We start from the raw sequence: 72,089 nt of genomic DNA on the forward strand, positions 1-72,089 counted from the left end.
AACAAGGATTAACTTGGCATTTTCAACCACCTTATGCTAGTCATTTCGGTGGATTATTTGAAGCAGCTGTTAAGAGTTTCAAAACTCATTTACATCGCGTAATAGGTACACAAACGCAAACATATGATTGTATGCACACTTTGACGTGTCAAATCGAAGCTGTATTAAACAGTCGTCCGCTCTGCGTTCTAAGTTCGGACTCCGCGGATCCTTTACCTCTTACGCCGGCCCATTTCTTAATCGGTGAGCCCTTAACGGCCCTACCGGACGTTTCTCTGATAGACGAGAACCCTAATCGTCTTACACGTTGGCGCTGGATACAGCAAGCTGTCCAGCATTTCTGGCGTCGATGGAGTCGTGAATATCTCCATCAACTGCAACAAAGTACAAAGTGGCTGCAAGACCGCGGTCCCGCCGTTCGTGAAGGTACTGTTGTTGTGGTATGCGACGACCACCTGCCGCCGCTGCAGTGGAAACTCGCGCGCGTTCATGCTGTCCATCCGGGCAGCGATCAAGTTATTCGCGTCGTAACATTGAAAAGCGGGAACACGTTGTTCAAACGACCTGTTGTGAAGGTCTGTCCCTTACCTTTAGAATAAACTTATACAATCGTTACGACTCTTAGTGTTAAGTTAAATATAAGTTTCATAAAATATTTTGGTATACTTTCGTATGGTTTCTTTTTTTATTTTCTTTTAAAAGTCACTCCGTGTCTTTTAAGGTGAGCGGCATGTTCCGTCGAGGAACAGAGATTTTTAGTTTTAATTTCTTTTCTTGATATAGTTAAATAGTTATTTCATTTTCATACATACAAGGCAACACAATTTTGAAAGAATACTTGTTTCCATGTATATGTAGCACAGTTTTTTGGAGCTGGCAATTACAGAAGTCCCAAAGCGACTTTCCGGTGCCCCACCACGCCACCTGGCGGATATATAAAAAAAAACTCTCTCTTCGACCGTGCGAGCGCCATGATCTGCGCTCCCGTTATTACGAATTAAAAATAGTTATCGGTGCACCGGCGCGACACAAACGTGAAAATTGACATTTTAAGTGATATTCCGACCAGTGACCTAAGCTTCCGTTTATATGTGACAATCGTTTTAGTGTGAGGATTTTCCCAAAGTGTTTCCACGTGGCCCCACAAGCGCCTCTGGACAAATGTAAGTAGCCTCACCAATTAAACGCCGCTACATATAGTCATTTCATAGTACATGGACTTGGTTTGGTGGAAGGGGACATTGAATTGATTCCACAGAACAAAGAAAAATACATTTCATTTTCTAAGAAGTTACAAATAAATAATCGCACAATCAAATTGAGGTTTGTAGATTCACTTAAATTTATGCCCAGCAGTCTTGATAAACTAGCAAAAAACTTGTTTCCTAAACAATTTCATGAATTAAAATTGAATTTCACTTGTGAGGACGATTTTAAACGCTTATTACGAAAGGGTGTGTATCCGTATGAATACATGACATCATACGATTCTTTAAAGTTAACTGATCTTCCCTCTAAAGACAATTTTTTTAGTTCTTTGACTGATAGTCACATCTCAGAAGATGATTATAATCATGCAAAAGATGTTTGGTCCCATTTTCGTTGCAAAAATATGGGCGATTACTCCGATTTATACCTAAAAACAGATGTTTTGTTACTGGCTGACGTATTTGAAAATTTTAGAAACCTTTGTCTTAAGACGTATGGTTTAGATCCCGCTCATTATTATACTGCTCCAGGATTAAGTTGGGATGCAATGTTATTTACTACAAAAATAAAATTAGAACTCCTAACTGATATAGATAAAATATCATTCATTGCAAAAAATATTCGAGGTGGCATATCGCAATGTAGTAACAGATATTATTATGCGAAAGCTAATAATAAATTTATGGGTGATTTTGATTCAAACATACCATCGTCCTATCTTATGTATTTTGATGCAAACAACCTTTACGGATGGGCTATGTCTCAATGTCTCCCTACAGGTAAATTTGAATGGGTTCATGTAGATACAGACTTCAATATAGCCGATGACGCTGATCATGGTTTCATATTAGAAGTTGACCTCGAATACCCTAACGAAATTCATGACTCACATTCAGATTTACCATTCTGTCCTGAAAACGTTTGTTTGGGTAATTGTAAAGAAAAAAAACTGATTCCTAATTTAAATAGAAAAACTAATTATGTAATTCATTATCGAAATCTAAAACAGTGTTTGAAGAATGGTTTGGTATTAAGTAAAATACATCGCATTCTTAAATTTCAGCAGTCTATGTGGTTAAAAAGTTACATAGATTTAAATACCCACATGAGATCGCTGGCATCATCTGATTTTGAAAAAGATTTTTTTAAACTAATGAACAATTCAGTGTTCGGTAAGACTATGGAAAATGTTGCAAAACGTGTAAACGTCAAATTATTAAATCACTGGGAAAATCGAGGGAAATCGCAAGGGGTTCAGTCTTTGATAGCTAGACCTGAGTTCCACAGTCTATCCATATTCTCAGAGAATTTAGTAGCTGTTCAATTGAAAAAAACTAAAGTCTTTTATAATAAACCGATTTATTTGGGGTTTTGTGTATTAGATATATCAAAAACTTTAATGTATGACTTTCACTACAACTACATGAAAATCAAATATCCTAACAAACTCAAACTTCTTTATACAGATACGGATAGTTTAATTTATCAAATTTTCACTGAAAATTTTTATGCAGATATAAAAAAAGATCTTAATTTCTATTTTGATACATCTGACTATCCTCCTATCAATAAATATAATTTCCCACTTATAAATAAAAAGCGATTAGGATTTTTCAAAGATGAAAATAATGGTAGAATTTTAAAAGAGTTCGTTGGTCTAAAATCTAAAATGTATGCCTTAGATGTTGAAAAATATGATGAGAATGATGACAAAAAAGGTAAATATGGTGTTTTATCAAAAGCTAAAGGAGTCAATGTATGTGTTACAAAGAAATTTACTCTAAATAATTTCAAAACATGTTTATTTAACAAAAATGTGCAACGTGCTCAAATGCTAAGATTTAAATCTATAAAACATGTAATATTCACTCAAAAAATTAATAAAATATCATTATCTCATGATGATACAAAACGTTACTTATTAGAAAACACTTGTGACACCCTTGCGTGGGGACATTGTAAAATAAAAAAATAATTTAAATTTTGTCATGTAAATGACAGAACATTCAAATTCGAATTATTGTTTGTAATATATATTTTGTATGTAAATTTGAATAGTTAACTTAAATTTAATTGTAAATTATATTTTAATTAATTTTAATTAATTTATTCGTGTTTTGGCATAAGAATATTGTAAACATAGATTTATTGTTTTTATGTTTAAATTTAAATTGGTGGTTGGGTATATAAAATGTAACAATCTAAATATATAAAAGAAGAAGCTGACTGACTGACTGACTGACTGACTGACTGACTGACTGACATATCAACGCACAGCCGAAACCGCTGATCCTAGAGATTTCAAATTTGGCACGTAGGTTTCATATGTAGTGTAGAGGAGCACTAAGAAAGGATTTTCCAAAATTCACCTCCTAAGGGGGTCAAATGGGGGTTCAAAGTTTGTATGGAGAAACAAGATTAGTTTGACTATTTTATTCGAAACTTCACAGGAAGATTCCTTAACACATATGACTAAATACGTGTCTCAGGTTTTTTGAAAATTTAACCCCTAAAAGGGTGAAAAGGGGGTGATAAAGTCAAAAAATCAATATGGGTATCGTTTTTATGGTTTATCGGGTCGCTGATCACGATAAATACAACGTTTTTAAAATCTAACGAGGCGGAAGTGAAATACCTTCTCCCCTGTTGTGGTGCAATGGGGTTTAAATATCAAAAATATATATAAAAGAAGATATTGACTGACTGACTGACATATCAACGCACAGCCGAAACCGCTGGTCCTAGAGATGTCAAATTTGGCACATAGGTTCCTTATATAGTGTAGAGGAGCACTAAGAAAGGATTTTTCAAAATTCGCCTCCTAAGGGACTCAAATGGGGGTTCAAAGTTTGTATGGGGAAACAAGATTAGTTTGACTATTTTATTCGAAACTTCACAGGAAGATTCCTTAAGACATATGACTGAATACGTGTCTCAGGTTTTTTGAAAATTTAACCCCTGAAAGGGTGAAAAGGGGGTGATAAAGTCAAAAAATCAATATGGGTATCGTTTTTATGGTTTATCGGGTCGCTGATCACGATAAATACAACGTTTTTAAAATCTAACGAGGCGAAAGTGAAATACCTTCTCCCCTGTTGTGGTGCAATGGCGTTTAAATATCAAAAATATATATAAAAGAAGATATTGACTGACTGACTGACATATCAACGCACAGCCGAAACCGCTGGTCCTAGAGATGTCAAATTTGGCACGTAGGTTCCTTATATAGTGTAGAGGAGCACTAAGAAAGAATTTTTCAAAATTCGCCTCCTAAGGGACTCAAATGGGGGTTCAAAGTTTGTATGGGGAAACAAGATTAGTTTGACTATTTTATACGAAACTTCACAGGAGGATTCCTAAAGACATATGACTAAATACATATTTCAGGTTTTTTGAAAATTTGACCGCTAAAGGGGTGCAAAGGGGGTAAAGTCAAAAACACAATACGGGTATCGTTTTTATGGTTTATCGGGTCGCTGATTACGATAAATACAACGATTTAAAAATCTAATGAGGTGGAAAAGAAATTTTGTCCCCTGTCGTAGTGCAATAGGGTTAAAATATCCAAAATAGCCATAAGAGGAGCACTAAGAAAGGATTTTCACCTCCTAGCATGATAATTTGACAGGGGCAAGAACAGGGACAGGGACAGGGACAGGGACAGGGACAGGGACAGGGACAGGGACAGGGACAGCGACAGGGACAGCGACAGGGACAGCGACAGCGACAGCGACAGCGACAGCGACAGCGACAGCGACAGCGACAGCGACAGCGACAGCGACAGCGACAGCGACAGCGACAGCGACAGCGAGAGCGACAGCGAGAGCGACAGCGACAGCGACAGCGACAGCGACAGCGACAGCGACAGCGACAGCGACAGCGACAGCGACAGCGACAGCGACAGCGATAGCGATAGCGACAGCGACAGCGACAGCGACAGCGACAGGGACAGGGACAGGGACAGGGATAGGGATAGGAATAGAGGACGGGGACGGGGATAGGGATAGGGGAGGGACGGGGACAGGGACGGGACGGGGACGGGGACGGGGACGAGGACAAGGATAGAGATAGGGACGGGGATAAGAATAGGGATTGGGGTCGGAATAATCGGTCGGCAATCGATATCTAGGCAGTGTAAAATGCAGGTGGCTCAGTGGGAAGGGATTAGTAAGTAGGCATCGGCAAGTATCCTGCATCCGTGATAACTATTATATTCAATGTGCTGTAAGAAGATCGTTGTTTGCTTGCCTTTTATAAGTTTACGTTTGCAATAAGTATAAGCTAAATGGAAAAAATTGTAAGCGATAATGCAAGGAAGTACTTTTTACCCTACCGACCATAGCGTCGAGATACTGGTTATGTGGGTTGTATGAAGTTTCCCGAGTATAAATATTTATATAGGAAAATACATACATATTCGTACCTACTACCTACGCTGTGGTCGCTGTGTAACAATTCTACAATCATTGCAAGAATTTCTTTTAAAACAATAGTAATATGTGTAAGGTACAGTCAGCCAATAAGCAGTGTAAGGTTCTTGGCTGACCGTACAGCAAATAGATCAGTTACAATGACCCCCCAATGGAAATAATCGCGGACAGATGTACCTACAAAGAAACCTACGGATCCAAATGAAAATCTTATTTTTTGTAAACGTTTCAATAAGAATATTTTTATTACGCGGGCGAAGCCGCGGGTAAAAGCTAGTAGATTATAAAGAAAAGTGTTAATATCAGAATAAATATACATATTTTTTATCAGTTTTTTTTTTTTTACTCTACTTTAGTTTAAATAGTAATATGTTTATTGAATAGCACCATTTAATGTCTATCCGCATTCATATCAACACTGTTAAACATATTACAGCATTCAAAGATGATTCATTTTTATCATCCTTTCACTACCATTGTCGCAGGTCCCAGTGGGTGTGGCAAAACTCAATTTGTTACAAATTTTTTGAATAATACTAAAGAGATATGTAACATAGAATTTGATGAAATTATTTGGTGTTATGATGAAATGCAACCTCTTTATAATCTAGAAAATGTAAATTATAGTCAAGGAATACCAGATTTTTCAACTTTCGATGGGAAAAAACCTAAACTTCTAATAATAGATGATTTAATGAGAGAATCAGATGGACGAGTTGTTGATATTTTTACTAAAGGAAGTCATCATAGAAATTTAAGTGTTTTTTATATAACACAAAACATATTTCATCAAGGAAGAGGTCAACGTGATATTTCACTGAACACAAGCTACATTGTATTTTTTAAGAACCCTAGAGATAAAACTCAAATACGATACCTGTCACGACAAGTTTGTCCTGAAAACTCAAAATTCGTGGATGAAGCCTACAAAGATGCTACAAAGGATGCTCATGGTTACCTTATGATTGATCTGAAACAAAATACAAATGACATATGTCGTTTTAAAACAAAAATATTTCCATTTGATGGACATTGCACAGTGTATGTACCCAAAAAGGATTTAAATATGATAAAAATCAACAAATTTTAGTCAGTTCTACATGATGCATGCAAGAGTAAACACATATAAACATTTATTAGAAGCATTGCACTTGCTTAAACCCAAATATCGTACTGCATTACTTAAATCTTGTGATGATGAAGAGATCAACATTATATGCGAGTGCATTTATAACGTTCTGAATGGGAAAATTCCTTTAGAAAAAAAGGAAAAAACAAAGTTAAAAAAGTACAAAGACATATTAAGGAAATTAGTTTCAAAAGGTAAACATAAATTAAGAAAAACGGTTATAATTCAAAAAGGAGGTGCCTTTTTACCTATTATTTTAGGAGCAGTTCTAAGTGCCTTAGTTAACTCTTTATCATAAATAAACAAAATGGAAAACACGAAAAAAATGTTATTAGTTGAATCGGACTTTATTGAAAAGTTGAAACGCAATGAGAACCCTCCTGAAAATTCCTCATCTCGGCTAGATGAAGAGATGCAAAAAATTCTCAAAAGTAAAATGAACGATCGTGAAAAATGGATGCTTTATTCTCAAGCATTGCAGCGGTTTCTACATTTTATTGAAACAGATCGAAAACCGTTTAAGATACCTATAGTAATGGAGGGGTTCGATCAATTCAACAAAGAAAGTAATGATATCATAAATTCAAAGATACCCAAAAAGGAGGAGACAGAATATAAGGAATCAGCGAAAGGTGATGTAACTGAGATAGCTGCACCATCTTTGTTTAACACGACACCTGGTGAAATAAATCAAGAATCAATGCCGATCAGTCCATCAAAAATAATAGAGATATTACCTAAATCTTATGAAAAAAAGCTAGAACGCTATTAGATTACATTGTTTTAAGTAAACCTAAAATTTGGTGGAAGCAGACTGGTGAAGTTGTTATAAACAACCAGACTATTCAAAATAGCAATATTACTGATTTGGTGAGCGACACGGTTAGATGTCTTAAACGTCCTAAACCAATTGGCTGGGAAGTGTTTGCTTTACTTTTAAAAGATATCAAAGTTCCTAAGTCATGCATAGGTAATCCTACAAATTTAGCATTTATTAATGACACTCCTTTGATTGAGCCCTTTACCCCCTCTACTTCTATAAGAACACGAGCCTCGTTAGATAAAGAAAACAACACATCTACTCCTCTTACTACACGAGTACAAAAATCATCTGCAAAAACTATAAATTGGGAAAGATGGACTCCTTATTAGATATTAACAGAATCTACTATGATATCTCTCATCCCGCTGGTTATAGCAGTTTAAATAATTTAACAAAGGAAATGAAAGGTCAAATGAATAAAGAAGATGTAAAAAAATGGTTACAATCTCAAGACACGTATACACTACATAAACCTGTTCATAGGCGGTTTACTAGAAATAGATACATTCTATCTAACTTTAATGAACTTTGGCAAGCTGATTTGAGTGACATGAGTACATATAGTCAATTTAATGATGGTTACAAATATATTCTTTGTGTTATCGATGTATTCAGTAAATATGCTTTTGCAAGAGCCATGAAGAAGAAGGATTCAGCAACAGTTAAACATTGTTTTGAAAGCATATTTACTGAAGCCAACTCAGTTCCTCGTCATATCCAATCTGATAAAGGTACGGAATTCGTTTCAAAGGTGGTAAGAGATTATTTCAAAAGTAAAAATATTAATTATTATACCACTAATAACCCTGATATTAAAGCAAGTATAGTAGAAAGGTTCCAGAGAACTCTTAAAACGAAAATGTGGCGTTACTTCACTCATAAGAATACATATAATTACATAAATGTTCTACAAGATCTTCTTTATTCTTACAACCACAGCTATCATTCAAGCATAAAAATGTGTCCAGTTGATGTTAACTCTAATAATATTATGACTGTTTGGTGTAATTTATATGATCGCAATACAGATAGACAAATCTCACCAGAAACTGCAAAACTAAACGTAGGAGATCATGTTAGAATCACTAAATACAAACATATATTTCAAAAAGGTTACGAAAGTAATTGGAGTGATGAAATATTTATAATTAATTCAATTATTAAAAGATCTCCTCGGATTGTTTATACACTAAGGGATTTGGAAGGCGAACGCATAATTGGGACGTTTTATTCAAAAGAAATACAAAAAGTAACTTACCTCCCCTCCAACGAGTATAAAATTGATAAAATATTACGTTCACGTCGAGTTGCTGGCAGAAAGGAAATACTAGTGAAGTGGCAAGGTTATCCTAATAAATTTAATTCTTGGATACCTGAATCAAGCTTAAAGAAAATATGAGTGATAATAGCTTTTATTTAACTTTGTTAAGTAATAGTTCATCCGATTATTACACAGATAATACGACTGCACATTTTTTAACAAAATTACCAAAGACCATTAAATTGGATGGAGAATGGGTAGTTGGTTTGGTGGAATTTCAATACCCTTGTTCTATGTATAATGTACAAGAGCATGAAAACATAATTTATATAAAGAAAAAAGTGTTTTCGCCTGCTGACAAGACTTCAAAAATTGTGGATATAAAAGCTCATATACCAGCCACTACTTACGATAATATAGATCACTTTCTTCAAGCGTTTAATGAAAACCCTCAGTTAAAAAATAATGTTAAATTTCGTTATGATGAACTAACAAAAATGATAGGAGTAACAACATCAAATAAAGATATCACTTCTATCATAACAACTCCAATACTAAGTCTTCAAATGGGTTTTAAACCAAGAACAAATTTGAAACAAATCACATTGGGAAAAAACCCAGCAAATTTATATTTAGGTTTACCATCTCAAATATTTGTTTATACAGATATCATTCATCCACAAGTAGTTGGAGATGTTATAACATCGTTACTTAGAATAATACCTTTAGATCCAACTAAGTTCATTTATGGAGCTTATAAAACACATATTTTCTCACCTGCTCACTATGTACCAGTTTTACGAAGAGAGTTTGATACAATTGAAATAGATATAAGAACAACAACCGGTGTCAGAGTACCATTTCAATTTGGGTCTTCTTGCGTGAAACTACACTTTCAACGTGTAAAATGATGTATAACAGATCATCAACCTCTTGTCCTTACGAACATTATTATTCACACCAAGCCGGCTCTGGTGTAGGAATTGTCTATAAGGGAGTTCCATATCAAAGAGGACATGGTATAGGCAGTTTTTTGGGAGGACTATTTAGATCCGTACTCCCTTTATTATCTAGTGGTTTAAGAACCATTGGAAAAGAAACTTTAGGAGCAGGAGTTGGACTCTTATCTGATATGGTAAATGCTCGCCCTATAGACAGTTCCATACGATCACGATTCAAGGAAGCAAGTGCAAACCTGAAAAGAAAGGCCGATGAAAAAATTGATTCCCTTATGTCAGGATCTGGGTATAAAATGTCCAATAAAAGAAGGGAACCGCTCATTGCTCTAAAAGCATCGCGACGAAGAGGAAGTAAAAAAAATAAAAAAGATATAAATAACGATATATTTTCAAACTAAATAATGTCATTTTTACATAATCATTCATGTGAGTGTGCGAAATCTGGATTAGATATATTTGCCCTTCCATCAACTCAAACAAGCATTGAAAGCGGACAGTGGATTCATTATAAACCAATTTCATCTTTAAGCGATGACGGTCCAATCGAATTTCAAGTACCTGGATCAGGTGATGACTACATAGATCTATCACACACAATGATACACATTACTGCTAAAGTGTTGAACCAAGATGGTACTAAATTAAAAGCAGATGCTGCAGTTGGACCCACCAATAACTGGTTACATTCTCTTTTTAATCAACTTGATGTATATTTAAATCAAAAACTCATATCACCACCAAACAATACATATGCCTACCGTGCTTATATGGAAAATCTTCTCAACTACGGACCAGCAGCCAAAACAACTCATCTTACTTGTGGATTGTGGTATGAAGATACGCCGGGCTATATGGATACTGTTGACGTTAACAACAAAGGGTTTAACAAAAGGCTGGAATTTATCAAGGAGAGTAAGGAAGTAGAAATGATTGGTCATTTACATGGTGATATATTTAATCAAGAGAAATTCTTAATAAATGGTGTAGAACTACGTATTAAGTTAGTTCGCTCAAAAGAATCATTCAATCTTATTTGCCACCAAGATAAAAAATTCAAAGTACAAATAATGGATGCCAGCCTCATTGTAAGGAGAACGAGAATCAATCCTAGTGTTTTGTTAGCCCATCAAAAAGTATTAGCCACAACAACTGCGAAGTACCCCATTACGAGGGCAGAAGTTAAGGTTCTCACAATACCAACGGGGGTTCAGGGTAAAACATTAGATAATATATTTCTCGGACAAATTCCTAAAAGATGTATTATTGGATTTGTATCAAATTCAGGTTTTAATGGTAATTTAGCATTAAATCCGTTTAATTTTCAACATTATAATATGAATTCATTTAGTTTGTTCGTAGATGGTCATGAAGTTCCTTCTAAAACATTACAACCTTCATTTAGTTCTGGTACAATAGCAGCAGCATATCACACTCTATTTTCTGGAACTGGTATTCATTTCCATAACGAGGGTAATGGAATAAGCAGAACAGATTTTGGTCAAGGTTATTGTTTATTGTGTTTTGATTTAACTCCTGATTTATCTGCTAATTCAACTTCACACTGGAATCTTGTTAGACATGGTAGCGTTCGGATAGAAGTACGTTTTGATTCCGCTCTAACTAGTACCATTAATTGTATTGTGTATGCAGAATTTGATAATATAATTGAAATAAATAAAAATCGTGATGTATCTGTAGATTACAATAGTTAAGAAACATATAAATACCCCGTTCTCTTTAATTTATTTTATTTGGAATTCACCATTGTTTGCATGATCATCAATAATTTGTATATGTTACTTAACTATGGATACTAAAGAAATTCAATTTTGTATGAGGAAACTAAACCCATTGTTTAATTCAAATGTTTTTGCTGCCAACAAAATACCTATTCGGGTTAATCTACCTACCTTTATTGTCAGTAATTTGGACCCTGATTCAAAACCGGGTTCCCATTGGGTTGCTATACACATTGATGTAAATGGTGTAGGTGAATATTTTGACTCCTTTGGCAGGAAACCTTCCGGTTATCATAAGTCATTTCTAGATAGAAATACGAGACGGTGGTTTTACAATAATAAATCACTTCAAAACCATTTCACTTCTGTTTGTGGTGAATATTGTTTAGTTTATTTGTATTTTAAGTTTCATGGAAAATCTATGAAACATATGCTTAACTTGTTTTCTGATAATTCTTTATGTAATGATCTAGTATTACGAAACATGTTTAAGACCTTTTTTGTGAAATAAATAAAAATACGTGTACTGGTAATAATTATTTTTATTTTGAATTCTCACATAGTAACCTTTATAAAACTACAGACATTTGACACCATTTTATTTCTTATTTATTTTGTTTGGAATGTGAAACAATGCAAAAGAATATCTTACAAGGAAATTTACTTAAATCATAAAAAGGAAAGATAAGAAATGTGAAACACTTTAACACTATCCTACTGCTATCGTTAAAAATTATATTTATCACTGTTTCTTATTATCTATAAAATATTTTACACATGTGTCCTTAGAAGCTAATTGTTTTGTAATATTATATACAATATTTCGCGTATTTTGTAATTCCAAGTCGTCTTCCAACGCAAAATACTTCAGTCTGACGTCCGCGTGCTTCCAGTGTTCCGTGGATGGGATGTTTTTGATTGTTTGCATATCATATATCTCTATTTTAATTAAGTGAGATGAATACGCCCCATCATCTTGTCCAGATGATAAATTAGCCACGCCTTCTGGCGAACTTTTGCTTACATTCGAAGACCGTTTCAAGGTTTTACACTGCTTTTTAGGTCGTTCAAAGAAGCTGTCAATATTATTTCCAGGACGTTTCTTTGCGAGGGCTTGCTTAACTTTGAAACCAGCTGTACCTTCCTCATCGGTTGAATCACCCTGATTTTCCGGGTAGTAATAGTTCTTGAAAGTATTTTCAGAGAACTGAAACAATGAAAGACAATATTTTAAACACTATTAACAATTCTATTAATTAAATACAAAGAACACTAGACGAAACAATATTATAAAAAGGCAATATGGGTTACAGTAATTTAAAAAGAAAAACATACTCACGTCCATTGTTGGATCTGTCTATAAACACTTCACTTTTGAACGCACACTCCACTTCTCTATATACCACACTAGATACAAGGAGCTCTGGTACAGAAGGCTGCCTCTACAGGAATACTTATTCAGCCTCGACTCTCTTTGGCTTTTATACTCGTAATATGGTAGAGAGCAGGGGAACGTACCATAAATCTTGTTTCAACCAGTTCATCTTATACCTGAACGCAAACAATAAACTTTTTGTCATTTTACAATACAATAAACATCTATAATAAAGCAACTAAGTTGTTACAATAATAAATTCAAGTCACAAGAATTACCGGTGCGTTAGTCTAAAACATGTTTACACCAGTTAATGCTCTTTGTTAAATATGAATAGAAAGTATCATGCCTTGACATGTTCGTCGAAGGATCTCTTTACCCAAAACCCGAATTATTCAAATAAGCGGAAACAATAAATATATATTATCTTTAAAAATGCACAAAAGACATTTTTATTCACATAGAATTAGCCTTAAACATGTTTTAACCGGTTCTCAGTTTCTCACGTCGTAACAAGTTTATTGAAAGTATGCATTCTCTTAAACAATACACAAGTCATAAAAAATAATAATAGACATAGGTAAGTAAATTATTCAAAGAAGGTACAATAAATAAAGCAATTAAGCAAAAACGCAACTTCACAAAATTACCGAGGTTTATTCAGATACAAAACATTGAAATATATGTAAAAAAAGAAAGTTTGATAAGATGGGAAATTAACTTTTATTAAGACGTAATCAAAAAATTGACTTATTAATCATATGTACAAATTTGGTAATACAACAAAGAGATGTATGATAGAAATAGGTATAAGATATCATAAATATTCGAGAAAAAGAAAGATACGCTAGATAGGATCGTTAAGTTTAGGTATTTGGATAAACTTAAATGTAACTCAGAAGTTCTTAAGTTAAAACGTAATTATAATACATTTCATAAATACCTACATTTATAGAAATAAAAGTAAAAGTAGGTGAAACTTAGTTAGGTTTCATAAAGGTAAGTCTAGACTACTTAGGTTAACTAAGAGTAGGTTTTAATTAAATTTGGTTAGGTTACGAATGGAAAAGTTAGGTATTTTAATTAGGTTAGGTTAGGTTAGAATCGCAATCCATATGATTACAAAGTTATACTAAAAATTAATTATAAAATACCTATCAGTATGAGACACAAGGAAAAGGTGTGCATGACACTGCCAGGTAGCTGGGTAGGGTAACAATGGTCTAGCGCCGAGTCCAGATCGAACAATAGAAAGGGTCGGTAATCCTTTTGTGACCGTCGTGCACAAGGTTTATTGTGTAAAGAACGTATTCTGTAAATACTAGAAGGAGGCTTCTGAGAGCGTCGAGACCCAGCGCAATGAATCTAAATGGGGGGCTATTAGTTTTTTTTTTTTTTTTTTTTTTTTTTTTTTTTTTTTTTTTAGGTTCAGTAAGACCATGGATGGGCGGTGGTGGGGTCCTGGGAGCAGGCCCCAGACCCGGGCTGGTAACGGGGGTACCCTACTACTTATTTGTGCTCGGGGACTTACGTGGATTCGAACATAACGTCGTCGTAATTCATTAGCAATTTACACATAATTTTCCTTTAATAAGACTAATATATTTAAATTATCCAAGACCGAAGAAACGAATTTCCAAACAATCACAGTCTGTTTCAGGCGACACTCAACTTAACTAATTAGTTTAGAGTCGCTACCGTGAGTTTATAACGATTTAGAATACGTCACTCGATCGTACGCATCAACGAAAATATTTGTACGGAGAATGTGAACTGATAGCTTAAACGGTTACTTACTAAACTCGGGTAGTTACAAAATTTGTCGATTAACCAACCAAATATAAAACCAAGCGGATCTCTCACTGAGCGGTATGTATTTAACCTACTTATTTAGTCGTGTCATTCTTAATATATCCTGAAATGACTTAAAGAGCCTTTTAAAGGTAGATTTGGTTTATATTTATTTAAATTCCTAAAGATACAGACTAGAAACTTCATATCAAGGGTGACCCTGAACGTGAACAGGGGGCGTAGCCGAATGTCTGGCTCTGTCGCGACAATACGCAAGAGCGATAGAGATAGATATCTACGAATGAGATATTATCGTGAGCGTTTCGTGAGCGTTTGTGCTTTCGGCTACGCACACAGGCACGTTTTGGGCGAGCTCGCTCCATCCACACGTCTGCGCCTCGGCTAGTCTGTTGCCATGAGTAAGCCCATTTATAATTTAAAAAAAAAACATTCGTGACTTTTACGCTATCGACTATCATATTTTAAAACGTCTAATACTTATGGTAGAAGCTCAGAGTATTGAAGTTGGGAACTTCGCGATGAAATGCCAATGCTCATTAATATCTAATTAAGATTTCTTTTGAACAGTCTTCTTTGAAGTTTTAATTTGGACTTTTTATTTTATCCGATGACTCAGTGTGGCATTACATTACAGAAAGTTCCTCTACGCTTCTACTTCAATAAGGATATTTGGATATTGCATTGATAAAAAATAAATAAACATTATAGAACGCTTGCTCGCTAGTTTGGTGTGGAGTTGAGTTCAGTCCTCAACTTTGGCACATCCATTGAGTGTAAAGTACAAACTGCGGCCAGAAAGCTCCTAATAAATCTATACAATAAATCAATAACAATAAATGCATTCTAAATAAGGTTATTCGATACTTCAGACATGGACAGCTTCTAGCACTTTACAAAGCTCAAGTCCGATTCTATATGCAGTATTGCAGCCACCTGTGGGACGGCTCAGCTCACATTAGCGACAAGAAGCTAACGGCTAAGCTACAGTTTTTGGCGCATAGGCGAAAATGTACCAGTCTGTCGGTGTTTTACAGGTTGCACTTCGGGGAGTGTGCTCAAAAGCTACACGAGCTTATTCCACCGTCCCCATTTTACCAACGGACTTGACGCACGGCCGGTCTCCATCCTTACTTGGTAGATATTCCACGAATTCTCACGAAGCGCTTAGCTTCTTCTTTCTTATGCGCACTGCCAAGGAGTGGAATTCCTTGCCGGCGGCTATATTTCCGAGCTCATATAACCCGGCAACCTTCAAATCTAGGGTGAACAGGCATCTTCTGGGCGAGCTCACTCCATCGTAGGCCACGTCTTTACCTATGACTAGTCTGTGGCCATGAGTACCTAAGTTCATTTATAATAATAATAGATGGTGAAGTCATCTCTCACCTTCTGTACATGGAAAAACTATTTGCACCGAACACCCAAGAGCGTGTCGGGCCACGCTCAGTGTATAAGGCGTTCCGTAGTTTTCCGTATTTTGAGACGATGTCGTTCAAAAAACTACTGAACCTATGTTGAATGTTCAAAACAATTTTCCTAGAAAGTCTTTATAAAGTTCTACTTTTGTGATTTTTTTGGGTAATATTTTTTAAACTTATGGTTCAAAAGTTAGAGGGGGGGACGCACTTTTTTCCTTTTTAGGAGCGATTATTTCGAAAATATAAATATTATCAAAAAACGATCTTAGTAAACCCTTATTCATTTTTAAATACCTATCCAACAATATATCACACCCGCGCTCGTCTGTTATGAGATTGTCGAAATGAGGCTTCCTAAACGCCAAAGATATCAGCCCCACTTTACATGTATACTTCCTTACAACGTGTGGGATGGTCATGTGGTGGCAGTTGACCCTAATAAAACATTTTTTTCCATTTTTTGATTTTTGCACTTTGTTGGCGTGATTGATATACATATTGGTACCAAATTTTAGCTTTCTAGTGCTAACGGTTACTGAGATTATCCGCGGACGGACGCTCTATTGGGATCGGACGGACGGACGGACGGACGGACGGACGGACGGACGGACGGACGGATAACGCCATGACGGACGATAGTCGACGAACGGAAGAGTCTCGACCAACATCTTAAGAGACTCTCGCTAGGTGGCTGGATCAGGGCCACAGACATGGCGATAACTTCCTTTCTCTGCATAAGGGTTCCCTGCCCCGCTGCTGGCGGCACCCTAGTTGACTATATGTTTTTTTTATATTGAACTTTTATATCCATAAAAGCAAAATAAATAAAGGAAATAATAAAAAACAGTCTTACAAAGATTGACGACCCACGGTAAGTTCAAGAATGTTTGTGTTTATGGGTAAGTATAATCATATAATTATTGTATAACTTATCAACAACATTTATCACGTTTAAACTATGTGTTATATACTATGTACGTTGACGGATGTATTGTGGAAGTTGTTGGTATTTCCTAAGTTCCTACAATTTCCTAAAAAGTACCATGCCTTTTGATACCCATGTCCATTCAACGGTATAACTCTGACGTAGACAAATGACGATCGGGACGTTGTGTTGACCTCGTGTCCTCAAGTACAGTCAAGGTTAAAAATATAGATACGGACAAAGTGCCAAAAAGATGTATCCATAACCTTAAAATACCTGACAATAAAGTCTTGTATATTTATTTTTAGCGCTTTATTCGCATCTATTTTTAATATGTTGACTGCACCGAGGAAATGACAATCTAAAGAGTAGTCTGAGAAGGATATTGGATATTAGACTTTATGGACATTTACTATGACTCGTTTTGCGATGGCTAGTTTGGACGAAGATGATTGCTTGGGTCGCGTTTGGACATTTGTGATGGAGTCATAAAATTAGATGTATTTAAGGAGGGTTTGATGGTATGCGCAAAAAGAAGTTTTATGCTCTGAGATTGACCGTCATTCTTGGCAATACATTTGCGAAATCCCGACAACATTCAAATGCAAAACATTCCATGAAAACATTTTGGAAACTTCTCTTCGGTGCATTGCTATACAAGAGTAACTAGCAATTATTATTCGACATGTTTATTCAAAGCATCATTCCCTGCGATTAACTTACAAGACACGTTTGCCGAATGCAGCCGGAGCGGAGAACTAAGATAAATTAGCTTCAGACTATCTAGATCTTAGTGCAAATGCAAAGGAATACTAAAACAGAGATAGCATGATGACTGTATCGTAATAAGTTGGCTAAGTTAGAGTAGACTTGGATATTATTAATTGTGAATTTCTTGAAGTGTTTCGATTGATACGGAGTAAGCAAAGGCAGACTCAAGAGTTGAACTGGTGATGGCAACGCTGGCAAGATAACGGCGGTCCTAGAGGATTTGGTCCTAGGGAATCGGACCTTACTCTCTCGGGCCAGTGAGACCTAGCAAATTCCCTCTAGGTCATAAAAAAAATGGACAGCACCTCTCTCAGCAGCATCTCAAAATTAGCGTCTAGTCAGCTTAATGGAAAATTGCATAGCTGTACAGTTGTGCCAAATTTATATCTAGTAGCAGCTACAGAAGAAGGTCGGGCAGTCAAAAGGGCCTACTTGGGGAGACCGATTGCTGAACACCCAACATATCGTTGGGCGGATAGAGTGGAGGTAGACCTCTGTGAGCTCGGCGTTGGCGAAAACTGGCGCGATACCGCTCAAGACCGAGCAAAATGGCGTGCTCTTGTGTTGGAGGCCAAAACTCATTTTGGGTTATCGCGCCAGCTAAGTAAATAAGTAAGCAGGTACAGAGTTGACTGCAAGTGGCCCACTGCCCCTTTAGCACAACTTGCCTTGTCGCGCGCGAGTCCATACTGAAAGTCGCGCTTGATGTATGGACTCGCGCGCGACAAGGGAAGTTGTGCTAAAGGGGCTGATGATCAGCCCGCCTGATGTTAACAGCGTGTCAGTTCTTTAGCACTCATGTCTGTTTAAGTTACAACTACTTTATGATTAGCATTATGCTGAGGCGGGACCATTCCGTGGTAAAGTATTTTATTGATACTGTGTTTTTTTCAACGATTAAAATATGTGTTTTTATTGTTATTCTTATGTTCATCACGAATAAATGATGTGTATTGTACCTAACTGGCCGTAGCAATTCTGCAAACTGAACGTCATAGTGCACCTTTATAGACTAGCAAAAAAAGTACTTACCCCACTATATACATTATACTTAATCTATCTTTGATTGTACCTCTATGTTTATTTAATTTATTACTTGCGCCGGTAACAAAAGTGAAACCATGCAATCCCGTTCAAATATCTCAACACACTGCTGGCCTGATAACATCAATGCGGTAGACCAAGCAAGACCATCTAATGTGGCTGACACTATTATTTAAACATATAAGGGGTTGCCAACGAAAGTGTACTAACTGAAGAGTAATATCAACAAATACAAAGAGTTGTTGAGGGGAAAATTAATGAAAGTGTCTCAGTACATAACAGTGTACATCAATTCCCTAAAGGCAGGACACAACAAACTGCTAAAAGTTTGACCCACTGTTAGCAAATAAGCAAAGGAAAGGAGTTGAAAGAAAAGGTCAGGAAATTGTGATATTGCATCGTTGAGGAACAGAAAGTTTTTTAAATTATTATGGAGATTTCATTCTCATATTTGTTTATTTTTATGACGATAATAATCGCAACACCTGTTCCACCTTCCCTATAATATCCGGAACTTTCTGTTACAAGTACTATGACTTCACTCTCACTGTGGCAAATAAACGAAACGGCGACGAAAATTATGAATACGTCATTGTATAGCTGGCTGGATGTGGCACGCGGTACAACTTAATTTGTTAATTTTATTTCATAGTTATTTTGTTTCATAGTAAGTTAGTTTCACGTTAGTTTGTATAATTTTACATTTATTTTACTTATTATATTGTATTGTAGAATGGGTGATTTTCCGCAACTCGACGTCTTGCGCCTATTTTTTTGGCTAGTCCTGCCATTCCAACTCCTCGAGAAATCCTACCAGACCCTTGATGTTGAGTAGGACCTCGGGAAGGTCTCTCGGAGATCCGAGATATTTTGCCCCGTATGGAGACACCCCGGCTGCACTCCAGCACCAACGAGTCGCTGTTTCCTCTGTCTCCATGCACCCTCGGCGCAGGGGACTGTCCGTAGCGCCTACCTTCCATCTTTATTTAACTTAATTAAATAAGAAACTAAGACTACCCAAAATTAAAAGCTAGCTAATATGTAAAATAGGCCCTTGAGGCATTTTACATAGGAACTTAAATGCCAAGTTGCAATGTGCAGTCGTTTCTGCTTGTAAAAAAATTAATACAATGTTGATAATATTGTCTTCGGTTACCGCTATATACCGAAAACTGGCACCTTTAACCCCCCCCCCCCCCATATTAACTTAAAATATAAGCAACTTATTGAACTTATTTACTTTTCTTCTATGATGTATAAGTATGCACCAAAAATAGACTAATTATATATTTTTTAATTAAGTATTTTAATGAAACTTTTATATTATTTTGTTATAAGTATTCGTTTACTTTATACAAACCAACGTACATAAGATGAAAACTATAAATGAATATTTATTTAATCTTTATTGAACAACAAAATAAGGGCACAAATGGCGGACTTTAAAGCCTTAAGGCATTATGTCCCAGTCAACCAATGACAATCCATACTAATATTATAGATGAGAAAGTGTGTGTGTCTGTTTGTTTGTTCGTCTTTCACGACAAAATGGAACGACGAATTGACGTGATCTTTTAAGTGGAGATAGTTGAAGGGAGAGTAACATAGGCTACTTTTTGTCTTTTTATAACGCGAGCGATGCCACGGGCAATAGCTAGTAATAAAATACATTAAAAAATAGTCTTCAGTAAACGAAATGTCGCTTCCAGTAACTCTACGAAGCCCATCTGGGAGTGTAAACTTTTGTCATTTTGTATTATTTTGTTCGCGGTTCCATTGCCGTCGTTTTGTGGGCTATTCTAAAATGTTTAGACCGCAGCAGAGACAGAAGTTTTTGTAAAAGTAGTTGCAAGTAGCGATATGATGAGAATTATTTATAATTTTTCTTCTCTTGTTGTTGTTTAAATGGACATCATCATTCTCTTGCATTTATCCTAGGCAGTTCAGGTCACTGCAGTGTGTCTTCTTTTCCATACCTCTTGCTCATCCGTCATCTCTTCATTCACTTGCTTTCGTATCGATGGTTAGTCAAAACATTATACCTATTTAAGATCCGTGTCATTTCGAATATTATTGATACAATCTAGATACCTAAATAGGTACAGTCAACCAATTGGATCCTTAGGCCACTCTACAACCAGGTCAAAATGACAAGCAGTAAGAGATTTCTTACAATCTGATTTATAACGTCACTATGACATAGTTCTACAATGGCCTAGGGTTCCAATTGGTTGACTGTACCATCTCCATAAGATAAATAATGGATAAGATTTCAAAAACTGTTTCATAAATAATAAGTAAATCTTTATAAATAATATCCAATCATAATTATCAAGTTTTCTAATAATGTTGGCGATTATTATAGCAATTAGCGATATATTATTATCAGAAAAGTAATATATTATTATGTTACTTGTCTCTTGATTTCTGCAAATGATGTTTGTCAGCTTCAGATAAAGTAACTAACGATGTGAAGGGAAAAATCGTATTATATTAATGTTTGCGAAAACAATAGGTTGTCTCAGACATGTTGTTGTCGTTTTTTCTAGAAAAACCTGTTTTAGGTTATAATTATGTTTTGACTACGTTGTTAAAATATATATTTGCAAAGTATATCATTAGTTTTCGTTAAAGTACAGGGTGTCCGGTAGCAGATTTATATTATCAAAATCAATTGTAAAATAAAAAAAAACTTTGGTTTTAACATTTGGCGGGAATGCATTGCTGAATTTTTCGGATTTTGTTTTCAACATGTCTCAGCTAGTGGTCAGAACACCGCCGTTCTTATGCAATTGAAGCGTTTTTTAAAGCTAATGATTCGTTAGATATTGCACGCCGACAATTTTGTTTAAATTTCAATATTCGTCGTGTACGTGACGAGGGCCATTTTCACATGAGTGGTCATGTCGAACAAGCAAAAATGTCTCTACTGAGCCCCGCGATCATTTAATAACAACCTACGATTGATAAATATATATCGCTATGATATCGATATGATTTAAAAAATTATCTATCGCTAATGAAATCAGCAACATTTCGCAGGATATACTGCGGCGAGTGATACAAAACACGAGCCTCCGTTTCGAGGACTGTCTACATGTAGAACGACGACAGACGATATTATTTTTAAATAAGTAAATTCGTATTTGTTATCTAGGTTTGCAGATATTAATAAAGGTTCTAGCTTAAGACCTTTTTTATTTCAAGTTAAAAATAGAAATCTGCCACCGGACACCCTGTATATTGTTTAATGGCCAAGAATTCACATTCAATTATATTTTTTTATCGCAGACGATGCAAAATTTATCTAAATGTTTTGGTTCTCTAAAAAGCTATTATAATATCTAACAATAGTTGTTAAGTAATCCAGATGAAATAAAATGAGACGTTCTTCATGAGGACGAAATGTGTATCTTCGAATTAGCGTTCGAATTAACGTTATGCCTTACGCCGTGTCTTGCGTCGCCGTCGCGTCTCATACTTCCATATCGATAAGGTTTGATTTCGTATGCGTCGCATTGCCGTCGCGCGATCATCGCGCGACCGTCGCCCACGCAAGCCACGGCGTAAGCGATTACCTATTTGGTACCTTTTTCTTAAGAACGGCACAAATAATGACAATCCGCGTTGACTCGTTATAACACAACTAGTTTGATGTTCATCTCTCAACCAATTAATATCATTACCAGCACAGTCAATCAGACTGTAACCAACAAATTGCAGAATGCCCCTATTCTTTTTACACTCACCCAGCCCACGGCGGATCGAGTGCTCGACTTTTTCTATTTTTTGAAAGCTCTTTACTATAAAACTGTATCATTCTCCCTTTCTAACCTATTGCTCGGATAGTCACCGGTGAAAATGTATCGACTGTTAGTATTACTGGCCCTTGGGTCGACCTATGGAGCTTTGTTAGATGGTGACATAGATATAGCTGACGGTGTGAAGTTAGTTAGTATACCAGTGTCTAACAGTTTGGAGGATGAGGGACGAGGGTTTGGTGATTCGCCGTTGTTTCGGATCGCGAAGTTCCTGTCAGGGCATGAGTTGAGAGTGAAGTTGCCGAATTTGGTTGAAAAGGAGAAGATCAGCAAGATTGTCGAAGAGTCGCTGAGGACTGTTGATGAAACTTACAATAGTGCAGGTAAGTGTAATGTGTAGCATATTATTTATGTTAGTGATAATAAATTTACGTTATATGAAAATAATGAATACGTAGACATATAAACGAACTTCCTAACGATATTCCTCATTCGGCAAACACGAAAAAAGTTAAACATTTATGAGTGAAACTAAAACGAATAGACTGTTTATAAATAACACTTTAAATTATCGCGTTTTGTACATAAATAACTGTTGAATTAATGTCGAAAAAACCGGCCAAGAGCGTGTCGGGCCACGCTCAGTGTAGGGTTCCGTAGTTTTTCGTATATTTCTCAAAAACTACTGAACCTATCAAGTTCAAAACAATTTTCCTAGAAAGTCTTTATAAAGTTCTACTTTTGTGTTTTTTTTTTTTATATACAACGTCGGTGGCAAACAAGTATACGGTCCGCCTGATGTAAAGCGGTCACCGTAACCTATGGACGCCTGCAACTCAAACAGTGTCACATGCGCGTTGCCACCCCATTAGAAACTTGTACACTCCCTTTTGCTGTGTTAAGTACAATGTGTGTTGTGTTAAGTACACAGCAAAAAGGAGTGTACAAGTTCCAAGGAGGGTTCGGGTTGCCGACGACTCAAAGGACAATAGACGGAACAAGTTAGTTCCGTAAGTCCTCCCGTCATCAGCACACCGCACCCTCGTTGAGCTCTGGCAGCCTTACTCACCGGCAGGAACACAACACTATGAGTAGGGTCTAGTGCTATTTGGCTGCGGTCTTCTGTAAGGCGGAGGTACTTCCCCAGTTGGGCTCTGCTCTAGATTCGAGCGAGACGATATCCGCTGTGCTGTGCCCTACCACACAAAGCGGAATATCATTCGCTATGCCCTACCTCCTACTAAATTTCATATTTTTTAAACATATGGTTCAAAAGTTAGAGGGGGGGGGGACGCACTTTTTTTACCTTTAGGAGCGATTATTTCCGAAAATATTAATATTATCAAAAATCGATCTGAGTAAACCCTTATTCATTTTTAAATACCTATCCAACAATATATCACATGTTGGGGTTGGAATGAAAAAAAAAATATCAGCCCCCACTTTACAAGTAGGGTACCCTAATAAAACATTTTTTTCATTTTTTATTTTTGCACTTTGTTGGCGTGATTGATATACATATTGGTACCAAATTTCAGCATTCTAGTGCTAACGGTTACTGAGATTATCCGCGGACGGACGGACGGACGGACGGACGGACGGACGGACGGACGGACGGACGGACGGACGGACAGACAGACAGACAGACATGGCGAAACTATAAGGGTTCCTAGTTGTTTTAACTATAAAACTCCCGTGAGACTCATACATATTTAAAAATATTTTAAGCGGGTTACTCACGTATTAAGTCGATATAGCGTTCGACATGTTTCGGCTCAATTTCGAGAGCCGAGAGATTCCGAGAAAAAAAAAAAATATTTTTAAATAGGTTCCTAGTTGACTACAGAACCCTAAAAAAGATGAAATTAATACAATTTAAATATATGTTATTGAACCATAGAATACCGTTCGCTAGTTTGCAGGTGGTACAGCGACATCTAACGAAAAATGTGGACATCAAAAAATACTTACACATTTTACGAAAACAAGTCATTGCCCAGTTTGCGGGGGTAACAGTGACATCTAGCGAACGACAGCGAACAACTCTATCATTGAGTTTCCTAAACATATCCTAAATCCTAAGTACATTGGGTTTCTCAACAATAAATAAATAAATAAAATTTACTTTTTCTTTTGACTGAAAACACCGTGTTGATAACCTCTCTCTCCCTCCCTTTCTTCCCTTGGCTTCTGGCTGGCTTCCTAAACTTTGACGAGCCATAACATAATATTAAAAATGTAGGGGCTAAGTTTTGATTCCCATAGAAAAATTGAATTACGCGCCATTTCCAGTGCCAAGTTTCGATTGATCGTCATAGTTGACAGACGTCAAAAATACAACGTTACCTCTTTAGTTTTCTAACAGATGGCGTTAGTTATACAAAATAGTAAACGATGTTTTCTTACTCCTTAGAGTCCTAACAGATGGCGTTAGTAGTACAATATTGAACACAAAACTGAGATTTGATTTTTTTTTAAATGACAATAAAATAATATTTTTTACAGATATGAAATCTAGATATGAATATAAATTACTATGTTTAAGCACAACTTCATAGGCGTGATAGTTTTTTCAAAAAAATGTACCACAAGGTTCGGAACTTTGTCGACTATAGGAGGGCTTCGCTACCGCTCGCCCTGATAAGTAGGATACTGAAATCTTCTTTCTTCGTTGAGCCATCACAGCTAACTTTAACTTACAAACGGTCTTAAGCACCTACACTTCTGAAGGCGCTTAAGTCATTTTTGCTAATAAAAAAAAACCACAACGTTCTATGAACATTGGTCAAGTGCGAGTCGGTTTTCGACTTTTCCATACAAAGAACTCATGAGCGCCTGAACGACTATGATGGCAAAGTTAACGTTTCGAACTTTCAAGACTTTACGTATATATCTCGGAAACGATAAGAGATAGAGCAAAATGGACTTCAGATTTGGGCTTTCGGTGGCACAAATTCTATGTTTTCGTCAACAGACACCTTTTTTTGGACCGATTTGAATAAAATTTTGCTCAGTCAATTTATAAACGGTCTTAAGCGCCTCCTTTTTAGTAGGAACTTAAGTCATTTTGTACAAATGAAAAAAAAATTGAACAAGTTCTAAAAAGAAAAAGACAGAAATGAATTTCTTTATACCTGTCCAACTCGATTACACAATTTTAAGACGTTTAGTAACTACTTGCAGCGGCAGTGAGTGAAATTCGTAATCTGAGTTTTTTTCTCTTAAGTCCGACTTACGCTTGACTGTAGATTTCTAATAGGTTTTCCTGTAATCTACATGGAGAGGGCTATCTCGTGTATTTTTTTGAAAATTTTACGCTAAGTAGTTTCGGAGATAAGGGGGGGGGAATGGTCATTTTTTGCTTATTTTCTTAAATTACTTCTAAATTACCAAAACAAAAAATATAAAAAAAATATATTTCAGATGCTGATAAAATGCTCTTTCATTTGATATGTAACACAATATAGTTTTAATAACTTTGATTTTTAATTTTCAATTTTACCCCCCAAAAGTGACCCCTGTGATTAAATTTCATTAAATTAAATTACATGTCCGTCTTTGGGCCACAGGTTTACATACGTGTGCCAAATTTCAAGTAAATCGGTCCAGTAGTTTCGGAGAAATCGGCTGTGACAGAGGGACAGACAGACACGCGAGTGATCCTATAAGGGTTCCGTTTTTCCTCTTTGAGGTACGGAACCCTAAAAAAGGTGAAATATTCATAGTTTGATTGCTTTCGAACGACTTTTAATACTTATGCAGCATTATACGTATTTTTTTTTGTGAATGGAACGAAATACTTCAAAATACATGACAACATGATTGGAATAAAGAGTATGATACCTATTCAACTTCATGACAGCTAATAAAGTTCACATAACATTCTTTTTTTTTAATATCATGCAGTGTGTCAGTTAAGTGAAAGTAACCACATTATTTTTATTATTTGTTAAAATTTGCTGACTGCCTTCCTAATGATGAAAAGTCTAAGAACAAATCAAATTATTTTCATATTTCCTAACAAGTCCATTCACACTCTTAAATATTAGTGTAATAAAATAGTCGTCCAATAAGGTCTAGTTTACCCTTCGGGTTGGAAGGTCAGATGGCAGTCGCTTTCGTAAAAACTAGTGCCTACGTCAAATCTTGGGATTAGTTGTCAAAGCGGACCCCAGGCTCCCATGAGCCGTGGCAAATGCCGGGATAACGCAAGGAGGAGGAAAATAGTCGTCTAAAACTTATTTTATAGTATGTAAATACAAGAATACGTATATAATTTGAAAACGGATGCATTAAAACCACGAACAAGTACAATAAAAGTTTTATACTCTAAAATATTCTATATTCCTTTTATTCCTTTTTTGTGTTTCAGACCAACTAAAAACATCTCAACACTCCTAAATTTGTCAGAAACAAACTTTATACAATTATTTTATTACTTGGCTAAAACGAACTTTCCTCATACAAATTAAATGAAAGATTCAAACAATTTATTTTTAATGAGCACCTCAACAAATACTTGGAAACTTGAGTTCAGTGGTTTTCAAGTTCACCTCAGCCGACGAAGCCGATTGGCAATCGTCGACGCCAAACGCCGACATAAATGCAGTCTACTATATCGCGCCAATACGCAAGAGCGATAGAGATAGATAGCTACGAAACAGATATTATCGTGTATTTGTGCATTTGGCTAAGTACCTCAGAGCAGATGAAGAATTCAAGTTGTTGCGAACTCGCTGAATAGGTAGCCAAGTAATTTAAAGTTTTGGTGGTATAAGTTGCCTGCGATTTGGAAAAAACTTGATAATTTATTGTGCATAATAGCCATTTTTTTTTTTTTGAGCCATTATGACTTCTATTGGACACAGGTTACCCTAAACTGAAAAAATTTAAAAAAATAATAAAAAATCCCGACATACTGGACTGATTATCATCATCATCAAACATTTTCTAAGAACACTCGCGACTAACCGACTACCACATGATCGTGGTAAGCGGAGGGATGGAATTCATGTTACGGAGAAAAGTATTTTGATCATAAATAGACACTAGTCAGGATGGCGTGAGAGATGTCTGAATAGTCACAAAATTTGAATAAAATAACTGTACAAAAATTGTTAGTACCTGTGACGAAGAAAACTGTACCTCAAGCAATTAAACATTAAAATAGCTAGTGAAATAGACACGCCGTTCTGACGTCGGCTTGGCGCGCATAGCCGTGTATCGCCCCAACGCTTTGGAACTATGTTCTGGAACATTATATTAATAAACTGTAGATACCTAATCTGTATTTACTTCATTAAACTGCCAATAATAATGTCGAAAGAAGGCGGAAAAGAAAATCGTAGAAAAGGGATTAATGCTATGGATTGCACAAAAAATTGTTTTGTGAAGTAGATCCCTAAAGTTCTTTTTATCAACGTAACTAAGTTTTGAATCCGTTCAAAATATGACTTGGAATATAAAAAGGGAGTTAGTGCCTTTTCTGTCCAACTTTTCAAAAGTATAAAGCAGAAAAATTTTAAATAAGTAGAAAACTTTCTCACCATCATCCTCAAATATTTCGAGTATTTCCAGAGATTATGGATTTAGTAGATATGTCCACCCCATACAAAAAAATGCGACCGCCTAAAAGCACGGCAAATGTAGATGGCGTTACTACAAATTTCTTGTTGCCTTGAGATCACTGTTAGATGGCGTTAAGTGTCACTTTTGAGACATAAATCTTTAAAAGAATATAATGAATTTTAGGACTCGTAACGTCATGCATGTACTAGATTGAAAGTTAGTTAATATTTCGCCACCCTTACTATCGCTTAAATAGCTCAGTTATAGTAGCGTAAGACGATGGACGCGGCCCTGTCGTCGTGGGTTCGATCCTCGGCAGTGAAAATCTTTTTTTTCTTTTTTTTTAAATCCCCTTTCCCTTTTCAACCATCTCTTTTTAAATAGTGATTTTTTTAAATATTAGATTCACAACCCATTTCATTGAAATTTTGTTAGACACATGTAATGCAATAAGTTTAAAAATTGTCTTTCAGTATTAGTATTGATGGAAGGTAACCTAAGGTTCAACATCGTACCCATCGTACCTACTAACAGCAATACTCTGTCTTAGCTAACCATAGACGTTATGCTCTTGTAATAAGGATTACAAATGTACAGTGACAGTTGTCCAGTTGCATGTACCACATTGAAAGTTATTCTAGATATATTAATATCGACAATTGCAAACCGTCAACAGATGTTGCTTTATAATATAATTAATAAATAAAGATTTTTTTTGAGTGTAGGTGAATATTGTCGATTTTGGTTTCGCTCAAGAACCTTTGCGTATACGTTACAGACTAAGGTGTAAATTATTTACGCATTTTGTAATCAAAAACGATACAATATACGCCTTAAACAAAACGCGGAATATAAATACATAACAAAAATTGCCTTGTGTTGCTTAATTCCGTGATTCAATATATGTATTTACAAAAGCTTTGCCGCCATCCACGTCTTACTCAGCTTTGACATAAGACTGAAAATCACGTAAACATTAGTCTTTGGAGTCAAAATCTTTTTACTATTTTTACAATGAATGAATGACAAGTCTAGCTAGGAGGTTTTCCACGAACACCAGAGTTTGCGCTATGTGGCTATATATGTCATTCTATATGCCTGGATAGGAGTAAAAGAGAAAGATGTCCGCAATGTGTTAACCCAGGTGACAGCAATAAGCCCTCAGTACTAGTACTGTCACTGGCTGTCATGGCTAACATACTGCGTTTCGATACTGGTAAAATATCGAAGTATCATTCATTATGTTCTTTTTGTATCTAGGTTATTAATTATATACGAATATCAAAATATCAAAATGATGATAATTGATGAATATCAAGATGATTTTTAGTTTAAAGCAAGAAGATAAAAATATTTTCAGAAATATGTACCTACTCTTTTTATATAACAAAACGCATCCATCAGTCAAGCGCCGTATAGCCATCATCTTCTATTTCTGAATTGATTTTTAATAATAATTTACTAAGGTCTAAATCAGTTTACAACCAAACTAGAGTTATGCGACGTTGCAGTCAGCAGTCTGGCAACGTTGCATTTTTAAGTAACAAAACATTTAATATTCATTCAATTTGTCGTGAAAAGTCTTCATGACTACTCATATTATACCTATAAGTTACCTAATTTCGTCACGCTGATTAAGTAGAAGTTTGGTGTGGTGGTCAAAGATACTGCTTTTTAGTTGCGATAACTTGAGCAACAGAGGTTCGAATCTTGCCGGAGACCTTGCTTTTTTGTGAATCTTTTTGTATTTTTTTAATACTTTGTGTTTGATTTATTTTTATTCATTATATTTGATGGGAAAATAAGTACTAATATTTCATATCTCAGGTTTGACATGTTTTTACACCCCGAACTACCAATATTCAATGTTTTATCAATCTGGGCCAACACTTAGTATGGTAATGAAGAAACTTTTCAAAGAATTTGGTGAATAAAATTGGCCTATTAATATAATTATTGTTTTATTCCCCAATAATATACAATATCTATCATTTTGACAACTTTTGTCTCATTCTGATTATAGTGCCGTCTGACTCTGTCGTGCTGATATTATGTAGTTGTTTGTGGTAAAACATTTTTATACTACTAAAAATGAAATAATCAGAAAGTAATACTTCCGTCTTAGTGCGTTTTCACATTATCCGATCCGATATCAGATGTAGGACCGGTATCGATATCCCATATATTTAAGCCGCCATCTTTGATTTTTGCCTTTAAAATTCTTCCTTCATCCGATATCGCGGATAGGACAATGTGAAAACGCACTTAGAGTTGTAATATTTTACCTAGCATAATTATTTTGGTTTTACTGGAATGTACGTTCAAGATAATTCAGAATTAAAATATAAATAAATAAATATAAATATTATAGGACATTCTTACACAGATTGACTGAGGCCCATGGTAAGCTCAAGAATTATCGTTAAAACTTATGCAAAAAAAAATAAAAAACCATAAAATAAATTTAAAACACAAAAAAGCTGTTATCTTCACTTGTGTCTCTCCGCCGGGATTCGAACCCGTGATCTCTGGCTTGCAAAGCAAACCAACTTCAACCGAGACCATAACGTGTCTTGACAATTGGCCCGAAATTCGCCATCATCTAGCTTTCACTAATGTGTCAGGCGTTTCGATGTTCCTGCTGAAAAGTAAATACCAAGAATTTTATATATATCTCTGGATAGTGCGTGCCGACCAATGAGTTGAAGCCAGGTTCATTCACCTTTACTCCTATGTTCTATCTCATTCCAACACTGTGATGTATTGCCAGATAAGTTAATAAAAAAAACGTATAAAACATTCTTCAATCAAATTGACTTACTTTTCTTTGTATTATACAAAAAAAAACTCAATCAAAAACCTTATTTCTCCGGTATTTACCTCCTGCGTACTATGGGAACACTAATAATAAAAAAATATGCCCGATATGTCAGAATTGTCAAAATTCATTCACCGATTCAGAGATTTATTTTGCAAAATAAACGTTTTTCGACGATTTACTTAAGTTCTGAGCTATATATTGCATAGTGAACCATTGTGGAAGTAAATGGAAACCGAAATCCGACGTAAAATTTCACAAGTAAGTACTTATTTTACCAAAATGTTCATAAACCTCACTGGCAATAAATTTTCTTCTATTTTGCTTGTAATCTTGGTTACTTCTTATCATTATATTGTTTTCATTGTCTCAAATTATATCAAAATTCCCACGAATAGGTTTAGAACGATAAATATGACCTTTAAAGAAAAATAATGCTATGTGTGGTTTTACGACTAGGGTGACCAATCTTTTTTCTTGCATAGTATTTACTCTTATTGAATGGAGCTAAATCTATCAACTTGGTACGGTTTCTATGTTCATAGTTCATATCACAGTATAATAATACCAACTTTATATAATTTATGTCTTTACAATTAACATGAATAATATTAAACTTTTCAGTGTTCCAAAAGATGAAGGAAGGAGGCAGCATTGGCTGTTGGCTGTCGATTGTACCGATAAAAGGAAATGTTTCAGAGCGTTCGACAATTTGCAGATTTGCACTTTAAGCCTGAAGATTATGACACAGAAAGAAATTTAGAAATTTTACCTGTCCTAACTACTGGGATTTCCCCACATTGTTAATTACCACACCGGGGGTTGATAGCTACTGGGATTAGTTTTCCCAGTAGTTACTACCAAAATATTATTGTGATGGTTTAAAGTGACCAAAACACTAAAATATATATTCCATTGCATGCTTTAATAAACACAGGTGTCAGTTAGTAAAAGACAAATACTTATGTAACTCCGTATAGACAGATAAAGTCTAAGAAAAAAACGTACCTCAAAACCATACAGAAAAAGGTACGGTGAGCTAGATGGCGATACACCTTTGGGGTAGGTACGCTCAGATAGATGGCGCTAATATTAATATTTGACATTTTAACACATATCAATATCATATCAAGCTGAGAATATTGTCAAAACGGAGGTTCAAAGGTTTTAAGCCTGTGTCGAGAGATGTAATACGTCAAATTCCGCGGGATATCCCTAATGTATGCTTAATCATGGACACCCTAAAGAAAGAGATGCAAGACCGGCGTGACGTAATTCAAGGTCAAATTTTCTGGCTTCAAAGTAATGTTCGGCGTGCAACATCCAGTATGTATATAAGATTCTTGGTAAATACTTAAGTTAGTAAGTTGCACCTGTCAAATGATTGAAGAGAAAAACGTGAGACGGATGTATGGGATGACAAGTCTGTACTGTATTGGCAAGGTGCAGGGTGCAAAGCGGGTGGAGGGGGTAACTAAAAGGATGACAGCGCTCACTATGGCCAAAATTGACATTCCTGTCACTGACTTACGCTGTCAAATCCATATTTCAGTAAACATTTTCGAGATAAATTTAATATGGGCCTAGTAAAATTTGTTATGGTGAATTCTAATAACACCAAGAAAAATAGCGACTAAATTCTAGCTATTTCCAAGACTGTGGTGGAAACGAAACCACCGTTTAAGTGGATAATTGCCGTAAGAAGAAAAGTGTCATCTAACCTTTGAAGTTTTATTTAAAGTGCATAATCATTTGATACAAGTATTGAATTGAATTTACGGTGAATTTGTAATGCAAATTTTATTGGAGGTAGAAAAGCCGATGTGGAAGCCAATCCCAGTTACGAGTATGTTCCAAAATCATTTGAGTTGTTTCCTCATGGCTCCTGTGTACAAATCGAAACGGATTGACAAAAATGCGTAAATATCGAAGTTTCAATGGGATGAAGGAGCACGAAAACAAGAAAAGCAGAAGCAGGCCATCCACCAAAGGCTTATCACATTTTAAATAAATTTCCTGAGAACTTATTTCGTCGCATTGATGATTACATATTTGTTGTGATATTATGGTAAACCTCTAATATTTTCAAGTAAATGAAACAAGTTTTTGTAATGTATATTATAATTAAAAGTTATTATAGCTAGTTTCTTTTTATTTTACTATAAACCCTGTACCCTGTCCCTGAATGATATAATACCTACAGTTAGCCTATGAAAATGACATATCAACAATTTCAAAAACCAATGATTTATTTATACTTTATTGCACATAAGTTCAAATGGTGGAATAATGTCTTCAATCTCTAGAAAATTCCCAGCTAGAACCAATTTCTTGCCTTTATTCATTGACCGATATCGCATATGTTTAAGTCGCCATCTTTGATTTTCGCCTTTAAAATCCTTCCTACATCCGATATCGCGGATCGGGTATAATGTGAAAACGCACTTAAGGTTGTAATATTTTGCCTATTCTGGAATGTACGTTCAAAATAATTAAGAATTATTATGAAAATTTACGCAAAAAAATTCTAAACAAATAAAAAACCATAAAATAAAAATAAAACCCAAAAAACTGGATATCTTTACGTGTGTCTCCACCGAGGCTTGAACCAGTGACCTCTGGATTGAAAAGCGAACGAACTTCTGATGAGACCATAACGTGCCATGACAATTTGCCCGAAATTCGGTATCATCTAGCTTTCGCTACGTGTCAGGCATTTTGATATTCCTGCATAAAAATAAATAGTTAGTCAGTTCCACCTGTCAAATGATTGAAGAGAAAAACGTGAGACGGATGTATCAGATGACAAGGCTTGCAAATTTATTAAATATAGATATGTGCCAAATGGGACTATGAGCGACATCTATCAATTTCCGCTGCAAACAATAGTTTCGTTTTGACAGTCGCATTTTGTGGTACGGGGTGGCATAGTCTGTATATATGTAGTTTGTGGTATTTCACAAGATGTTCTTTAAGTTGAACAAACTTTTTCATCATAAAGCAAGATGTTTTATTCATATTTATATACGATGTTTCAATGAACGTAATACAAAACATGTTTTTCAGACGCGTCTTCCTATTGCTAAAACTATGACATACATAATTAGTAGGAGGTAGGGCATAGCGAATGATATTCCGCTTTGTGTGGTAGGGCACAGCACAGCGGATATCGTCTCGCTCGAATCTAGAGCAGAGCCCAACTGGGGAAGTACCTCCGCCTTACAGAAGACCGCAGCCAAATAGCACTAGACCCTACTCATAGTGTTGTGTTCCTGCCGGTGAGTAAGGCTGCCAGAGCTCAACGAGGGTGCGGTGTGCTGATGACGGGAGGACTTACGGAACTAACTTGTTCCGTCTATTGTCCTTTGAGTCGTCGGCAACCCGAACCCTCCTTGGAACTTGTACACTCCTTTTTGCTGTGTACTTAACACAGCAAAAGGGAGTGTACAAGTTTCTAATGGGGTGGCAACGCGCATGTGACACTGTTTGAGTTGCAGGCGTCCATAGGTTACGGTGACCGCTTTACATCAGGCGGACCGTATACTTGTTTGCCACCGACGTAGTATAAAAAAAAAAAAAAAAAAAAAAAAAAAAAAAAAAAAAAAAAAAAAAAATACGACATACGAATAATGGCAAGGGTTCCACAGGATACACCGAGTAAACAGTACTTTTTAGATTTTAAAATTTTAACTACTCCCAGCCTGTACATATTGATTTTACTCACGGACTTAGTTAAACACTTGCATTTAATTGAAACTTCAGATCAGAGGGACAGGCGTTTAGCTTCGAGGCGTAAAGACTTGCCCCATACAGTGAGCACCAGACTCAAAGTAGTGAAGCATGCGGCAGGTTACCAGGCTATTGTTCTTTTTAACAGATTACCTATCGAGTTGAAGTCTCTCACTAGTTGCCATATTTTCAAAAACAAACTGAAATCTTTCTTGTTAGAAAAGTGTTTTTATTCGGTGGATGAGCTTTAAGTAGAATAAATTGGACATGTCAAATTCTATAATTTACTATTTATAAATATTTATTGGGACATAATTTAATCTCATTATAATCAAATTTTATATCTTTATCGTAAATTGTACATTCTATGTTTTCCTTAGGTTTGTTTTAATGTATAATTATTGTAAATTGATTCCATGTTAGTGTTAAGTAATTTAGCTATAAGTCATTTCAAATACAATGTTATATTGTTTCTTGAATAAATAAATATCAAATATGTTAGGTCGCGTGTCGTTAAACTAGTTAATAATCATTAATATCATTGTTTTCCCAAATCCTGTTATTTTATTTAAAGTCACATACAGGTCCAACCCGATTAATTAACATTATTTTTACCTTTTTTCCCAACGGTCGTGTCTTCCGCGACCACGATCAGTGCAACCTGGCCAAAACGTTGGGAAAAAAGTAAAAATAATGTTAATTTATCGCGTTCGACCTGTATGTGACTTTAAATATGTGTAAAAGCGCGAGAACTTAAAGTCCTGTTATTTTGGTCACAACATGGTTACCCTACCTAGGTTGTTAAGAGAATTTTCTCTTCGAACCTTGTTTTGTAGTATAAACTCACCTTCTTGTTTATCTAGACTGACATTTTATGAATAAAATTCATTCTGACATGTCACCTGTCACCTTGATAACTGATAAGACACCTACAACTGAGGTCACAGTCATGACGTCACAATGAGTGACCACACTTCAAGAATTGGATTTATTAATTTGTTAGATAATTTGCAAAATTTAATAACGTAGTATTTTAAGACCTGGGGGCCGATTTTTGAGTCTCACTGTCACCGTAAATAAAACACCGGTTGAAAACGGTGAATTGCCTATTATTTTCAGTGACAATTTTCTGAATTCGAACGCCGTGAAACTCAAAAATCGGCCCCCTGATGGATACGTATCCATCAGGGGGCCATCAAGGGGCGATCAAGAATATAATGCTGGATACGCATCCAGCATTATATTCTTCGTCGTTAATGGAGCCAGAATCACTTATTTTGTATTACGTTCATTGAAACAGCCTGTATACAGCGTCTCTATATTTATAATTATTACGTCAAAATGAATTACTGCAACAATGTATCACTAATTCACCTTGTACATAATTCATCTCATGTTATCCACACTGTCATTATATCTTCTAATAGTTTTTTTGCCGACACGTTGCTATAATTAAGTAATTCACTTCTAAAGTCAATACTCTTCGTCTGTTCTCATAATCCTATATTTCTGCGAAATGATTTAAAAACATGGCGGTGATGATTTCCAATATCGATCGGTATCGAAAAAATCGCGTGTACAATGTAAAGAAGAAATCAATACTGGGTACGCAGCCGAATGGCACAAACGCTCACGAAACGAAATGCTCGTAGATAACTATCTCTATCGCTCTTGCGTATTGGCGCGACAGAGCCAGACTACCTTTCGCGGCATTTCGTTTTCGTTTCGCGTCGCTGAAATGCCATTCTGTTGTAACTGTAGTAAGTGCCGATCTAGTTCAATTTTCAACTCTTAAGTCTGTCGTTACAGTTTGGTTTTGATAGTTATCTTTTAAACTCATAACAGTTAAATTCAATGGAATTAATTGCAATTCGCTTAGTGATAATAATACGGTAAAGAATATTGCGTGACATGTGACATGTATTGTCTGTATCTACTTCTGATGCATAAGAAATGACGGTTTAGGATCATTTCGTCCACAACTCTATTTTGTCACCTTCTTAAATTGACCCCGTGTGGTGACGGGTTAAAATTTTTCCACCCCATTTTCATCAGTGGACACAGTGTGGGCGATGGACTATTAGCAACCTGTCACTGCAATAATTATCATTTTCTTTCAATTCCGTGCGGGAATATAGGCGTGAGTCGATGTATATATAAAGAATAAAACAAACAGTTCCCAAATTTTTTACTTTACTAACTAATCTACCTACCATTTTGACCACAGACCCGTAAAGAGACCTCTTATATACTCGTAGGATATTTAATATTGTGTTTTCATGTACATAATGACGTTCTCTCTCTCTCACACACACATTTCGGAGGCCAAGATTCACTTTGGATCACTGAGCCAAAATAGTTTAGTTAAATGTGGTCTGTGGATTCGATACCCGATGGATTCGATAATTCGTGGATAACTCGTAACATAGAGAGATCTCATAAGATCTCAAGTATCGTAAGATCTCATGATCAACTTTTTGCCATTAAATTATGCGACATAGAGAGGTAACGAAATAGAATTTTAGACAAATTGGACTCAATCCGAAATGATTCTTCTTGTTAAGTTATAATATCGTACATTATGTTCTTTCAAGTGAGCGTGTGATATTTTTATATGGCAATTAGTAAGGAATTACACACGAAGTGGTTGTTAAACAGTAATAATAATATCTTACTTGAGCAATTATGACGTTATCTTACTTTGAAACAAACTGTCACTGTCACTTTGCGAAGACTATTATTTTGTGACTTTGTAAACCAAACTTTTTTGCGTCATCCCGGCATTTTTCACGGATCATGGGAGTCTGATCTGATCAGAACCCGTAGCCGAATGCCATTTCTACGACGCGAAACAAAAACGAAACGCCTTGAAAGGTAGTCTGGCTCTGTTGCGCCAATACGCAAGAGCGATAGAGATAGATATCTACGAGCGTTTCGTTTTAGGAGCGTTTTGTGAGCGTTTGTGCATTCGGCTACGCTACGCACGTTGAGGTCCTCTCAGAGGTAACCCAGAAAGAAGACTGAACAACATGTAAATTGTAAAGACGAATGGGACAGACAAAATGATATCGTAAGTTCTCGAAACACTCATTGGTAAGAGCTGGGATTTAAACCGGCTCCCTTTGAAATAGTTATTTGTAATAGTGTATATTCATATTGTTTAATTACTCAAAGCTCTAACTATTAAAACTAATAAACAGAAACTATTTTAGAGCGCCCATTTCTAGGTAAGTAACTCCGGATACATTTTCGGTACCGCAAGGGATGCTCAAAATTTTCGGTAAAAAGGTTGATACCTAAATAGAAGTATATCATTGTAATTAATTTACAAGATTTAATTTGATAGCGGAGTCCGTGAAGGCAACTGGTAGGGATCTGGATTTCATGTTGCTATGCAAATCATTCAAATTCATTATTATTGGCATGTACCTAGAGATCAGATAAAGAAAAAGCATACTCGAGAAAAAGGTTTCTTTATTATTATAAATGGGCTTACTCTTGGCCACAGTCTAGCCAAAGGCAAAGACGTGGCCAACGATGGAGTGAGCTCGCCCAGAAGATGCCTGTTCACACTAGATTTGAAGGTTGCCGGGTTTTTTGACGTATGATGGCATAGGATTGATCAAAGGCGTCTATTTCAAAAATAACATAGAACACTTTGGGAAGGGTACTGCGGGTGGTATAGTGGTAAGAACGTTAGCCCCGTACACTAAGATGCGGTCACCAGCATGTTTGTGATTTTTTTTAAATAAAATATATTTTTTTTTCAGGAACCGGTAGAAGGAAAGGCGGCGGCGGTGGCGGTTCGATTGCCCTCCTTGGCATGATGATGGCCAAGACCCTCGGCGCGGTGGGGCTTGGTGGTGTGGCCCTCTTGACCATGAAGGTACGGTATTCTGTTGTAGAGGAGAGGCAGAAGATATCAGATGAGTGACGGTACAAAATTGCGTAGTTGAAAGTTGGAAGACCCTAGTTTAGACGGGAAAAATTTTAGCGGCAGGCATTTTGATTTATAAATACTTTATAATTATCAGGAATAGGCTAGTTTCCTACTAGTCAAATCAGCTTCTTTTTAAGAACTGTCAAAACGATTTACTAATATGGAATTACTATGAAATACTGAGGAGTGACGTCACGGTCAATTCATTTACTTTATATCTTTCTCTTTGACTTATTAAATAGAAATTACTTATGTTTAAACATAACTTCTATCCATATTTTTCTTTTAATTATGAGGTGCTTTATTTCGTGCACTGCATAAAATATTTTATTAACTATAGGAAACTAGCCTATTACCTAAACTTTTTTCAAGTGATGTTTGATAAAATGGAAATTCGTGGTATTTACGTTAGTTTTCTAGTGGTCAAATCATGATTGGTAAGCTACTAATTGTAGAGAAAATCGTCTCAAGCATGCCTTTTTTAATCCCCGACGCAAAAACGACGGGGTGTTATAAGTTTGACGTGTTTTCTGTCTGTCTGTTTGTCTGTCTGTCTGCCTGTGGCATCGTAACTTCCGAACGGATGAACCGATTTCGATTAAGTTTTATTTGTTTGAAAGCTGAGTTAGTCGGGAGTGTTCTTAGCCATGTTACATGAAAATCGGTCAACTATGTCGCGGTCGGGGGTTTTTTCAAAATTTTAATTTTGTGGTTAGGTTATGATAATATTATTATTATGTTCAAACGACTGGTCCCACCAATCTGGCGGCTCACGGTGTTTTAAAATTCAGTATTCATAGAAATAGAATCTTGTTCAAAATAATATGAACGTCCACGTTTTACTCGCAACTACTTCTAAAGTTCAAGTTAGTGCTTTTACTTGACTCAAAGGCTAAGTTTCAAACTCTGGATTTTTTCTGAAAAGTCCGTTTTCTGAACCGTCAACTACATTCTACGGTTTAACTCGATTTGCTTTTTGTATGTCCTGTACAGGTCGCAATTCTGATTCCTGTGAAATTTCGTGACTAGATAATATTATTAAATTATTTATTTATTTTCAAATATTACACAGCTTAACAGTAAAAATCAAAACACTGTGAAACTAAATATACGGAATACAAACACAAAAGTAAAAAAAAAGGAAACAACAAAACAGGAGATTAACTAAATCTAGGTGACGACGTAACGTCGAGGCTTCGTTAATCATCATCATCCTCCTTGCGTTATCCCGGCATTTGCCACGGCTCATGGAGCCTAGGGTCCGCTTTGACAACTAATCCCAAGATTTGATGTAGGCACTAGTTTTACGAAAGCGACTGCCATCTGACCTTGCAACCCGAAGGGAAACTAGGCCTTATTGGAATTAGTCCGGTTTCCTCACGATGTTTTCCTTCACCAAAAAGCGATTGGCAAAATATCAAATGACATTTCGCACATTTGTTTCGTAAAACTCATTGGTACGAGCCGGGGTTCGAACCCGCGACCTCCGGATCGTAAGTCGCACGCTCTTACCGCTAGGCCACCAGCGCTTCGTCGAAGCTTCGTTAATGTTTTGAAGTATAGGTTGTTTTCAAAATTTTCAAAATTGTTTAATCGCAAGAGTTTATATTGATTCCCGAGGATATGAAAGATTTCAACGTTAAATTGCGAGCGTAGCTAATGGTTTAAACACTGAAATCTTGAGCGTTGCGAATGGTTCAAGACACGATGAAGATTAAAACACTGGGTATGCAGGGGCAAAACGAGGATATACCTATTATGTTTCTGTAATTATAATCATAATATAATACTACTAAATACATAGCTAATATACTATAATCTATAAGATAAGTAACTTTATGGTTACCTAAACTAGCCTTAATAGTAAACATATACCTAGTGTAATTGTTTGTAAGCAATTATGTATCCTTGATTTTGAATAAATAAATTTTATTATTATTTATTATTATTATTATTAAACAAATTTTGCTACCGAGTGAAATTAAAAATTTGTCACCATATCATCACAAAGAAAATACTAACTCTAAAACAGCAAACTCAATTGAACCCGTCAATTAAATTAATTAAAAATGTCTGTTTCAAAATCAGCATTTAAATGTCAAATCTTCCATCTTCATCATGTCAGCTTCGGACATCAAGTTAAAAGTATGAAATTACTTTGCACTCTTGTGGATAAAATGCATTTCTCTCCGCTTTTGAAGAACTAAGAGGGTCTTTACCGGTTGGGGCGGTGAAAAGTGTTATTCACTTTTGCATTTTCTAAGTCTCAAAGGCTCACAGAGCTATTAGTAGTAATATTCGGTATTAGAAACGCCAGTTTCCATGAAAACTTGTAACCAATGTTCATTAAACCGTCAGGTATTAATTTAAAACAGTGAAATTCCAAATCCGAAAGACACGCCATTAAGCGTGCGTGTACTGGGATGCTGTTTAATTGGAAAAAGTGAATAATTGTACCCGCTCAACTCCCAAAGGTCCTATCTCTTACGCATCTCTATGAGACTTACTACTTTTTGTAGGAAAGGCACGTACTTGAGAGTAGATGGGCTTATGTTAGTCGGGGATGAATGTGAGTTAAGATCTTTTGCGTTTGAAGTGTTTAGCGACCTACCTACGCGGACGGCGTGAAGAGTGAAATGGACCGATTTCAGTGCGCGATTCGTTTGCTAGTTAGATGTGATACCTATATTAATATTTTTAATCCTACACATTTTACCTATAAAGTACTTAAATAAAACACATGGCCAACTAATCTCTAAATGGGTACCTTATATAATTATTAATTAGGTACTTACTCTGCGTTTATTAAATAAAAATTATTCTCTGGGGATCTATTCTTTAGGTATAATTTCAACTTTTGATATAATCTAAGGCATACTAACACTTATAATAATGAATGATATTTATTATGTAAATCAAATTACCGGCTATACTCGTATGACTTTTACGAACATACAAATTATATTGCATAGGTAAAGTTCGGTTCTACCTATTTCGATGAGAAATATTTGAACTAATCACGCGATTAAAAAAATTACCAGCTAATGGGGATAAGTTTATGTATACTACTCAGTAAAGAAAATTATAAATAAAAATTAAGGTCCAAGCACTGCACGTAAGATACAGAAAGTCCAAGGGTTCGAGTCAATTGAGTCTTACAGAACAAAAACGAAACGTGAGTGCGAATTTTATTCCATATTAATGACACAATTGACGATTGTTTTCCAATATCAAATTGCGATAGTTTTCTGTCAGCGTCGCATGGAGTTGCATACCTTGGTCGCCTCCTAGGGGAAGGCTTAAACATCCTGATGCTGTCTGGCATTAAGTCCGCCTTTTGTACTACAAGTTTTTTCATTCTTTGTGTACATAAAGATTAAATAAATAAATAAACATATTAACTGTTACATCCCTGTAAAGTGACTAATAACGTAATTTTAATTAACCCCCGACGCAAAAACGACGGGGTGTTATAAGTTTGACGTGTCTGTCTGTCTGTCTGACTGTTTGTCTGTCTGTCTGTCTGTCTGTGTGTCTGTCTGTGGCATCGTAGCTCCCGAACGGATGAACCGATTTAGATTTAATTTTGTTTTTGTATGAATGCTGACTTAGTCGGGAGTATTTTAACCATGTTTCATGAAAATTGGTCTTCCATGCCGCGGTCGGGGGTTTTTTCAAAATTTCAATTATGTGTATAGGTTATTAAGTTGATAAAGTGACGTGCAATGTTCATATTATTAAGACTGGTTCTTGCCATCTTCGTTTTATGACAGCTATGCCTGCAATTACCGCCAAATTATTTTTATTGCATGTTAACAGCGTGGAATACTAATGCGTTTATATTATTATATGACACCTTTTAAGGCTGTACTTATTATGATTAATTATTAGTAGGCTTAGGACTTTTTATGGCATACCGTGGTTCTAAAATCCGTGGAGTCGACATATGAAAAATTTTCGAAGTCAAAGTCAAAGTCCAACAGTATGATGTCATATTAAATATAAGTATTTATACATACTGTCACAACGTTACCTAGTAAATTTTAATCGAACGTAGTAAATAAATATTATTAACTAAAAATGTTATTTATTAGTAAATTTTATCATAATGCTATATAATAATACCAAAAAATTACTAATAAGATAAAATCAACTACGTTCGATTAAAATGAAAGTAACGATGTGACAGTGTATAAATATTTATATTTAATGTGACATCATACTGTTGGACTTTGACTTTGACTTTGAAAATTTTTCATAATATGGCGACTCCACGGATTTTAGAACCACGGTATGCCATAAAAAGTCCTAAGCCTAAAATTATTAGAATAGGGAATTCAAGTCCGTATGATTTAAATGTTATATAATTATTCACTGTACTTCTAATTTGTTCTGTGCAATAAAGTGTTTACTACTACTACTATTACTACTACTAAAAGCTACAGTAAATACAACAATACTATCTATAGCAATATCACTTATCAACATTTCAATAAATATATTAACGTAGGAACACGGCTCTATAGATATGTTCTAAGCTTGACGTGTCTGTCTGTCTGCCTGTCTGTCTGTGTGTATGTCTGTCTGTGGCATCGTAGCATTTGTGGCAGACACTGTTGCAATGGATATCGTGACGCACTCGCGGCGAACTCGCTGCGCGTTCGCTTCGCTTTCAACTCGCTCGCAAATCGCAAGTGTGATAAGCTCCATTCCCGGTTCGGCCTCCTGTTTGACTTGGTCGTTTCTTTTGTGAATTTTATTTAATTCAATTTATATACCTAAACTTTTTCCATCCCCAGGCCCTAGCGGCTTCAGCCCTCGCCCTGATGCTCTCAGCAATCATCGGAGTCAAGAAACTGACTTCTCACGACGACCATGAAGATCACCAAGTCATCTACGCTGGACACCACGGACACCATAGGAGAAAACGAGAAACTCCTCTCCCATACAGAGGATGGTTGAAGCATTGAAGAGCATACAGCGATAGAGTAGCCTACAACCAGTAGTACCAGTATGGCTATACTCCCTGCTTCACGCTGAAAGTACCACTCACCCGCTCCCAGTTATCGCCTGTCAAAGAACGCGACCAGTCGACCTGTCTTATCTCACTCATTTAAGCATAGCGTTTACCTACACGAGCTTGGACTGTGTTCGTGGGAACGCGCTTTTTAGGGTTCCGTAGTCAACTAGGAACCCTTATAGTTTCGCCATGTCTGTCTGTCCGTCCGTCCGTCCGTCCGTCCGCGGATAATCTCAGTAACCGTTAGCACTAGAAAGCTGAAATTTGGTACCAATATGTATATCAATCACGCCAACAAAGTGCAAAAATAAAAAGTGGAAAAAAATGTTTCGTTAGGGCACCCCCCCTACATGTAAAGTGGGGACTGATATTTTTTTTCATTCCAACCCCAACGTGTGATATATCGTTGGATAGGTATTAAAAAATGAATAAGGGTTTACTAATATCGTTTTTTGATAATATTAATAGTTTCGGAAATAATCGCTCCTAAAGGAAAAAAAAAGTGCGTCCCCCCTCTAACTTTTGAACCATATGTTTAAAAAATATGAAAAAAATCACAAAAGTAGAACTTTATGAATACTTTCTAGGAAAATTGTTTTGAACTTGATAGGTTCAGTAGTTTTTGAGAAAAATACGGAAAACTACGGAACCCTACACTGAGCGTGGCCCGACACGCTCTTGGCCGGTTTTTTCATATAATTGATCGCCATTGTCCGAGGTGTGCTATGACTCAACACTCTCTTAAAAGTTTACCTGTCTATCGTTAGATGTCGCTGTAAGTCACCTTAGGCGCGACTAGCGATGACAGGTTTGCCATATACATACGTGAGTTTGTATGAAATAGGTATCTCGATCCCAAACTAATCGCGGTTCAGTACTGACCCTATCAATTTCTCTGTCAATCTCTCTATCTCTATTAGATCTTATTAATGTAATTGTCTGTCGGTAGATGTCGCTAACGCCACCTTAGGTGCGACGTAGCGGGTATGGAAAGATTTGCGAGGGTCTGACGGGGCTTCCGCAGCACCTGCTACGCCAGAATCCATCTGCCACTTAACCACCTGGTTAAGTGGCAGATGGATTCTGGCGTTTTGGGGTTAAAGTCGTGTCGGAAACGCACATTCATTCCATTTTCCACTTTAATATAAAAACTTTCTATTGTTTCAAACTTCTTTGCATGTACTACTTTTTTCACCTCGCCATATCTGGTATAAAGGCTACTCTATAGTTGTTGTATGCAACAAAAATTGAAGGAATACGGTTGAACAGTTTTAAACTAGATGTCGCTGTGCAGTACGTTTTGCGGTTCTAGGGGAAAGCTGAATCATTTGTCGATTGCGCTTTCGAGAATGATCTTCTTTTATTTTGATTACCACCACTAAGCGTAGTACTGTCTTTATAATTTCACAATAATCATAATCCCATAGAGAATAAAAAAGATTCTTCTATTTCTTATTGTCAAGTACCTCATATTTTTATAATTTAACTGCAAAATGTATAGCGCAATGCATCGGTTTGGGTGCCAAGATCCTATTAAGGATGTATAATTTCAACTGTATTTTGATTCTTTTGTTTTTATGATCGAACGAAACGAAACGATGATTAATTTATTCTATTTATTAATTATGTAATTAAATTATTTGAAATGATATCATTGTTTTATTTTGTTATTTGTGTTGTGTTTTGTGATAAAAATGTTTCAATGAGTGCTGCATGATTTTTGAACAGTTTATAACAAATATTTCCTGTTATTCTAAAATAATGTAAGTATTACCATTGTGATAGTGATCACACAAAAAAATACATATTTTTTTTTGTTATCAAGCTTAAAATATATTAAGCAGTAATAACGAAAAAGATGATAAAACCTTTTTAATAGACAGTAAAAACAGAAAGTACATTTGACAAAATAACTGCCAGTTACGATGCCGTAGTTAAAAACAAAATAACTAAGTTAAAGTACCGAGTTACACTTTCTTTCAGAAATGTTCCTTGGCGCAATCTGTGGTTTTTCTCAGATATTAAAGACACACTTTTATTTTCATCACATTAAGCAAGCTCTGTATTCTGATCGCTTACCAACCGCAAGAGTGATTCCAAGTTTCTACCAATAATATAGATACCTTCATGATAATGTAAGGTACAGCGGGGCAAATCTCGACTGGGGGAGTAATTATAACTAATCCATTTTTTCCATACACTATGATGTTGAGTTCTACATGTATCCACTGAACCTACCATATTTTATATAACCGGTGGACACTCTATTTAATATTGCAAATATTGTAAAACATGGAAAAAATGGACCAGTTACATTTACCCCCAGTTGAGATTTGCCCCTCTGTACCTTATTCGATTTTTAACCCCCCACGCAGAAACAACGGGGTGTTATAAGTTTGACGTGTCTGTCTGTCTGTATATTTGTGTGTGTCTTGTCTTTGGCATCTTTCCTCCCGAACGGATGAATCGATTTAAATTTAGTGTTTTATTTGTTTGAAAGCTGAATTAGTCGGGAGTGTTCTTAGCCATGTTTCATGAAAATCGGTCTACTATGTCGCGGTCGGGGGTTTTTTCAAAATTTTAATTTATAACACTTATCTGTACTTACTTACTGTAATGGTATTGGGGGACCTAAAATACCATGCTGAAGGCTTTAGAGAATTAAATAAATTAGATTGATTAGGATGTAGATGAATCTAAGGAGTCTGAGCTACTATATGGGGTAGTTGTAAGGAAAGGCACATGGCGATTTATAAAATTGAAATATATTATCGCAAATTTATGAAGGTATAGGGCGTTCCTATCAAAGAAATCTATAAGGCATTCGTTATATAAAATGAAATTAATAATCTATGAATGCAAACTTGAATACACTACAGAAATACGTACTTGAGGAAAACAATTTAGGCCTTTATCACTTGAAATATTTATATAAATTATAAGACAAAAGTGTATACAATACAAGTCAACCTATAGCCCATACCTTTGCGGGGACAATATAATATATTAAATCAATGGCTCATGAAGTAAGGGAAAACCCGCTAAAACCCTTACTTCGCCTTATTAATGTACGTCTACATACAATGTCTACATAACACCTATAGGCTCTATTTAATACAACAATACAATAAATTCGTCAGGAATTGTAATAACAGAATTTCCAAGACAGTTTACTCTAAACACAGTTTGAGTTATAATAAATGCACATGTTAGTTAATCCGTAGGATATAACAATAAAATATCAGCTGTCTCACTTCAATCGCTTTCGGGATCTACATAAGAATATATCAGGAACTCGAATCCTGGTTTCAACAGATATTATAGACCATAATATTTAACATAAAGGCGAGGCTTGAACTCGCACTAATAATTATCAATTAAGTGTCATACAAGATATGTAACACAAAGCTGAAAGAAACTGAAGTAGCATTTTGCAGTTACTTTAGAATACTAAATATCCGTTACAAGGTTATAGAATCTGTCCCAACAATAAATCCAGATTATAACGCAAGAATTGAACTTGCCGTGCACTTGACAAAGATAATTAAATATTTATGTTGTGTTACTTAAAATACAACTTGAGACGCTGTTTTGATAAAAGAGGTACTTAGCTCGTTTATCGCCGGATCCGGAACCACTGGCTTTATCTATTTTCTACTATAAAGAAGTACTAAATTAATCTTTAACAATTATTACAATTATACATGATCAGGGAATAAATTGAAACAAAGCTGGAAAGACTTGGGTCTTTCTTGGAGTCTAAAATCAGAGTGTCCTGCGTCCTGCTACTCTCATCCCTCGTGTTGACTGAAATCCCTACTAAACCAACTTACTTATAGTTACGATAATATCAACTTTATTAACAATAATATAAGGATTGCGCAACCGCTTCTTCTATCGGACCTTATCCCTTCCAAGGCTCTGGTTGGTGCGCTGTCTCGCTCTCTCTTACTGCAGCGGTGCACGTTGTCTCTCTCGGCCTGGTCAGGGGCTTCAGAGCAACCCCCCGCGGTGCCTTTGCAACGAACGGTACGGTCATGGTCAAATGCCTTGACACATGGGCTCCAGATGTCCTGGAAACAGTTTACCAAGGAGAGTAGACTTTGTATGGAATAATATACCATATTAGAATATGATTACGTTATAGGTTTGGCGTACGGTGTACGGTGCATTGTGCGATAGCGGTTTTTCTGTTGTTCCAGTAAACTCATAAATAAATCTTATAATGGGTTTTGCTTTTAAAATTCTACAGAATATCTTTTAACTAAAATATTGGGTAATCCGAGAATGGGAAACAGCCTGCTTTCTATTTTTATTGCCGCCCTTTTTTTTCGGCTAGTTATTTTAAATTTATTACTTTTAACCGATGGCAATTTTAATCACCTATTTATAACTACTTAGTAAAGCACGTATTCACGTATGTGGAATACGAGTTGCCATCTCACTACGTCGCTAAGACATCTGTCACTCTCACACTCACATACTTGTCTTGTCAAAGCGTGGAACGGATACTTTATCCAAATAGATAAGTAATAAAATTGGATTAATAATACGCCAGCTGGACTCTAAATAATGAGATCTTTAACCAATAACAAAGAAGTATTATAGAGAGTTATTGTCAAAGTAAAATGGGTAATCACAGTGCATAAACCGCCATCTCACGACACAGGCTTAAAACTTTTGAACCTCAGTTTAGACAATTTGGCCCATATTCTTAGCTTGATATGTGTTAAAATGTCAAATATTTTTATTAGCGCCATCTAGCCGAGCGTTCCCCAAAGGTGTAACGCCATCTTGGCCACCGTACCTTTTTCATTATAGTTTTGAGGTACGTTTTTTTCTTAGGTTTTATCCGTCTATACGGAGTTACATATGTTTTTGCCAATAAGAATAGCTCGGCTATTACTGCCACTTTTATTTCAACGTCGAGTCGTTAAAGTGAAAGGTTTCGCGACAAAGAAAGCGAATGTGATAGAAAGACCAAGTGTTTTATTTTTAATAATTAAATATAATTTGAATGTTGTGAAACAAGGTTTTTAGGTCATTGTGATTATTAGATACTTTTTTTTTAGTATGAATAGGTAGACGTTTGACCACGATCACACCTGATGGTAAGTGATGATGCGGTCTACGGTGGAGCACGCTTACCTATGAGATACCTATTTACCAGGGATGTACCGACTAGTCGCCGACTAGTCGGGAAAGCCGACTATCCGGCCACATTTGTAGTCGGCGATTAGTCGGCGACTAGTCGGCAAAAAAGGCCGATTAGTCGGCACTTCATTAGTGATAGAAAAACTGAGAGCTACAGATTAAATTTATGGTTGTATCATGTACCTATTTGTAATTCCTTTCTTTGTAAGAACAACAAATATTTGTTATCATCACAGAAATATATAGTATAGTATGGTTGTATAAAAAACGATGGAAACGTATTCTATTTATCGCGTATAGTTAATTTCTAAAACTGGCCAGCATATGTTCTTATCCCACATTCGATGTTAGCCGGGTATATATTATTTTATTTTGACGGTCATAACAGTTATAAAACAGTCCTCTATCATGATCCATACCATGACGTAAAGCCCATACTATCTACGTTCCCTGTGTAACCGACAACCAGCAATTGACTCCTCACGTGCATTTTTATTTTTTTGTAAATTAACTCGGAACTGTATTATATTGTTATATTAATACACAAATACATCTTTTATGACGACCGTTTTCCCTATTTTCCCATTTTTCCGAGTGACCCACATGTGATGCACACACGTATAGGCTTCTAAACTAGTGCCCACAATGTGATGCATGCACGTACTATCTCATTGCTGAGTGCATCACTCCTATATTTATATACATATTTTTAAGTAATTTGACGTTCTTTTTGTTTCTATATATGTGGCCTACGTTTGTTTAAGCCATTTTTTTGAAGGAAGAAAGTTTCACAAAAGTTTGATTGGTATATGAATATGCCTAGTCAATTGTCAGAAGTGTTTGGTAAGACGGATGATAATCATGAAATACTCTTCAAAACTAAATGCGATTAGTAAACTTTTTCCATATACCTACTTATGAATAAATATAGATAATTTTAGAGGGAGTGATAGAAAAGATCATGGACGAATGGGAGCAAATTGATGGTTCTAACATTTCTGGTGATAGGGCCTGTATCGTCCTTGGACTATTGATGACATAAAATACTTTATTAATCGTGATTATCTTGAAGATTCCAGAATGGAACAATTGGAGATTACGTGGCTTTGCAAAAACTTACTAAGACATAGCCTGAACCAGGTTTGCCGCCTCTAGTTCAAACTGCAAAATGTGTACTGCCAGTACCAAATTTGACGTCTGACAACCGACAATCTGGAGCTTTATATAGTTGAATCCTTGCATCACAGTTTACGAATTTATTTGATTAGTCTTTTGTTTTCAATATAACGTGACATTTATGCAAATAATTAATATTGTTTAGTTATTTAAAATAAAAAGATATTTTTTTATAAACAGCCATCACCTGGCAACATTATGAAAATGTCCTCCGGACGCACGTGTTTTCTGTCAAAGTTTTCGTACCCAATATGTGCACGCAAATAAAAAACATCTAGCTCACACGTGCAATTTTTGGCGATGCCTTATGTTCACGAGGGGTCGTGCATCACCCATGATGCATGCACGTATCATGTACACCCTAAAATGCTACACATATGATACATGCACAGGGAACGTGTTAATGCTCTTTCTTTAATATTGATATAAATTAAATATAAGAATATCATACCATCCCATACATGAAAATGCGACCGCCTAAGAACGCGTATACACTACACCGCACAAAGATGGCGCTACAAAAAATGCCTAGTTGCCATCGATTATTTGTAGATTGGCGTTAAGTGACACTTTCGAGCCATGAATCTAAGTCAAAAGTGACATTTAACGCGATCTACAAGTATTAATCGAAAGCTACAAGACATTTTTTGTGGCGCCATCTATATGTGGTATATGCGCGTTCTTAGGCAGTTGCATTTTAATGTATGGGATGGTATGAGCTTTTTATATTTAATCTATGGTTCGACGGAGCTGGGAAGTGGTAACTTCGTTTAGCGCAGCAGCCTGGAATTTTACACTTTTCGGTCAGAGGACAAAATGTATAAAAATAATGTTCTGTTACGTTTACGCTGTACAGTAGCGTATTTTAATACGTCATACATAACTACAAAATTACAATTTTGAAAAAGAAATTAAACATCCTGCACTGATTTTCATGAAACATTCTTAGAACACTCACGACTAACTCAGCTTTCAAACAAAAAAAAATTCTAAATCTGTTTATCCGTTCAGGAGCTACGATGCTATGGACAGACACACACACAGTCAGACACGTCAAACTTATAACACCCCGTCGTTTTAGCGTCGGGGGTTAAAAAACATCGTGATGGTAAGACAAGGAAGACGCCCTAACATGTATCATTATAAGATTAGACGCGAGAGCATCAACACGACGTTTTAATTCGCAATATCTGGGCAACCGAGCTTCGCTCGGTTCTGTTTCGTATCCTTGACATGTGTCGCCATCTAGTTCAAAAATGAATAGTACCTACATCGAGCGAAAGAATTCTCAGCCTTAACAACACAACTACTCCACACGAGATGGCGCGCATTTCGCCACAAAAACTCAAATAGTGTATTTTTCTATTCGTTTTAGCCTTGACCTGTGTCACCATCTAGTGTTTGCAATAAATAGTACTTACATCGACCGAAAGAATTCTGTCTTAACAGTACAACTACTGCACACGAGATGGCGCGCGAAGAAAAACGCATGAAAACTCGAAAATTCGCGCGAAAACCCCAAAAACCCCCACATAACAAATTTCTGCGAAATCGTTAGAGCGGTTCCGAGATCGTCAGTGTAAATAAATATATATATAAATAAATAAATAAATAAATATACAATAATTGCTCGTTTTAAAGTATAAGATATTCAATTATTCAGCCCTGTTTGTACATAATTATATCGTTAACATATCAAGTACAACGCGCAAAGACGGAATGAGATATACAGGAACTCGTACTAATTCACGAGACGCTGCGAAAATAATTATTTCTCATCGAGAAATGGTAATTGTTTAAGAGGATACGTTACCGAAAATGCTAAAATGGAAAGGAACCCCCTTTCAACTTGGGAATTTTAGTAAATATACAAGTGTTATTAACTAGATTTATCGAAAAAAAATTGTCCATTAAGAACAATTCGGTCAACAGACATTTCAAAAAAATCTTTATAATCGGGGTTGGTTCCGCTCTCGATTCTTTCCTCCTACAAAACTTAATCAATCTGAACGAAATTTGAGAATCTGAATAACAATGAAATAATCTATGTCGTTGTCGGACCGTTTAGCTTTTTTGGTTCATTGTTACCAATCAAATTGAGTATCACACCTTTTTTGCGCCACAATGAAAAAGGCCGTTTTTGGAAATTTTTGATTAGCTCTAGAATTTTTAATAAGCAGAATATCAAAAAAATCAAAACGGTCCGACGCAGATAAAAATAATAACAATCTGTGTTGAAAAAAATCATTGCTCTAACTTGCTGCTGGTGGCCTAGCGGTAAGAGCGTGCGACTTTCAATCCGGAGGTCGCGGGTTCGAATCCCGGCTCGTACCAACGAGTTTAAGCTTACGTGCGAAAATATCATTTGATATTTGCCAGTTGCTTTTCGGTGAAGGAAAACATCGTGAGGAAACCGGACCAATTCCAATAAGGCCTAGTTACCCTTTGGGTTGGAAGGTCAGATGGCAGTCGCTCTCGTAAAACTAGTGCCTACGCCAAATCTTGGGATTAGTTGTCACAGCGAACCCCAGGCTCCCATGAGCCGCGGCAAATGCCGGGATTACGCAAGGAGAATGATGATGAAATGGTAATTGTTTAATTAGTTATTTTAACAGGCTAGTTTCCTACTAGTCAAATCAGCTTCTTTTTCATCATCATCGTCATCATCATATCAGCCGAAAGACGTCCACTGCTGGATAAAGGCCTCCCCCAAAGATTGCCACAATGACCTGTCCTGCGCCACCCGCATCCAGCGGACTCCTGCGACCTTCACCAGGTCATCAGTCCACCTTGTGTGGGGCCTACCCTACTTCGCCTTCCGGTACGCGGTCGCCACTCGAGAACCTTTCCGCCCCAACGGCCATCGGTTCTACGTGCAATGTGCCCCGCCCACTGCCACAATTAAATAGAAATTATGTTACATAACTTCTATCCATATTTTTCTTCTAATTATGTGGTGCATTATTTCGTGCACTGCATACAATATTTTATTTTAAGTATAGAAAACTAGCCTATTAGGTTAGAGAACTTCACAGCATGGCCACAGTATATTATACTATTTATTATACTGTGGCCATGCTGTACGATAGCACTCTTTATTATACTGTGGCCATGCTGTACGATAGCACTCTTTATTAATAATAAAGAGTGCTATCGTACAGCATGAAATTTATTTTTGTATAAACAGAGTCATTATTTGTGTAATGTAAAGATTTTAAATAAACCTGTACGGCAATTTTGATACCTCGAATGGTGCAATTTTTTTATAGCACTGGCCACACTTCTGTTTACAATAATTCCGGCTAATTCAAAATAGGAATACAGTATCGAGGTAGTGGTACCGATAATTTAGAAATAAGAAAAGAAGAAGCAAAGCGAAGAAGCCCTCTTATTTCGAATATTTACTCGTAAACTTCAGCCTGTCAATAAATACTGTTTATCCATAAATCAATTCCCAGCCCTGACACAACGTGAGCCAAAATCTCGGCTGCCATGTTTTTGGCGACGTTATTTTGGAAGATTTATCTTTTTGCATATTCATGAAACACGGGTTCATCAATCTTCGCTCGTGGCAAACAATGTATAGATAGATGTGTCGTGTCGTGTACGTAAAATACTGGTAGGTTTTTTAATGATTACGTTAAAAAAGTAACATTTTGTCATAAAAATCTAACCGGAAAATTAAAATTTTGAAAAAAACCCCGACATAGTGGACCAATTTTCATGAAACATGGCTAAGAACACTCCCGACTAATTCAGCTTTCAAACAAAAATTTAAAGCGGTTCTTCCATTTGGGAGCTACGGTACACACACAGACAGGCAGATAAACACGTTAAACTTATATTATTATCATTCCGTCGTTTTCGCGTCGGGGGTTACAAATGCCATCATCATCATCATCATATCAGCCCTTTATCGCCCACTGCTGAGCATAGGCCTCTCTTCTAGTACGCCACTTGTCCCGGTCCTGAGCTCATCTCATCCAGTTGTGACCCGCAATTTTCCTGATGTCGTCCACCCAACGAGCTAACGGATGCCAAGCGCTTCTTACATCTGTGAGCGGCCACCAATCTGTTAACATTTTAGTCCATCTGCCATCACTCTACCTACTAACTCTACTAATAGATATACTTACTGATTGATGAAATTTGTATAATGGAGTTGGGCGGGACATGTTGCTTGTCCCGCCCAACTCCATTATACAAATTTCATCAATCAGTAAGTATAATATACTTACTGATTGATGAAATTTGTATAATCTATTATTAGGTAGTATTATATGTAGATATTATCTATTAGTAGGTACGGATAGTGTTTTTAACCGCACTAGTACGTGAAGAGGTCAATTTCTTGTCAGGTCGAAACTTCACAGGGCCATCTGTACTGAAAACGTCGTATGATACACGTGCGAAAAGGATCCGAAATTCGTAACTCGTGTCGAATTTATCGCCACCCGTTTTGAACTTCCTTTTTACTGCACTTGTATCGTAATGTACTATTTCTTGTCTGCCTCTCATTTACAAAAGCCTACGTCAATACTGTAGGGTAAACTCGCCTCATTCGGTGGCACGCCGAATTCGGTGAAACAACCAAAAATCGTCTCTCGAAATAGTGCTTGAAGCAGCTTGTATCAACGAATTAGGCGTGTCACCGAATGAGGCGAGTTTACCCTACTTCACTTTTTTGCTGTAAGTCCGTAAGTAAAACTATCTGACCAAAAGTAAATTCAAAAGTCTTGGCTAAGAATACCTTTTTGTACCTTTTGGCGTAGAAACTCTAGGTCCATAGTGTCCCAGCGCAAACAAGTTGTTCACAGAAATCGCGAAGCGTCTGGTTGAGGTAACTGAAGAGCTGGCGTCTTCCTCGCACAACGTATCAGCATTGCGATACAGCGAGGAAATGTCGCCAGTATCCTTGGTACAATGCCTAAGGGGCCTATTTTAGACATAAGCTAGCTTTAACACTTTCGCTACCAAGAACCCGACTGTCGGGCACACCGCTCGTAGAAGCGTAGCCGATTACATGGGTTTCCCCGTAGTCGTTAGAGCCCGGTTTCGAAAGTGTTAAAGTTTAGTCTTAGTTTCTTATATAATTATGTAAATGTAAATAAAGATGTTTAAAAGTAAGTAAAATAAAGTAAGAACTTATTCGTGACGACAGATTTTTTTAAACTGTCGTAGTCTAGTACTTTCAGAATAAGGAGAATGCATTGCATTATCTAAAAGCAAATTCAGATTCTACCCACGGAATAAAATCCTTAAAATCAGGATTTAGAGCTTCCTAGCCTAAATGACAACCGTGGACGCTATAGACGCTTATCGAAACGCAGTCTGGCTCTGTCGCGTCAATACGGAAAAGCGAAAGAGATGGAAAACGATAACGATATTATCGTTAGCGTTTGTGAATTTGACTAAGTACCTTGATTCTTTCAGAGTTCCAGCTTTTAGTCGCGAATTTGTATGCATTGTGATTGTTCGTGACTAACTTATACAGTTTATTGGAATTTTAACTTTAGAATAGCTTGAGGACCACTCACAATCTCAGAATAATATGTGTTTTTTTATACTACGTCGGTGGCAAACAAGCATACGGTCCGCCGGATGGAAAGCGGTCACCTTCACCTATGGACGCCTGCCACTCAAGGAGTGTCATGTGCGCGTTGCCTCCTTTTGTGTGCATTATTTATTACTAGCTTTTTCCCGCGGCTTCGCTAGGGTTAGAAAGAGACAAAAAGTAGCCTATGTCACTCCCCATCCCTTCAAGTATCTCCACTTAAATAATTACGACAATTCATGGCTCTGTTTTGCTGTGAAAGACGGACAAACAAACGGACTTACACATTTTCCCTTTTATGATATTAGTAAGTATAGATTTAAAGCCTAATTAATCTTCAACAAGCCAAATTTTAGGTTTTTTGTTGATAGACGTATGGAAAATATTATTTATACCATAAGAATCCGTTATCTCGGCCTTCTCTAAGAAACGGGCGTGTTTGAAAAAAGTGTTAGGGCTGATTTAGAGGGCGTGCGAACTCGCATGCGATTTTAGTTACATTGCGGGCTGTTGAGGGTATATATACAGGTTACCCGGTAATTAATTTTGCTGAGCCAACAAATACTGATTTGTAATAAAACATTTCTCGTACCGTCTAAATGGGCCCTCATTGTTAAAGCTTCTTATATTTTAAATAGTAAAACAAAACATTGATGTATCACGATGATGACAAAACAGTGATTATCAGAAATCATTCTGTATATCACTTTTAGTTAAATTCGCAAAAATAATGTTTTATCGTTTTCATACATAATAATTTAACTTATTAGTGTGAGAGACCCTTAAGAATTACATTCAAGTTAGAGTCAAGTGATTGACGGCACATGTCAAAACAAAGTGATTGACGGCACATGTCAAAACAAATAACATTAGGAATTGATAAAGGCTGTCACACACGTGTTCAGTAATTATCTTAATTTTTTTAATAACTCGATAACCGTAAAAGTTAACACGCTTGTTTCTTAGAGAAATTAATAGTATTTGATCTAAAGAACCTTCGCTTAAAGTTAACTTATTTCAATAAAAACAGGGTATATATTGCAACATATCATGTACAGTTTTCGTTACTTGCCAACCTTTCTTCTCTAGAGAGTATCGTGGCCCTCCCTAGTCTTCTTGAAACTAAGACCTTTGTTCTCGAACGAGCTGAAAGGCGCATTTTCCATCAGCTTAACATTTTCAATGAATGCGGGCTGCGGTGTATAGTTTTTCATTAAAAATATGCTACGGAACTCACACCGGTAGAGAGAAAATCGAAAAACAAGTATGCTTGATTTTGTTTTAGAGTTTGAAAGAGTTCCACGAGAAAGTCGCTTACATGCTTTTACCTTGTATGGCAGCTATATCAATCAAATCCGTAAAGCTCGAGAAAATACTGCCAAGTTTGTCCAGGCCCAAGGTTGTCAGACACAACTTTGCTTTCTTAGCGTCTTCAGAAGTATTAGAATAATTGCATGTCGTAAGCGACATTCTCGTCGAATGCCCCAACTGTAGAATGGAATTTGGATAGTGCCTGATAAAAAACGAAAGGCAATCGTACAGTTTGCATTATCCTCATATCAATTTAAGAGCGTTACCTGCGCGAATGACCTTCGATTTGAATCCATTAATATTATGATAGTTTCTAAAACCTATCATATTAACAGCATCGTCTTTAAACAAAATAGTATCTCATAATGCATTCACAGCTCATTGTTTCTGTGATATTTGGCATCAAAGTTGAAGCATTTTAGGGTCAAAAATTGTTTTTTTGGTAATCAATTTTGTTTTAATTACTTTAAAATTAAAATCTCTCTTGTATTTTTAGGAAAGTCAAAGGTAAATCCAAACACGTCGATTTCATGTAAACTGTATTCCAGACATTTTACGCTTTCCGATTAACATCATCCTCATCCTTTTTCCCGTCATTCGCCACGGCTCAATCAGCTCATGGGAATCTAGGGTCCGCTTTGACAACTAATCCCAAGACAGTGTAGGAACTAGTTTTACGAAAGAAACTGCCGTCTGACCTTCTAACGCAAAAGTATTATATTTGTATGCATTGTGATTGTTCGTGACTCCTAGACAGTTTATTGGAATTTCAACCTTAGAATAGCTTGACGATTATTCACAATCTCAGAATAATTATAGATGTGTTTTTTTTTTTTATACTACGTCGGTGGCAAACAAGCATACGGTCCGCGGGATGGAAAGCGGTCACCTTCACCTATGGACGCCTGCCACTCAAGGAGTGTCATGTGCGCGTTGCCTCCTTTTGTGGGCATTATTTATTACTAGCTTTTGCCGCGGCTTCGCTAGGGTTAGAAAGAGACAAAAAGTAGCCTATGTCACTCCCCATCCCTTCAAGTATCTCCACTTAAAAAATTACGACAATTCATGGCTCCGTTTTGCTGTGAAAGACGGACAAACAAACGGACTTACACATTTTCCCTTTTATGATATTAGTAAGTATAGATTTAAAGCCTAATTAATCTTCAACAAGCCAAATTTTAGGTTTTTTGTTGATAGACGTATGGAAAATATTATTTATACCATAAAAATACGTTATCTCGGCCTTCTCTAAGAAACGGGCGTGTTTGAAAAAAGTATTAGGGCTGATTTAGACGGCGTGCGAACTCGCATGCGATTTTAGTTACATTGCGGGCTGTTGAGGGTATATATACAGGTTACCCGGTAATTAATTTTGCAGAGTCAACAAATACTGATTTGTAATAAAACATTTCTCGTACCGTCTAAATGGGCCCTCATTGTTAAAGCTTCTTATATTTTAAATAGTAAAACAAACCATTGATGTATCACGATGATGACAAAACAGTGATTATCAGAAATCATTCTGTATATCACTTTTAGTTAAATTCGCAAAAATAATGTTTTATCATTTTCATACATAATAAATTAATTTATTAGTGTGAGAGGCCCTTAAGAATTACATTCAAGTTAGAGTCAAGTGATTGACGGCACATGTCAAAACAAAGTGATTGACGGCACATGTCAAAACAAATAACATTAGGAATTGATAAAGGCTGTCACACACGTGTTCAGTAATTATCTTAATTTTTTTAATAACTCGATAACCGTAAAAGTTAACACGCTTGTTTCTTAGAGAAATTAATAGTATTTGATCTAAAGAACCTTCGCTTAAAGTTAACTTATTTCAATAAAAACAGGGTATATATTGCAACATATCATGTACAGTTTTCGTTACTTGCCAACCTTTCTTCTCTAGAGAGTATCGTGGCCCTCCCTAGTCTTCTTGAAACTAAGACCTTTGTTCTCGAACGAGCTGAAAGGCGCATTTTCCATCAGCTTAACATTTTCAATGAATGCGGGCTGCGGTGTATAGTTTTTCATTAAAAATATGCTACGGAACTCACACCGGTAGAGAGAAAATCGAAAAACAAGTATGCTTGATTTTGTTTTAGAGTTTGAAAGAGTTCCACGAGAAAGTCGCTTACATGCTTTTACCTTGTATGGCAGCTATATCAATCAAATCCGTAAAGCTCGAGAAAATACTGCCAAGTTTGTCCAGGCCCAAGGTTGTCAGACACAACTTTGCTTTCTTAGCGTCTTCAGAAGTATTAGAATAATTGCATGTCGTAAGCGACATTCTCGTCGAATGCCCCAACTGTAGAATGGAATTTGGATAGTGCCTGATAAAAAACGAAAGGCAATCGTACAGTTTGCATTATCCTCATATCAATTTAAGAGCGTTACCTGCGCGAATGACCTTCGATTTGAATCCATTAATATTATGATAGTTTCTAAAACCTATCATATTAACAGCATCGTCTTTAAACAAAATAGTATCTCATAATGCCTTCACAGCTCTTTGTTTCTGTGATATTTGGCATCAAAGTTGAACAATTTTAGGGTCAAGAACTGTTTTTTTTTCTTGGTAATAACTTTTGTTTTAATTACTTTAAAATTAAAATCTCTCTTGTATTTAAAAAAATAAAAAAAGTCAAAGGTAAATCCAAACACGTCGATTTCGTGTAAATTGTATTCCAGACATTTAACACTTTCCGATTAACATCATCCTCATCCTTTTTCCCGTCATTCGCCACGGCTCAATCAGCTCATGGGAATCTAGGGTCCGCTTTGACAACTAATCCCAAGACAGTGTAGGAACTAGTTTTACGAAAGAAACTGCCGTCTGACCTTCTAACGCAAAAGGTAACTGTTGGAAGTATCCTTCAATGAAAAGCGACTGGCAAAATATCAAATGGTAATTTTTCACATTTGTTAAAAACTCATTGGTTGAACCGGGCTTCTAACCCGCGACCTTTGGATTGAAAAGTCGCACGCTTTTACCGCTAGGCTACCAGGGTTCTTACGATATCGATTAACGATTATTATAAAACCTCAAATAGTCATGGTTGAGGCTATGATCGATATTATATAGTCCTCCTCATCGGTTTCGATGACGGCGACCTCAGCAGATTATGAATTACTTTGCCTGTTATAGGCTCTTATGTGGCTGGCCAGGCCGAACTTGGTCTTAAAGACTCTTTTGCAGGCGTGACAATAGAGTTGACCAGACGTATTGTTACAGTACACCCGTAGGAGGGCTTTGGTCTCTTTTTGTGTTGTTAGCGTTTGATATCTAACGTCATGAGGCGGTTTTCCTCAAACGATTTAACACTGTTAAAGATGGTAGATATGATCGAACTGATATTGGCTGCTGCGGCACAGTATAATAAAGAGTACTATCGTGAGAGTGGCTGCGGTGTGACAAGGTTCCATAAAAATAAAGCGCCCGAAGATGTTTTGTTGTGAACTTGCAAATTCAGCAATGTAGGTCAGTGGCCGATTTTTGAATGTCGACCATTCGTCGTGAATTTCGTTCATTAATAAATAAATAATAAATAAATAAATATTATAGGACATTCTTACACAGATTGACTGAGTCCCACGGTAAGCTCAAGAAGGCTTGTGTTGCAGGTACTCAGACAACGATATATATAATATATAAATACTTATATACATAGAAAACATCCATGACTCAGGAACAAATATCTGTGCTCATCACACAAATAAATGCCCTTACCGGGATTCGAACCCGGGACCGCGGCGTAGCAGGCAGGGTCACTACCGACTGCGCCAGACCGGTCGTAATATCTCCACTACTAACCATTTCAATTCTACTAACAGAATCGAAAACGAGTGGTCATTAGGTCATTACCACTAGATTTTAAATTACTAGCCGTCTAAAATCGGTCCCTAGGTTTTGGATATCAAAGAATCACGAAAAAGATAGGTAAGTACTATAACAGTCGCTACTCTAACTGCATAATTATTGCCCAATGAAAATGAAAATGAAATAAAAATGATATATTTATTTTTCAAGTAGGCATATTACAATGCGCATATGAACGTCAAAATAAAGCTACGCCGGCTCAGATATTTAAAACTAGCATTTTCCCGCGGCTGCGCTCGTGTTAAATCGAAAACGGATTGCTTCATACAATCTTCCACCCCCCATTCTAAGGAAGTGGTGGGTTCGAAAGAGACAAAAAGTAGTCTATGTCACTTTCCATCCCTCCAACTACTTCCACCTATAAAAAGTCCGTCCGTCCGTCCGTCCATCCGTCTGTCTGTTTGTCTGTCTGTTTTAATTTTGTGGTTTTGATCGTGTAAGAAGTTTATGATTAATCATCATCACCTTTGTCATCGTCCAAACCATATCCTTGCCCACGTGGTCTGACTTTTGGTTTTGGTGGGCTCTTAAATGACTCGCAAAACCGAACTTGGTTTTAAACTTGCGATTACACGGAGCACAATACAGCTGGCCAGCTTTGTTACATGTGTAAGTGTAGGATGACTGGTCTAGTCTTCCGTGAATGGCGTTTTACTTGTACTATTATTAAATTCTGTGGTTTTGCGTCAAGGCACAGAATATAATAATAGTACTAGTACAGAAGGTTCACTGCTTTGATGTTCACAAAATGCCACCATTCAAAATTCTTACCTACATTAGCAAAGGGACCGCACGCGAGCAGCCGACATTGAATTTTATTGCGCCGCGCGAAGGTCGTCGCCACTGAATGGGCCGCGAACTCGCGGCCGCTGGCATGTACTTATAGCGCGGCGATAGCATCGCAGAGTGAGCCGCCCCTGGTCAAGGTTATTCTTAACGCTGCGTCTCAAAAAGGCCAACACTTTTGTGAACCGTACGACGCCATTATTGTCTTACGCCGTGGCTTGCGTGGGCGACGGTCGCGCGATGGTCGCGCGACGGCGATGTGACGCAGACGAAATCAAACCTTATCGATATGGATGTAGACGATGCGATGAGACGCGTCGCGCGGCGGTCGCGCGACCGTCGCCCACGTAAGACACGGCGTTAGAGAAGCACGCTCCCCCCACTTATATGTGTGTGTTATATTAATAACGAGAGTGTAAATAACCTATGATCATAAATTCTTGAGAAAATACGACCTTCTTCACTGCAATTTTAAAAGCACATTGTACTCGTCTAAAGAAAACTTTTAATTAAAGTCATCAACGAGAACGAAGCAAAAACCGTCAGCAAAAATATAATTTTTAAAGTCGCTTTATAATGTCCGAGACCAGTGGCCCGTTTCTCGAAAGGTACAAGCCTTGTATTACAAGTGTGTTTCCATGACAACCCATACGATTTGACATTTCGCTCACTTGTAATACAAGGCTTGTAGGTTGGTACCTTTCGAGAAACGGGCCCCAGTAATACGGCTACACCCTGTTTGACACTGCTAGGGTGTTTTGTCAAATTAGTCACGGATATTTTAAGGGATGTTAATGAACACCAAAACAATTAACTTTCACTAGAAATTAAAACAAAATTTTCATATGATTTTTTTTAATCAATCAACAAATTTTTTTTCTAAATAACCATCCCCTATAATGTGATTGCCTGTCAGGATGTTTGACACTGTTAATGAAATAATTAAATGAGATTTCTCTAGACACTGTTAAAGTGACACGAGAGACAGTGTTAAACATCCTGACAGCTAGGCAATTAAGAAGTTTAGAAGATAAATTATTATTTTTTAGGTTTCCGTACCTCAAAATCGCGTCTGTCTGCCCGTCTGTCACAGCCAATTTCTTGTTAAGAAAGTGAAAACAAAAAAAAAATGAAAATTTTGTTTTTATTTCTTGTGAAAATTAATTGTTTTGATGTTAATTAACGTCTCTTAAAATATCCGTGACTAATTTGGTAACACCCTATATTTATTAAAGCCACGCGAAAGAAAGAAAAAAATAAAGTTCCGATTCGTTCACAACTGATGAGCGCAGAAGGCTAGAAGCCACAGAAGCACATTGACTACGCTTAGAAATTGTAGTGCTAAGATTCTAAGCTAAGTGTAATTGCTTAACATAAATCCAATAAATTCTATTAGTCACAATGAATGCCACCCAGTATAAGTGCGGGTAGCCTAGCGGTAAGTGCGTGCGACTTTCGTTCCGGAGGTCACGGGTTCGAACCCCGGCTCGCACCAATGAGTTTTTCGGAATTTAATTTGATATTTGCCAGTCGCTTTTCGCCAATAAGGTCTAGTTACCCTTTGGGTTGGAAGGCCAGATGGCAGTCGCTTTCGTAAAACTGGTGCCTACGCCGAATCTTGGGATTAGCTGTCAAAGGTCCCCCAGGGTCCCATGAGCCGTGGCAAATGCCGGGATAACGCAAGGAGGATGAATGCGATCCAGTCTTTGTTTACACGTGTCTCTACTTTAGGAAATTTCGAATTCAAGCCACGCCACTTTGTCTTTGTCTCGAAAAATACGGAGCGCCCCACGTCCGCTGCAGAAGGTCTTGCATGCTGAAGTCTCAAGTAATAAACGGGTTGGCTATAAATTAAGACCAAAGTGGAGTTTTTACTCATATAATCTTGAATTTCCTCCCTGGATATTCCAAGCGGATTTCTCACTGAGCGACCTGTTTTAACTTTTGTTAGGTTTAATTATTTTAACGGTAGTATGTATTGATTTTGTATATGTTCGATGTGTTCTAATATATTTTTTTTTAGATATTAAGAAAATAGATATAGATTTATTTACTTAATTTCCACTAACACATATCTTATTTACAATTTATAATTTAAACAAGTAACTTTTATATTTGTTTTTTTTTAACATACAGAAACGTCTGCGGGCGATATTACATATTTTTAAATTAAAGGAAAAATGGAAAAATTCTCGAACGAAGACTCAAACCTGCGACTTCTGGCCTTGCCGGGGCCTGTTAATATGTATTCTTACGGGTAGATGTTTGCTATAACGCCGTAGAGAGAGATAAGGCGGTAGAGAATTGAGGGAAGGTATGGATAAATTCGCATTTTAAAATCGGGACTTAATCGCGTATGACTACATATTAAACTGACCTCCTAGTCTTTCTTGCTATAAAGTTGCATAATATTTACGAAATGCCAACGATTTCATAAAATTGTAGTCATCAGATATTTCCTACTTCAACCTTTTTCAAACTATGGCTATGAACAGCACTAGCCAAAATGTGGTAAAATTTATTTTGTGCATAATGACTTGTCAATTTAGTTCGCCTAATTCTTTAGGCGACTAATGAGAGAGACTATAAAAATAGCCAACATCTTGATATTCCTATCGCATTAGGAGCAGGAAACCCACTATACGAGATATCTTATTTTCCTGTTAGGAACTACTATAATTTAGTAATCAATCCGGAACAGATGGAACATTAGGTTAATTGGAAACGGAACCGTGTTTATCGGATCACGTACGAATTGTGGTGTTTATTAGTAATAAACGTCCTTTTGCCTCAAATCATTTTGAGTTTCTGCTGCTTTGACAGTTTCGGAATTCACAAGCATTCATTAAGTTGCGATAGCTTTATAGCCAACTAATTATTGTTAAAATGTCACATCAGATGGCGCTGGACTTGGGTTGTCGACAGATTTCATAGATTAAATAAGTTTTGTTCAATTTGACACAGTGACAATAATTGTCATTCTGGTTTTCAACTTGACATAAATTGTAAAAATGCCGTGTACAATTGTGCATACGTGAACTGCAAAAATCTATCCGGAGAAATTTTAGTGTTCCGATTCCCGGTTAACGAAGAAGATAGGTTGGCGTTATGGGTGGAAAATTCAGGTACCTACAGCTTCATAAAAAAACAGATTAAGTTGGTAAGCAAATACTTAAATGGTTGAGCATGAAACCCGAAGCACTTCCTGTCTCGAGTCATTAGACGTGATACATTAGGGGCAAGTACCGGTGTTATTTTTAACATTTTATCAAGCGAGCGAGTGCTGAAGAACCATGTTTTTAAATTTGAATCACACGGCTAGGACGCCCAGCACTTCGATGTTTTAAGTTGAACTATAATATTAAATTAACATCTGAGGAAAGTTATATCCAGCAATAAGTTACGTTTCTTCTAATTCAAATAATTATAGTACACTTAATTCTGGAAATTTCATAATTTCAAACGGGTACAATGTTTAGTTTCAGTGTTTGTGTAGGTACACAAATGATTACGTGAATATCTAATAAGAAACTATTCCATAATTCAATAACTCAGTTTTTAGGGTTCCGTACCTCATAAAGGAAAAACGGAACCCTTATAGGATCACTCGTGCGCCTGTCTGTCCGTCTGTAACAGCTAATTTTCTCCAAAACTACTCAAACGATCAACTTGAAATTTTGGCACAGGTATGTTAACCTGTGAGCCAAAGATGGACATGTAATTTAAAAGTGAAAATTAAAAACTGAAGTTTTTTGAAGTATACGTACCTATTGTGTTACATATCAAATGAAAGAGCGTGAGCGAGATACTAAGTTTCAAAAATATGTTTTTAAATAATTTTTTAACCATTCGAGTCCCAGCGACATCATATGATGTCAGTAAAATATAAGTAAATAGGTACATATAGATGCTTGGGACTCGAAGGGGGAAGCCCTTCTTGTAGTGTACGGAACCCTTGCAACGCGAGTACAACTCGCACTTGGCCGTTTTTAGGGTTCCGTAGTCAACTAGGAACCCTTATAGTTTCGCCATGTCTGTCTGTCCGTCTGTCCGTCCGTCCGTCCGTCCGTCCGTCCGTCCGTCCGTCCATCCGTCCGTCCGCGGATAATCTCAGTAACCATTAGCACTAGAAAGCAGAAATTTGGTACTAATATGTATATCAATCACGCCAACAAAGTGCAAAAATAAAAAATGGAAAAAAATGTTTTATTAGGGTACCCCCCCCCCTACACGTAAAGTGGGGGCTGTTATTTTTTTTCATTCCAACCCCAACGTGTGATATATCGTTGGATAGGTATTTAAAAATGAATAAGAGTTTACTAAGATCGTTTTTTAAAAATATTAATATTTTCGGAAATAATCGCTCCTAAAGGAAAAAAAGTGCGTCCCCCCCCTCTAACTTTTGAACCATAAGTTAAAAAAATATGAAAAAAATCACTAAAGTAGAACATTATAAAGACTTTCTAGGAAAATTGTTTTGAACTTGATAGGTTCATTAGTTTTTGAGAAAAATACGGAAAACTACGGAACCCTACACTGAGCGTGGCCCGACACGCTCTTGGCCGGTTTTTTTTAACATCTTAGGCACATTTAGACAAGATTCATTTATTTCATAATACAATTTTTTTATACTACGTCGGTGGCAAACAAGCGTACGGTCCGCCTGATGGAAAGCGGTCATCATAACCTATGGACGCCTGCAACTCAAGTACATTCTTGTCACATGCGCGTTGCCACCCCATTAGAAACTTGTACATTCCCTTTTGCTGTGTTAAGTAGGTACACAGCAAAAAGGAGTGTATAAGTTCCAAGGAGGGTTCGGGTTGCCGACGACTCAAAGGACAATAGACGGAACAAGTTAGTTCCGTAAGTCCTCCCGTCATCCAGCACACCGCACCCTCGTTGAGCTCTAGCAGCCTTACTCACCGGCAGGCACTATGAGTAGGGTCTAGTGCTATTTGGCTGCGGACTTCTGTAAGGCGGAGGTACTACCCCAGTTGGGCTCTGCTCTAGATTCGAGCGAGACGATATCCGCTGTGCTGTGCCCTAACACACAAAGCGGAATATCACTCGCTATGCCCTACCAGCCCTACCTCCTATGATAATTAGACTGTAAATTATTTATTCATAAGCAATACTACATTATGTTTTATACGGAAACTAAAATAAAATTTGCATGACATGTTTATTTATTGGATAGGGTTTCCTCAAACCTATTGGCAAAGCCGATTTCATGGCTTTCACCGACTAAAAATCGATGTCGCGAAAGCATCTATGAAGATGAACTAACGAGCGATTTTTGGTCGGCTAGAGCATATTTCGCGTCGATAGGTTTGGGGAGACCCTTACACCTCAATTCACAATGACTACAGTGCTGGACAAAATGCTTCATACACCGGCATATAAAATAAACTTTCGATCATAAGTTACCTTACCTCTTTATACCTACATATATGTACAATTAATGACAAACAATTAATTTAAAAAGTAAAAAGTTACAAAGGTCATGGATTGACTGTGTCTCAAATACAGAGGTAAATTCCTATACCATTCTAAACAAACAATGAAGTGAATGTAATTTTTCAAATATAGTCTCATTAATAGATACCTCTATTACTGAGACTATATAAAAATACACTCTGTCTCACTAGTAGAGGTAAATGTGACTGTGCAGTCGAAAAAGCTTATCTCTGTTATAGAGGTCTTATTTGTCTCACTAATACAGGTAAAGTAGTGCACTTATAGTGACTTTGGTATTTTTATAAGAACAGCATGCACTTTCGTCCAGAACAGTGACATTTGGTGCAGTGGAACTGCTGATGATGGTTTGAACCGAACTCAAATCTGAACTGCACACTTAAAGTGACTTTGGTATTTTTATAAGAACAGCATGCACTTACGTCCAGAACAGTGACATTTGGTGCAGTGGAACTGCTGATGATGGTCAGAACAGAACTCCTCAAATCTGAACGGCACACTCATAGTGACTTTGGTATTTTTATAAGAACAGCATGCACTTACGTCCAGAATAGTGACATTTGGTGCAGTGGAACTGCTGATGATGGTCAGAACCGAACTCCTCAAATCTAAACGGCACGCTTGTAGTTACTTTGGTATTTTTATAAGAACAGCATGCACTTACGTCCAGAATAGTGACATTTGGTGCAGTGGAACTGCTGATGATGGTTAGAACCGAACTCCTCAAATCTAAACGGCACGCTTGTAGTTACTTTGGTATTTTTATAAGAACAGCATGCACTTTTGTCCAGAACAGTGACATTTGGTTCAGTGGAACTGCTGATGATGGTTTGAACCGAACTCAAATCTGAACGGCACACTTATAGTGACTTTGGTATTTTTATAAAAATAGCATGCACTTTCGTCCAAAACAGTGACATTTGGTGCAATGGGACTGCTGATGATGGTCAGAATCGAACTCCTCAAATCTGAACGGCACGCTTATAGTGACTTTGGTATTTTTGTAAGAAAAGCATGCACTTACGTCCAGAACAGTGACATTTGGTGCAGTGGAACTGCTGATGATGGTCACAACCGAACTCCTCAAATCTGAACGGCACGCTTATAGTGACTTTTGGTATTTTTATAGGAACAGCATGCACTTACGTCCAGAATAGTGACATTTGGTGCAGTGGAACTGCTGATGATGGTCAGAACCGAACTCCTCAAATCTAAACGGCACGCTTGTAGTTACTTTGGTATTTTTATAAGAACAGCATGCACTTACGTCCAGAATAGTGACATTTGGTGCAGTGGAACTGCTGATGATGGTCAGAACCGAACTCCTCAAATTTAAACGGCACGCTTGTAGTTACTTTGGTATTTTTATAAGAACAGCATGCACTTACGTCCAGAATAGTGACATTTGGTGCAGTGGAACTGCTGATGATGGTCAGAACCGAACTCCTCAAATTTAAACGGCACGCTTATAGTGACTTTGGTATTTTTATAGGAACAGCATGCACTTACGTCTAGAATAGTGACATTTGGTGCAGTGGAACTGCTGATGATGGTCAGAACCGAACTCCTCAAATCTAAACGGCACGCTTGTAGTTACTTTGGTATTTTTATAAGAACAGCATGCACTTACGTCCAGAATAGTGACATTTGGTGCAGTGGAACTGCTGATGATGGTCAGAACCGAACTCCTCAAATTTAAACGGCACGCTTATAGTGACTTTGGTATTTTTATAGGAACAGCATGCACTTACGTCCAGAATAGTGACATTTGGTGCAGTGGAACTGCTGATGATAGTCACAACCGAACTCCTCAAATCTAAACGGCACGCTTGTAGTTACTTTGGTATTTTTATAAGAACAGCATGCACTTACGTCTAGAACAGTGATATTTGGTGCAGTGGATTTTCTGATCATGGTCAGAACCAAACTCCTCAAATCTGAATGGCACACTTACAGTGACTTTGGTATTCTTATAAGAACAGCATGCACTTACGTCCAGAACAGCGATAGTTGGTGCAGTAGAACTGCTGATGATGGTCAGAACCGAACTCCTAAAATCTGAACGGCACACTCATAGTGACTGGTATTTTTGTAAGAAAAGCATGCCTTTAGGTTCAGAACAGTGACATTTATTTAGTTATGTTTGTTAAGCATATTGAGTTTTCAAGTCAAAGTTTGTCAAGCTTCAATTTCTTATAATCGGATTCATGAGGAATTGAGGAAACTCCTCAAACCTTAACGTTATACGTATATTCATTTGTGTTGCCATCTAATAATTAAAGCATTCAAAGCAGTTTTAAAAAATACCTACACATTTCTACATAATCCAACATTCGCAAGTAGCTTTCACCAGAACCCGAAAGGCGACGGTTTTTTTTTCTTAAAAATTATTTTATCTCTATAACGCGAATGAAGCCGCGGGCATAAGCTTGTCTTATATATAATTATTTGATTATATATTATACAAGCTTATGCCCTTTGTCAGCGTGATTGATTTACATATTGGTACCAAATTTCAGCTTTCTAGTGTTAACGGTCACTAAGATTATCCGCGGACGGACGGACGGACGTACAGACAGACATGGCGAAATTATAAGCGTTCCTAGTTGACTACGGAACCTTAAAAAGTGTCTGTTAAATCCATACTAATATTATAAATGTGAAAGTGTTGTGTCTGATTGTTTGTCAGTCTTTCAAGGTGAAGGACTGACGAAACGACGAATTGACGTGATTTTTTAAGTAGGTAGATATAGCTGAAAAGATGCAGGAGAGTGACATACTTGACTAATGACTATACTATTGTATGAGAGCTTATGTAGGTTAACATTATAATGCAGAATTGCAGATGGTTTAGTTGTAGTCTAATTTGAATCTATTTGTATGTGTGTTTATGTGAGTATACATCCCATCAAAAACATAAATGCGTGTGTGTGTGTGTGTGTGTGTGTGTGTGTGTGTGTGTGTGTGTGTGTGTGTGTGTGTGTGTGTGTGTGTGTGTGTGTGTGTGTGTGTGTGCGTGTGCGTGTGCGTGTGTGTGTGTGTGTGTGTGTGTGGATGAAGTGCCTTGATGTGACCTGCCGGCGTATCATGCTGCCAATTTTATCACTTATCCACGTGGATAAGACATCTGTCACTCTCACACTGACATACTTGCTAAAGCGTGACGGATGCTTTATCCACGTGGATAAGTGATAAAATTGGAAGCATGATACGCCGGCATGTTAAAAGTGTTACTCGCACCGATAGCATGGTCGCGCGATTAACGGTAAAACATTAGGCCGTCCCTATCACACTTACAAATAGTGCGACGGGGCGGCCTGATGTTATATCATTTTATTTTTATTTTTTATTAATCGCGTGAAAATGCTGCAAACGGAGACGGCAAAATATATACCTTGGACAATTCCAGACAATCTAAAGTCAAAAAGTTGTTGGGATAATGTTTATTGTGATTTACCCTGGACAATTCCAGACAATCTAAAATCAAAAAGTTGTTGGGATAATGTTTATTGTGATTTACCCTGGACAATTCCAGACAATCTAAAGTCAAAAAGTTGTTGGGATAATGTTTACTGTGATTTATCTTACAATACTCTTCTGAACAACTTTACAGCTCCAGAACACGCGACTCGCGAGGTTTTTGGAGGTTGGAGCCCGGGAAGACGGTTATTGGCTACATGCCCATCTCGCACCCAATACTGGTATTTTCTTGGATTCGACCTCCCTTATACTGGCGACTGGCTTGCGACTCGGAGTTTGGATGGGTATGCCCACAGATTCAAGAAAAATAATTTTTTGCTCTGAGTGTGTGCCATACATATGTATAAGTATGCTCTTGTGGCACAGACGTGGAACGTGGACCAACTGGGACATCATGGATTATCTTGTCAAAAAAGTGCAGGTTAATTTTTAGTCTTAGTTTCTATGGTAGCTATCTCTATCGTTCTTACGTATTGGCGCGACAGAGCCAGACAACTTTTCGCGGCGTTTCGTTTTCATTTCGCGTTACAGAAATGCCATTCGGCTACGGCACCTGTTATTTTGTCATTTACAAGGTCGTGCAAAGTTCTTCAAAACCCTACATTAAATATGCCACGATAAGTTTATAGTTAATTTCCCAAATACGTATTGTGTTTTTGGATTTTAACGTACCTATGAAGGACATTACATTGTAAATTGTGATCAACTTATTTAGATAGTAGGAATGTACTATGTAGCTACGCTTTATATAATTGTTCTGTTGTTGTCTGTTTCATTTTGGTGGTACAATAAAGTGTTTAATTCCATACTTATTTACTTAAAAACCCAGGAACAAACATGTGAACCATAGACGTGTTTTTTCAAGCCGTCAAACTTTGTGTCAAAATGCAGGAGCAGTGTCGACTTCAAAGTTATTATAGTCTAGTTTCCTAACCGGAGCTACAGTCCGGTGTGGCAGAAATAAACTAATTCGTGTTGCTATAATGGTCAATTATCTTATCTATTGATTAAAAAAGTAAAGATTACAATAAGTTTCATTTAGGTTCTTAATTTGTCAAATTGCATTAGGTACAGTTTGTTGGCAGCAAACAAGTTTACTCTCCCAAATACTCCTAAATACAATATCGGTAGTGGCAATTGGCGACTTTGATAGTGTGGGCCAAATGAGTACCTATATAATTATTTTGTTCGCCCTGCCTCTGCAATTTAAGAAATTGAATCGCATTTTGATGTTTAAATATCATTTTCATCGGCGAGGCTATCAAAATCGTTGCTAACTTACCTTGGACTGACTCTACCAACGCAGTTAAGTCAACAGCCAGCAAGAGTAGAAATTGAAAAATGGCAACATCGGTGTCGTCCCGTTTTCTTACTACTGATTTGAAATGGACGACACTATGATGTCGCCACATTTTAATATAACTTTTTTTGCCAACGTTTAATATCCATGCATGTTTGGATGTGATTCTTTCCTTCCTCAAACGTGACGTTAATTTTTGAAGAAAGAAGTCTACGAGTGGGTAGGTAATAAAT

The 72,089-nt window shown here is 36.7% G+C and overlaps 1 protein-coding gene across 1 annotated transcript; it reads left to right on the top strand.

Moving 5' to 3' along the window:
* Window positions 1-22,720: 22,720 nt before the first annotated feature.
* Window positions 22,721-43,856, top strand: LOC125238246. Its single transcript, XM_048145521.1, has 3 exons — window positions 22,721-23,039; window positions 38,542-38,657; window positions 43,511-43,856. The coding sequence occupies exons 1-3, from the start codon at window positions 22,757-22,759 to the stop codon at window positions 43,679-43,681; spliced, it is 570 nt and encodes a 189-aa protein (XP_048001478.1). The 5' UTR covers window positions 22,721-22,756; the 3' UTR covers window positions 43,682-43,856.
* The last annotated feature ends 28,233 nt before the right edge of the window (window positions 43,857-72,089 follow it).

This window comes from Leguminivora glycinivorella, chromosome 23 (assembly GCF_023078275.1).
Source record: "Leguminivora glycinivorella isolate SPB_JAAS2020 chromosome 23, LegGlyc_1.1, whole genome shotgun sequence".
Taxonomy (NCBI): domain Eukaryota; kingdom Metazoa; phylum Arthropoda; class Insecta; order Lepidoptera; family Tortricidae; genus Leguminivora; species Leguminivora glycinivorella.

Excerpts from the sequence above, each read along its gene's own strand:
- LOC125238246 (XM_048145521.1), top strand. The coding sequence starts at position 22,757 with ATGTATCGACTGTTAGTATTACTGGCCCTTGGGTCGACCTATGGAGCT. Across the intron at positions 23,040-38,541 it reads TGAAACTTACAATAGTGCAG|GAACCGGTAGAAGGAAAGGC; the intron begins GTAAGTGTAATG and ends TTTTTTTTTCAG. Across the intron at positions 38,658-43,510 it reads TGGCCCTCTTGACCATGAAG|GCCCTAGCGGCTTCAGCCCT; the intron begins GTACGGTATTCT and ends TTCCATCCCCAG.